Below are 72,089 nucleotides of genomic sequence, written 5' to 3'. Positions count from 1 at the left end.
GCACTTTTACTGGAAAGCAATACAAAAGTACTTGCAATCTATATAAAACAAGGTTGCTTTTGTTTAGAAGGCAAATTGTAAGCAGCCTCCGTCTCTCTCTCTTTATCTGTATTAAAGTGACAGAGCATGACTTCAGATGATCATTAGAGAGAGAAATGACATCTTCATTCCTCCAGCGTGTCTTTTGAGAACATTAATTATTTTCATTACATAACGACAGCACAATCCTCCCCTCCTTTAAACTCCTTCTCATCATTAATAAGGAGAAAAAGTCCGGTAAGACGCTCCTCAAAAGGCAGACCATCGCTCGGAAGTAAAACGTGAAGCATTTTTGAGGCTTATTTTAATTTTGTTGTCATGCATGAACTGGTCTCTTCTCATTAGCAAACAGGCCTGATTGAAATATTAAAGGTTACCACGGCAACAAAACAGGAAAAGGAGGCATCCGAGAGACAAAAGATCGAGGCACGGAATGACCTCGAAACGATTTTACAAAGTGTTTCTGTGCTTTTGTTTGTGCGCACGAAAGACCTACAATGTCAGAATCAATGTTTGCTTTGCTCCTGTGAGGTCAAAGGTTAATTGTATGCAAGTCTCTAAGCACGCTCCTGCTGTCAATCAAGCTCTAGGCTGACGCTGACCTGCTGACAGCATCTAATTTATGTTTAAATTAGCTTTAACTTAAACAAGCTCATGTACGGTGAGGAAATTACTGTCTGGATACCGTGTACAGACCTGTTAAACCATCATTTACACACACACACACACACACTTCGGCAAGACAACTGTCAATATTATAGCGTGTTTCAGGTCACATGGCACAGATTTGATCTTGTGATTATTTGAGTGATTGTCTGCAGTGGTTTCTGTACATGTTTTTTGACCAGGACTAAGGTCAGGTCATTCAATCTCAGCTAGACTCTAAAGCCTGTTGAACTTAGCAACGGTCAGGTCAGAGGTGTCAAAACAGAAAGAAATACCAAAAGCTTTAAGACGTCACAGTCTGGAGGCTGAAGACGGAGAGGAACATTTTACAAATCTCTCATGCTATTTCCAAGCATCAGTTATTCAGTCAAAGCAATAAATTTGAGCTCTTTCGTGTAAATAACAATAACATGTAAATATGTAATAATTTCTGTCCTAACCAGTTGCTACCAAAAGAAAGAAATTAAAGACGTTTTGTCAGTCTTCATTTATAAAACACACAGATATGATCAGATTTCATCCTGTGTCAAAAGGGAGGAACAAGTCAAGATTTCTAAAAGCAGAAACTGATGTGTCATGTGCAAATGTGTTAAATTGTTCTGATGTGATTTTTTTTTTTTTTTTTTTTTTTTTTTGTAGCTCATATACCAGTAATTAAAAAATAATCCAACATCAATTATGAAAATGTACAGATAAACAATTAAAATTTGTTTGATGATCGGAATCTTTTAAGTGTGACAAATATGCAGAAAAATCAATAAAAAAACAGGAAAACCTTTACACAGCAATATATATATTATTCATTTTAATTTTAGTTTTAGTTATTTCAGTACATCAAGTAAATGGCAGGTTTTTAAAAATATATATATTTAATTTCAGTTCACATTTATTTAATTTAATTTAATTTATTTTAATTTATTTTTTATTTTATTTAGTAATAATCAAATAATAATAATTTCATGTTTTCATTTTTAATTGTAGCTATAGTTAACTATAATAACCCTGATTATATAAAAATGTTATAAAATAATGAGTATGAGAATTTTTTATGAGTATAAGAACATAGGAATATGATTGACTAGCTCCACCCACAGTGAAATGTCATTTGTCCAAAGTAGTCTTCCACAATAATTGCATATTAAATCATTAAATATATATCTGTCTGCTTCATTTAAAGGAACAGTTCACTTCATAAAATATAAATTTTGTCATCATTTACTCATTCTCATATTGTTCCAAACCTGTATAATTTTCTTTATATTAAACATAAAAGAAGATATTTTGAAGAATGATGGTAATCATACAGTTGATGGTCCCGTTAGTATTTCTTCCCCTACTATGGAAGTCAGTGGGAACCAGCACCTATTTGTTTCTTTGGTTCAACATATCTTCGTAAGAAAGAAACTCATACAGGTTTGTAACGACATGAGGATGAGTAAATGATGACAAAATTTAAATTTTTGAGGTGAACTATATTTAATTTAACAGCAGTTCCAGATGCAAAATTCAGATCACGTCCCTTCTGCGCCATTGAAATGAATGTGAATGCTAAAAGCTTGTTTCTCCAGGTATTATACACTCACAGGATAAATCTAATAGACTGCACGCTCTCAGCGCTCTTCTGATATTACAGCTGATTATGAGCAATATCTCAAGCAGATGTCGCTCTGGATGTAAATAGAGAACATTTACCTTCTGAGAATTCCTGCTGCTGTAAAACATCTGAAGGTGCTGCGGGGTTCAGCTCAAATCAATCTTCAGCAGCACAAAATGAAAACGCTCTCCGTCTACAATTCTTTCTGCCTGGAATACTTCAAATGAACCCAGGTCAAATACATATTCATAACTGTATTGTTTTAGGCCAGAGAGCAAAGCGAGATCAATTAATCAATGTGTGTCTAATGTGTATATTTATCGTCAACATGCTTCTGTGAATCAAGATTCTGTACACACTTCTGTGAAACTAGCAGCTGTCTCTTCAGTTCATTGAAAATCCAACAGACACGGAAGGAGGAACCCAAACCAGAAGATAACAGAGACTCTTTTGACTTGGACCAGTGTAAGATCAAGATTCTGAACACTTAGCAATGCATAACACCACCTGGTATTTAAATCACATGCAATTTTAATGCTAACTTAAATATATAATAAACACAATAAAGAAATATAAATGACATTTAACATTTTGCTTTAATGTTGTATGTTACTGGTTTACTTCTTCTTAATATTCTAGTCTTTCCTGGTGTGCATTTCCCATACAGCTGAACTATGGCCTACCATAAAATCAGTTCAGATATGACAGATTGCTCTCATATGGATTTGGAAGACTGGGAATGTAGTGCAGAAGTTTGTGACTATATTTATGGTGCCTTTCTAATGGTTATAATATCTATCCATCATTTCTATAATACCAAAAAGGTAAACACTGCAAAAAAAAAAGTGAAGCCAGAATAAAATCTGAAAAATGATCGCAAACCTATAAGCAGTGATGGAAACTTTTCCAGAATGGTTACATTATCAAGAAGTTATTTAATGAGAGCTCTCTGACCCTCCCATAGACAGCAATGTAATTACCACGATCAAGGTCCAGAAAAGTAGCAAGGAGATCGTTAAAATAATCCATGTGACATCAGTGGTTCAACCGTAATTTTACGAAGCTACGGGAATACTTTTGTGTGCAAAGACAACAAAAATTACGACTTTATTCAACAATCCGTCTCCTCCGCGTCACCCTATAGCACCATTTTGGAGAATATCCACTGAACATAAACAGTGTATGCTGTTCTGTGTCAGCTAAGCCACGCAGATAGCTCTCGGAATTCATCAAAAATATCTTCATTTGTGTTCTGAAGAAGAACGGAGGTCTTACAGGTTTAGAACGATGTGAGGGTGAGTAATTAATGACACAATCTTTATATTTTGGGTGAACTTACCTTTTAATGAAACAAATGAACGTGCACAGGCAGACAAGAGGCTAACCAGCGACACAACGAGAGACGGCGTTGGTGAAGGACTGAATGCAACGCTGTCAGATTACCTCAGATTTCATTCACCGGTGAGAAAACCTTACAGTTCAAAGCGCATAATATTACAATAATAATGCCTTCAGTCCTCGGTCAGTAAGCAATAGCATAATAGAACGTAGTGATGATGTGTCATGTCTGCGCAAATAGGTATTCAAATACATATGTTGACAGGCAGGAAGGACAGCCTATCATAGCCGTCGGACCGAAGGATATGATTGGATGAACATTTTATGGTCCTATGCCTTCCACAGCCAACATAAATACATTTAGACCACTTAGTAATTGCTATCGGAATGTGAAAAGACTTTTAACCAGCATAACAAAAAATGTTTTTGAACCAAATCACCTACCCTGCCTTTAATTCAACCAATTCAACCAGTACTGATGCAAAACTGCATTGAGCACAATAAATATTTTTGCCTGGGCATTTGCCTGGGCTGATGGAATTATATATAAATGTACTATTATCCCTGCTTTAACTTGTACGTATATTTACATAGCAACGGGCTGGACCACATCAAGCGGCCACATGGCAACCCCACAACACTCTAACCTCCACATTTTGAACACCTTAACAACCACATAGAAACACCCTGGCAACCACCACAACAATCCACTTAACGTATATATATATGTAAATGTTATATATCTAATTTACAGCAGAAAGTTTTCCTGAATGTTTCAGAGCTCTCTATCACTAACCGTGTGTAATTAGTTATTATCTGTTCTTTAGTGTGTGTGTGTGTGTGTGTGTGTGTGTGTGTGTGTGTGTGTGTGTGTTTTCTGCAGTGTGACAATACTTTCCTATCAGGCTCTAGAGCAGAAGAACATTAATTAGCTCAGTTCTGACACTCTCCTTAAGACACAAACGTGCTTTGTGTGTATGATGAACAGCTGTTTGATTGTCCATTTGGGAGGATGAGGTGAGCTGAAAGCTCTTTCATTAGCAAAAGTTTAAAAGACTAATTAATTGAAGAAAGATTAAATTATAACCACCATATAGTAAATGTATTTGTCCTGCATAAGGAAACACAGAATTGTGTGCTGTATTAAATGCCATATTTTATTGTCTTGCACTCGAACACATTAGAGCACTTTATTGCATTTGTATTTTGTAAAAATTACAGATTATTTCTGGACTGTTTTTTTTTTTTTTTTTTTTTTTTTGTATGTAAATAAAATAGAAATAGAAATATAGTTTCATTTATTTCAGTTTCATTGAGTCTGTTCATTTTGTAATATCCATGTCCCAGTTCTCTAGCGTAATGAATTTCTTAGTTTATTTATTTTTGAAGATAACAGATGCATTGAAGTCATGTGTAAGTAATTCATAATTAAAGTGGTTCAACAAAATTAGCCGTTCATTATTTACACATCCATAGCTGCTAATTGTGTAGACCTGGACAAAAACACAAGAGCACACACAACACACAATGCAAGAATAAAATGAAAATAAAATAATTAGCAATTCATTATTTTAGTGAACTGCCAAAAACATACATTATTAAATGGAATCAATAATTTTGAATTTATTTTTAAAAAAGTGGTAAGAGGATGCATTTGCTGAATTATGCATATGCAGTCATTGCAGAATGCATATTGATTCACATACAAAAAAATAGCATGCAGTATTCATTATGCTGGTATGTAATTTGAAATCCAGTTCATTAGCCTGTGTGTGTGTTTAATCTGAAAAAAAAAAAGAAAAAAAAATTAAATGTTCTTTGTGTAGTTCACACACACATTCATCATTTGTAATTACCCGTCTAATTCCTGGTGGGAGCACAGCAAGAATCTATTACTGCATTAAGAGCTGAAGACATTTACAACAGAGCAGAGAAGACGCTTTCAAGAGCCACTTCATCCTCAGATCAAACATCAGTTAATATAATGATGAACTAACTACTCAAAGCTATCATGACCCCAATCAGCAGAGACACATGTGTGAAACCATAAACTGAACAGCCTCTGACTCAACACACAACAGCAAGATGTTAAGTATGTGTTATATATTTCATATATATTTAAATATTTTCATTATATTTATTTTAATGACAGCATAAGTTCTGCATAAGTTTGGCTATTTTGTAATTGGCTACCTGAGTTCCATGCAGTCACTGTGATTGGCTGTGATGTCATCATCGATTTACAGGGAGGTCACAGTTTTGAGGAATCTCCAGAGATTAGGATGTGCACTCAATCAATGAGATGAGTAAATATACAGTCTGAAACAAAAAACAGATATGATTGACAGTGCAACTGAATAATTCAGTATTGTAATTAGTGACCGGTTCCGGTTGTGGTGATTGTTTACCTGTTTAAGGTCACTGACTCCTCTCATTACAGTCATCAGAAATGTGTGAAACTGTCTAGACATTTTAAGAACTGAAATTTAAAAATGAAGAAGTCAGAGAGTTTGTGTATCTTTGATAATCTGTTATGGATGCTAGCAAAGATATCTACTCCATGTACTGCCACAAAGGGTTTTTAGATATTGCAGAACAACTTTTGCAAGGTTGATTTACATATTTTTGCATGTGATTTGCATATAATTACAAATGTGTTCCAGGTATTTGCTGACACAGAAAATCACATTTTCTCCTCTGTGACTGTAAAACTTTGGCTGCATCCCAATGCACACTCTCTGTCCTGAGTAGTACACGAGATTAGGATTAAATCAACTCAACTCACAAAACATGCATTGAAAATAATACACTACAATCAGATGGTGCTCTAAATCAATACCTTTATACAGCAAGGACACATTAATTTGATCAGAGTGACAGTAAAGACACATCTACATTGTTACAAAATACTGTTCTATTCATCATTAAATTCTGGGGAAAAATTCCACAAAAATATGATGTACTGTAGTACAATTGTTTTGTTTAGGACGATTCCAAGGGAAGTGGGGGAGGAATAAGAGGGGCCCTTGTGTTTACCGAGGAGGACTTCCCAGAGTCAATATGATGTTCAGGGACCCGAAAACCATCAGAAATGTTTCTTAAGCAGCAAATCAGCATTAGAATGATTTCTGAAGGATCATGTGACACTGAAGATTGGAGTAATGATGCTGAAAATTGGAACAGCTTTGATCACAGGAATTAATTGCATTTTAAAATGCATTACAATAGAAAACAGTCACTTTGAATTGTAATAATATTTCACAAGTTTACTGTTATGTAATTTTTAATCAAGTCAAATAAACAAAATAAAGTATATTTTATTGCGTAACTGAACTGCAAATTGGGATCCAGCCTCATGCACATTTTTTAATGGCAGTATGTCCACACAGTTTCAAAGGTTGTGACATTTTAGTATTATTATTATTATTATTACTCAATCTGCACCCAAACTGGCAGTGAACCCCACCCTGAGCTTCACTTTGAAATCAAGAAAGAGCGAAGTGTTGTTCCTTCTCATATGCTTCATTTCAGGCGTATTTTGAGCATGTCAGAAAGTGGTATTGATGGATGAGAGCTGTCCCACAGAACAATTACTTTCTTGAACACCTTTTCACACTTTGACACTCGTCTTCTATTCTCTTTGCTTTCTATTACCCTACAGCCCTTCACACACACTCACTGCTGTCATTCTGCTCCCATCATCTCTGTCCCCTGTGACTGTGTTAAATTGGTCTTGTGTTATTCATATGTTCACTGTAATAGTCCCTGTCTCATTTTCCCTTTGTTTCTTCATCATTCTCTTCTCTCTCCCCTCTCTTTGGTTATTGCTAAGGATTTAATTCTTGGTACAAGATGGCTATTAAAAAAAAGATTCATTGAGAAGCGATGATCTCTAATTAGACAAAACATTCTCACTTTCTCTCTTGCCAAATCAATGGCAACTAAGTTTGTTTCCACTACTGAATACATTTTTCTCACAATTCTGGGTTTATATCACAATTTGGAGTTTTTTCTTAGATTTGCAGGATATAAAGTCAGTATTGTAAGATCTAAACTCAGAATTGTGAGAATAAAAGTCAGAATTGTGAGACGAAAAGGCAGAACTGCAAAATGTAATGTCAGGATGCTCTCAAAATTGCAATATATAGATTCAAAATTGGAAGACATAAATCCAGAATTGCATGATATAAAACTCAAGATTGCAAGAAAAAAGCCAGGATTTCTTAATTTACATATTTTTACTTGCAATTCTAAACTAAGCAACAGACAATATGTCTTTATTCTCAATTCTAGAATGTTTTCGGGTTGCCAGGGAGTTGCTATACAGTTCTAAGTGGTTGCTAGGGGGTTTCTAGTTGTAGTCCGTGAGGGTGTTGTGAGTGTTTCTATCTTGTTGCTATGCGGTTGCTAGGAAATAGATTGTGTTTCTGGAAAGAATCAGATTTTATTAAGTTTGTATAACGTTTTAATTAAAAACAGGAGAAGAATGAGTCAGTGCCAGTGTGAAACATAGTGAGTGTGAGTTTTATTATTATCTCAGCTACTTGGGGTCGTCCAGAGGGACTGAGTGTAATTCTTGAGTTTCATATCACAGCAGAAGAAGCACAGGAGTGTGGAAAGAATCTTCACCTGTATGAATATTACTGCACTTCACCGTCTTTACTAATTGCCATACCACAAAACGTTCGTTTCATTACGCAAGCTGCGGTGTGTGACAGCAGGCTAACTTCAATTTCAGCCCACAATGTCAATTCCGTTTATAAAACGAAGAAGGATAAGACAAACAATCATTATCTCAAAACTTTTGTGCAGACAGCAGTCTGGATTCATTTACTAGCGATCGATCATGTTCACATCGCTGTTCTGTGTTTCTACTAAACCTAAAGTCACACCAAGACCTTTATTCATCTTCGGAAAACACAAAAGACCTTTATTCATCTTCGGAAAACACAAATATGGTACACAAATTAAGATATTTTGATGAAATCCAAGAGCTTTCTGGCCCTCCATAGACAACAATGCAACTGAAATGCTCCAAGACCCAGAAATGTAGTAAGGACATTGGTAAATAGGTAATTAATGAGTAATTAATGACAGAATTTTCATGTTGGGGTGAACTGGCCCTTTAATTGTGCAGGAGTGAGTGTTTGGAAGAGGATGGTCTAGAATAGTCTGACAGACAGTTGCCAAGGAAACAAATTAAACAGTTTACCTCTTCTAATGAGACATAGCAGAGTGAATTCCTGTGAAGGAGAGAGATAGATCCACATGTAAGCTTGCTTTGGGTCATACACAACGTGTGCGTTTTTTCTTTACCCATAGAATATGACTGGTAGGCTAAATATGCATTTTGGAAAGTACTGTATCCCACAATGTAATGCACTTGACTTTGGATTTCAAGTGCACTGAGTGTAATGGGGAGAATGTAGAATTTTTGCCATACGTTTTGACATACTTTTTATGACAAAAAAAAAAAAAAAAAATATATATATATAATATATATATCTATATATATATCTATATATATATATATATATATATATATACAAAAACATATAACACATGCAACTAAGTCGCTTTGAATAAAATCACCAGATGCATCCGTGATAATTTTTTTTAATGGTTTTAGTTGATTATGATCATCTTCAATGAGATGTACTGTGATAGTGATACTATGTACTATGACAGTATGCTAGTGTGAGTATAACCACATAAACACCCAGAATGAACTCATGTAACCATAGTTTATCCCACATTTGAAGCTCTTCTGCCCCAGTGTGTCAGCATTAGGACACTAAATGATTCACCTGGTCATTATGACATCACTGATCTCTGACCCTGCCCACAGAGACTTCATCCGGCAGTGTTGCCCATGGGAGACAGAGCCGGCAATGGGTCGTCCAATCAGAAGGCTGCAGCAGGATTAGAGGGAGAACACAGATATTTCCTGTTCAACTCAACTTTAAAGAGTTTCATCAAGCAGAAAATGAATCTGAACATGTTAGTAAACATTCTGACTAAAAGAAATAGAGTTAAAGTGTAGGACAAACACAGAGCTGGCTGAGATTAGTGTCAGGCTACAGTGAGTGTGTGTTTTTGTGGCTGACAGAATCTAACTGCAGAGAAACACCAGACTGTCTAGCATTAGCAAACAATAATCAGACAAACAGGGATTTGACAAACAACAGGCCTGTGAGGGTGATTCAGAATTGTGAGGATTAGATGTCCACACAATGATAGTAAAACCTAAAATTAAATGTTGACAAAAAAAAAGAAAAGAAAAGAAAGAAAAGAAAGAAAGAAAGAAAGGAAAAACATTGTTGAGAGGGTTTGTTGTGAAATAGGTTATAGAAATTATCTATATATATTATATTATATATAGTATATATAGAATATATATATATATATATCTATATATATATATATATATATATTATATACATTGGTGACTCAGTGTCTCCATAATAATGGTACAACCTCAAATAAAATAAAATAAATAAAAAAAAAAAAAAGTTTAATTTAAAGGGTTATAAAAAATATTATCTCAATATAAAACAAAAGCAGTGTCACCATTATGTTCAGTTTAGCTTTAGTTTTGTTTTCATGGACACTTATGTTTCTCTTGGTTTCTGTCTGCTTATGTTCCTATTTGTCCATCGCTCATTAGTTGTCATGGTTCTTCATTATGTTTCTAATTAGGGCACACCTGTTTGCATTGTGAGTTCATAACCTGTAACAGGACACACACACTCATACACTTCAAATGCAGTATTATTACAGGATACTAAATAAATCTAATTATAATTATTTTCCATAAAAATCATCAAAAAATCAGGAAACAAAAATGAATAAAATTACCAGTGTGTGTGATGTGGTGTGTATGTGATGCTGACAGGATATCAGAGCCTCACATCATTACTCCCTCTCATACACACACAGTTTTATGTATCTTATGTAATAAGGTAATACTGAAGATTAATCAACAGACCATATTATGCTATCAAGATTTTTTATTTTTATTTTTTGGATGTGTAGTGTTTTCAGTCACTTCTTTAAATTTGTTATTGCGTCAACAGATTTATCTTGCATAATATAATCTAATGTACACAGTTTTAACTGTGAGGATTATAAGAGTTTTGTAAATCTGTTTTTGTTCTTTAATGATCAACACTGCCCTCTGTTGGACATTGGTGTTATGTTACTAAATGACAACATATCAAACACACTAGGGTTTATTCATAATCCTCTATTTTACTGAGATACCAGACATAAAAGCAGACATGCAGATCTTTGAGAACTCACATCAAGTCGGATCACCTGGCTGATAAAGACAAACTATATAAGACTATATAAGTTTCTGTATGATACTTTGGTGTTAGATCCTGCTCACAACATTGCGCTCACAAACATTGCTTGGTTCGTCAGTAAAATGTGATCTATTTTTTACAAGTCAGTGTGACAGATGCTAAGGTGCTTCATTCAACAATGAATACATCATACACCAGTGGCTCAACCATATTCCTGATCCACAATCTCTCATCCCAAAATAAAATATTCCATTACAGGGCGCAGAAAAAATAAACAGGCCTTAGGTCTTTTTTTATCCATAGTGGTTAAACTGCATTTTGTGATGCAAAGGTCACTTAACCACAAACACAAGCCCAGAAGTATCTCTCTCTGCTCACTTTGACTAAACAGAAATGCAATAGAAACTTGCAAAATCGCACACTGACAATAAGAAGAGACAATGAACATAGTTATGACGTCTAGAGCTGATATAGGACAATTCCACCAGAATAATCAAAGCAACATACAAAACAAATCAATACAAAACCACATACAGAATCAATCATTCATAGTTTTGCCTAAAAAGTAAGGATTTTCCAAACCCAGTCATTGAGGTATTTTAGTCATTTCTGATTTAAATGACAATCTCTACAGTATAAATTCTGGGTATTTCGTTCTTTGAAACCACAATTATGAGGAAGACTGCTGACTTGGTAATGGTCCAGAAGACAATCACTGACACCCTCCACAAAGAGGGTAAGTCACAGAAGGTCATTACTGAAAGGGCTTGCTGTTCACAGAGTGCTGTATCAAAGCATATTAAATGCAAAGTTGACTGAAAGGAAGAAAATGGGTAGGAAAAGTTACACAAGCAACAGGGAGGACCTAAAGCTTGAGAATACTGTCAAGCAAAGCCGATTCAAAGGCTTGGGAGAGCTTCAGAAGGAGTGGACTGAAACTGGAGTCAGTGCATCAAGAGTCACCACACTCAGACGTCTTCAGGAAAAGGGCTATATATGAAATATACCAGGGATCCTCAAATCTGGACCTCGAGATCCACTTTCCTGCAGAGTTTAGCTCTAACCCTAATCAAACACACCTGAGCATGCAATCAATACCAATCAATGTCCTTGGGGATCATTAGAAAATCACAGGCAGGTGACTTTGATCAGGGTTGGAGCTAAACTCTGCAGCGCATTGGACCTCCTGGGCAAGATTTGAGGAAGGGGGAAATATACGAAAATATATATGAAAGTTTCACTTTTTAAAATGTAAATGAATTTAACATGAAATTGAAAAAAAATTGAATTATATAACATTGAAAAAAAAAATCTATAGTCTATGTGTATATATTTATAATAAAGATAAAATATCATAATTTTAAAAGAGTTTATTGCTGGTACAGACGATACAATGTTTAAAACACTGACTTCATATCATCAGAGTTTGTTTTCAAACATGTTCAATGAAATCAAGGCTCTTTTTGCTTCTGCAGCTCTGTTACTATCAGGCTTTAAGAGCTTTATCACTTACGTTTGCAACAGATTCAAGTTAAGAGTGCTAGAAAAATGAACAGCCAAAATGCTATTTAAAAAAAACTAAAGAGACAGAATTAAAAACGAGTGGATGGTTCAGACGGTTCAGAAGAGGTTTTTGCTTCATCAGGTTTGGAGACCTTGGTTTTAAAGAGCAGGTTTATGACTCCTTTGGAGCGACGGTCTCCGGTGCGGTCCGATGGCAGACACACAGAAACGCTTTTACTGTCACGCTTGGACCGTGCTGACTCCACCTCCTCACTCCCATTGGCTACTGACAGAGCCAGACCTGAGGACAGCATGTAAATGTCTGTTAATAGGACTTCTTCCTGTATTGTTGTTGATTATTTTGGTATCTACACAACAGGAAGTAGACAGCTTCATAAAGATGCAACACATTTATTTCCCACAAAAGTTTAGGGTTGCTAAACATTTACATGAATTTCATTAGCTAAAATGAAGAACAACAAAAGCGAATGAGAGGAATCACTGTGATATGAATGTTGTACCTGTAATAGTGGGCAGAGATCTGGAGTTGACGAGGCCGCTGCTCTCACTCGGCTCTGACAGATTCGTGTCACTGCGAAACTCCTGCTTCTTGGAAAGCTAGAGAGCGACAGATAGTTAAACTTACAGTAACCATAACAATATCATCACAATCACTATGAAATAAAAACAAAAACAGGTTAATGAAGGTCAAAACTTGCAAAAATACTCAATAAATGAATTAACTTATTGGGTAAAGGTGTTTCAGTGTGTCTTAATAATTTTTATTAAATACAATAAAAGAAATAAATAAATTAAATATTACAACATTAAGATATTTGGTTAAAATTGATATGAATCTGTATATTTTATGCATGTAAAAAAATATTTTTAACTTTTAAAGTACAAATATTCCATGAAACATCAAAATTAAAAGTACAAATATTCCAATAAATGTAACAATTAAAATAAAAACATAAAATCTAAATTAACAATAAATAATAAACTCTTATGCTATTTAAAAAACCATTTTAAATTCTGTATTTTATCACACCACAGCCAGGGCATGTCAAGTATTTTGTCTCAACTGTTCACTTTCACAATACTTTATTATTTATTCTTATATTTACTTCTCAATTTATTCTTAGATGTATTTACTTCTGAACATACTGAACTTATACTGATTTATTTGTAAATGTATATCCTGCATCTCCTCTGTCTCACCCGTTTGTCGAGGGTGTTGCACCGCTCTTTCTCCTCGCTGATGAAGATCATGCTGCCACGACCGGATTTCTTCTTCTTCTTGGATCTCCTCAGTTTCAACCTGGAAGAACAGAAAGAGTCACCTGAGCGTGATGATGTCATCACGGAGAGCTGCAATCACTGGTCTGTTTTTGAAACGTCACATCAATGTCTTCATCATCCTCACCTCCACTTCAACACCACTCTCATCCATCACACTGACGCTTCCACTGGAACGAGGCATGACGGACGGAGAGGGAGGAATGCCACTGTCCAGAGATGAGCTACAGGCAGAGAGAGAGAGAGAGAGAGAGAGACAGAGAGAGAGAGAGAGGAATTGAATAAACACTTTATACTGCCTACTATATATATAAAAAAAAAATATATATATTATATATATCTTATCTATATCTATCTATCTATCTATCTATCTATATTATATATATTATATATATATAATATATATATATATATATATATATATATATATATTATGTGAAACAGAAACACATTATGTAGTGATAAAGCAACAGTATCATGCTACATTTGACCTCACAGACACCTTGCCACATTGAATATTTAATTTCATCATCATCTCAGAAATAAAACAAATATGAATAAAATGATTGAAATATAAATATCATAACAAATATGAATAAAAACAACTAAAACAATGTACTACTAATAATAAAAAACTAACCAATATACTAATAACAAATAATAAAATTAAAATTCTGATATAAAAATATTAACAAAGCAATATTAATAAACAAATAACAAATCAAACTGTATATTATTACATTATATATCTATTCTATATAGATATATCTATATATATATAATATAATATAATTATAGTATAATATATATATATATATTTGGTACATTAATACAAAGAAATAAAATTATTTAAAACATGTATTAAAATAAATAAATAAAACAAATATAAAACATTTCTATAAAATATTAAATAATATAACAATATATTAATTACTAAGAAATAAAATTATTTAAATAGGAAATACAAAACCAAAATGTCTTAAAACAAACGGTGTATTTATAAATATTAATAAATTATAAAATATAAACATTAAAGCAAATATTAATAAAAAAATCAAACATTATTAACAAATAACAAAATTACTAAATATAAATATTAAAACAAGTATTAAAAACAAATCAATATAGTACTAAATATTAATTAAACTATTAAAATATAAGTATTAAAACTATATATTAATAACAAATATTGTGACATGATTGAATAATCACAGCATGCTATATTATGCATCATCTTATAAACTGCAGGAATAATCACAGCATGCTATTTTGAACAGAGGCACATGTGTGTGGGCGTGGTCACCTCTCTGGGTGTGTCTTAGTGGGCGTTCCACATTCAGATCCAGCCAATGAGCAGATGGACTGTCGGACCGAGCGCAGCATAGAGCGCGGCCGGGTGGATCGTTCTCTTCATCAGTATCAGGCTACACAAGAGGAAGAAATCAGGACACACTTCGCTGCTGATTCCCTTTCCCTCTATTCTGCTGTCCTGCTTTTCATGCTTACCAGCTCTCTCACTCCGTACTCCCCGTTTCTCACACCTTCTTCTTCAGTTGTTTGAAGCACTCCTCCATGCGCTCGTGGAAAGGTCGAAGGTCATCCGTCACTCTTTTTCCATGCAGACTGATTCCTCTGCCCAACAACGGGATCTAAACGAGTCCAGCGGTTGGTTTAACACAAGGTTAATCATCTGTCCTTACCACTCGAGGGTTTTCTAGTATCAAAGCCACAAAACTAATGCTGTGATGTTTCGGACCTGCCATGCGATGAGGTCTTTGAGTCCTCATGAGTTTGTCTCTGTCCTCATGATGTTCGTGCATGTATTCTTCCCGTGAAGAACGCCTGGAGAAGACACACACACACACACACACATCAGCCTCCATTCTCAGCGTTTTCTCTCCGTTTTCTCACTGTGTCTCTCTTGACCTTCTCGTATTGGCGAAGCCGCCCATGACGGCTGGGTCCACGATGCCCATTGAGCAGCATGGAGAGAGGGTTTATGGGTAAAGCGTCGTCACACTGGTACTGGTTGATCATGGTGAGGATTTTCTCATTGGTTTGTCCCATCGTCTCGATGGCGTTCTCCAGCGGACCTCACCGTCGTCGTTCGGTCTGACAGAGAAAATCTTCACAGATAATCACATCATAAACACGTCTGATCAGTCATCAAACAATATTAATATACATGTCCACAGAATAACAGTGCATCTCCACTTTTTTGATATTATAAGTAGAGGTAATCTTTAGGCATGTTTGAACTGGCTTACGGCACATTTTTAAATTGTCCTGAAAAAAAGTAACTATATTATATTAAAACGAATATTCTTTATAATATCTTATATATCATATATATATACCTATATATATATAATATATATATTATATAGTATATATAAAGAATATCGTTAAATATAATATAGTTACTTTTTCCAGCAAATTTAAAAATGTGCCATTTTATATATATATATATATAAAGTGCTCAGACTGCACAGTACCCATATTAACACATAAACTGAAATTACAGAATTACAGAAATAATCATCACTGTCACATGACCTGCTCACACTGAAAGGAAATAAACCACTTATTAATAACAATAAGACGAATAAAACCATTAAAATATAATTATGAAAATACATATACCAAAAATAAAACTATACAATATATATATTATATTTCTATAAAAATTGTATAAAATGCAGGTATGATCACTGTATGTTTTTCTGAATTTGGCCACAGAGAAAGGTTAATACATCTCAAAATACATTAAAAATGCAAAATATTAATTTATTTCTGACATAAAACTGAATACCGATGCATTACCATAATTGTATACAACATACATGAGGTCATGTGACAATGAACACATCCTACTGTTTTATGTTTTACTGTTTGTGTGTATACTACATACTGATAAAAAAGGCCCTATGCCAGTATCCACTGCACAGACGCGCAGTACACTAGTGTTCTGAAGATTTCAGTGTTGATTGACAGGCAACAGAGACCCACAACGTGGGTCATGCTTGTGGCCTCAAACCAGCGCAGGATTCCTGGTATTTTTTAAAGCAGTTATGAAATGTGGGTCGCCCTATCGATCCCACATGGACTGAAGACAGAGAAAAGAGTGAGAAGACAGTCCCAACTCCTGACAGTAACCGAGTCCCTCTGTGTGTGTGTGTGTGGTGTGTGGTGTGTGTGTGTGTGGTGTGTGTGTGTGTGTGTGTGTGTGGGTGTGTGCTGTGTGTCGTGTGTGTGTGGTGTATTTTGTAATGGCACAAAAACTCTTGCACCCCGACCACCAGACAAATTCATTTCTAGTTAGAGATTTGAGCTCAGTGTTTTTTGTAGTGACTTTGGGTAGGTGTTAGTTGTTTTTGGGGTTTATTTTTTTAGAGTACAGTACAACACATACAGTATTTTGTGCACTTTCTGGTGGCTTGCCCCTACCATGTAAAGTGTGACTGATCACTACAGAAATGGCTGAAATATCTCCACCTGCTGTTCACACGCCACACTACATAATGTCTTATTATTTCTTCATCCTAGTCGCCTTTTTGGTGCTTTTACTGCGCTCCTTCAACAACCACAATGATGCAGAAATGATGATCAACTGTTTTTCTTCCACCCAGATGTGGGTGTTCCCATGTAGATTCAGAGCTTGTTTATACCTTCAACAATTTAACAAATACATTTCGTTCATTAAATAAAGCAGAAATAAAATATACATTTTAGATGGAAAATTATTTGTGGAATAATTCAGAAAATAATGGAAATCAGAATATGCACAGAAACCTTAAAACTAAAAAATGATAATCTAAATACTATTAAAGCTGAAACTTAAAAAAGCAATAACAATACAACCTTAACACTGTTTTATGTTTATTGTTTTTTATAAAACACTATTGAAATAAAGTTGAAGCTGAATAGTACTATAATCAAATAAAATTTAAAACTAAAATAATAAATGATAAGCTAATAAATAGAAAAAGACAAGCCCATGTAAAATACTAAAAACTACAAATCAACCAGAAAAATCGGAAATATAAAAAACAAAAGATAAATGAAAATATGAATATTATATCTACATATAATACTAAAAATAACACCAGACAGATTTATTCATAACTTTTTAGCCACTTGTTTATGTGGAATACTGTAAATAGCTTGTAAAGGATATATAGTCAGTTTTTCCCATTTTCACCCACCACAAACCCATAACCACAACAACTGGGGTCAGTTTTTTTTTTTTTAGGTTTTGAATGTATTAAAGTTTTCAGACTTGTGCCACTGTTCAATTGTCAGAGTAAATGTGATGTATTCCAATAGCATAACTTTGTGCATGAAGTGAGAATTATTCCAAGTTAAATTTTTTTTTCGAAATGCCTGCCTGTAGTAGTGACATTAAAGAAGAGTCAGAATGATTATATTAGGGGTGGCAAAAATACATTTATAATCCCAAATGGCTTTTCCATTAAAATGTGTAGATGTGGTTTCTGTTACTTCTGGAGGTCACAGGACAGTTCAAAAGGCATTCTTTAAGATGTTAACTAAGTATTCATTAGCTTTATGAGATCGATGAGAGATGAAATGTTTGTGTTTTGACTCACAGCAAACTCATTATCAGGATTCCACTTTCCCCCTCTCCTACAGGGTCTGGCAGTACTGGAACCCGCCTGGACATAGTTTTTGACTTGTAGAAAGTACAGAATCACCAGAAAGAGGCCACAAATAGAGAAGAGAAGAGAGTGGGCTCACAGCCATCAGTACATGACAACAGCTTACACGATTCACACGTACTAAAGGTGAACAGGATGAGCATGTTTTGTGTTTTTCTGCAGACTGGAGCCTTGATGAATCTGATCAGGGCACTGGTTTTTGTTCGCTCAGACTCGGCGGGGAATCTCCAGAACCGGCCTGCACTGTGTAAACACTGGATTATCTGATCCCGATCCGCCTTCAGGAGCAATATAAAACATGTTATATGTATACAAGTACATTATGAAAGTGTGTTTAAATATAAAAGTGAAATATAAGGGTTACCATGAATATAAACTAAAAATAAAAGGATAAGTAAAATGTAAAGTCAATTAACAATTAATATGTTCGATAAAAAAAAAAAAGAAAAAGCCATTTTCCTATATATACGTTACCACTTGGTAAATGGACCCACAGTCCAAAAGTTGAAGGATGTGACACTGCATGTTTGAGGTTTTTAATTGTCCGTCTCCAGGCATTTGTGGGTGATGTTTGTGAGTCCTCACAGCGCTGGGAAACTGACTCATCAGCTGAACTCTTGGAAAATATCAGTTCCCTGCGCTCGTACTCCTTCCCACGGTGAATGAACAACCTTATTCCTGTTGATATTAAATATATCAATCACATCATAATACTTAGATTAACACAACCACAGTCTGGTCAGCACAGCTTTTCAGACTTATCTGAAAATACTGAACACACACTGAACCCCTGAGGACTCGAAAGGGAAGGCCTGCAGCCATCAATATTCCCCACAGCAAAAAGTAGTCTGGCTTGGCCGCCCAGGATCTTCATGAAATGCTCTCATAAAAACTTGGCCTGCTGGGATCCTGCAAAAGGAATTTTATAGATGTAAAAAACACAAGGGACAGAATGCTAAAAAGCTAAAAGAACAAATAAGTAAGAAAGACTTTTAAAATATGGAGAGTGTGTAAGCCAAAATATCAGTGATAGAATATAATATCTAATATAATATAATATAATAATAATATAATAAGTAATATAATATAAATTAATATAAGATACCTATAATTTATATAATATAATATAAAAAAAACTAATAAAAAAAAACAACATTCATTTAATAATTATAATTCAATATAATAATAAATAGATATAATATAATATATTATAATATAAGGAAAACATTATCATACTAAAAAAGCAAAAATAATAATACAACAACAATCAAGAAATAATTCTAAACTACAACAAATATCAATATACTGGCAAAAACTGGGCCACAATAAAAAAAACTACCATTAATAAAAAATACACAATTAAAACAATGAATACCAAGTAAAAAAAAAAATATTATTTAGTAATATAAACACTTATAATTATATAATCCTATATTTTAAATGAGGAAAGTTTGTTATTGTGGTGTTACCATGGTGTTCTGTCCCGAGCAGCTCGTAATCGAGAGACCTCCATCTCGAACTGGAATCTGCTAACCTCCGTTACACAGCGTGATGGACTCCTCCCCCACATCCTGACCAACACGTAGTCACACACATATACACACCACACAACGGTTGAACATGCCATGAGGGTCAGTCCCCTTCCGCATCCAGTCCACCCCGCCAGTTCCTGTCTACTGACTATTTAAACAGCAAGTCCATCTGAAAGCTGAGCTGACCTGTGCCCCTTAAGCAAAATAGCTGATGAGTGGTTGTCCTAGAGCGATTCTTTTGAGGCTGCCGCTGGGGACTGAGGGTTGGTCCCCCCCTGAACGTCGCAAGCTTTGAAGGGTGCCACTGTCTCCTCTGACCACTGCGAACACATCACAAACATTATATGATATTCATAGAACAGTCCCCCCTAAAACGAGATTATTTACATTCCATTAAGACAAATATAGCTGGTTTCTTGGCCAATGAAAAACTTGCGCCAGTAACGTAGGGTGGCTGGCCGTCGTGTTTTAGAGGCTGTTGATTGACTGCCAGGTGATGCTCAATGAAAATGATTATTTTAGATATTAATAATTCAAGACCATGTGTTTATTGGCAATACACATCTCATATTAGATAAAAAGGGTTAACAATGAATTGCCAAATCATTGAAATTGTAAACAGGAAGTGATGTCCAAAGCAGCATTATTTAGTGTTGCGTGCTATAAAACAAACTATAGCCCACAAAAAAGCCTATTTTTCATAATTGATATAATATAATAAAAAGTTTTTTTTTAAGCAGCCTCTCCGTAGCCATGCCCACATTGTCTCAGTTTTTTGTTAAGTTTTGTAAGTACTAAAATTAATAAAACTAAACCATAATAATTACAATTTAAAAAAAAAGCTGTATAACAGACAATAAATAAAACAAGAAAAAACAAAAAACTAACAAAAATCACACAACTTTAAACACAAAATAATATATTTCCAAGAAGTTTTAAGAAAAACTCTATAATATATACCAGTATATAAAAAATTCTATAGATTAAGTCAAAACATATGTATATATTAGAATATTATAGTCAAATATATATTGTGTGTTTTTGAGTGCATGGTAAAAGAGAATAGAGCTAGTGACATAATATAATATAATATTATTGATATAAGAATATATTCAATTGTAAATACATGTTATACACCTTACAAAAACACACAAACCAATTAGACCCGAAACCTTTTAACAAACATTAAAATTAAAACAAAAACATGAAATATAAAAAAAAATCTAATTCCATAATATCACAAAAACTGTAATTTCCTACATGTAGAGATACTAAATTATCACGTCCAGGTCATCAATGGGACTGAATGAAAGCATGACAAACTTTGTTTGAACCAGGAAAAGAAAGCGAGAGGTTCTCTTTTCGAAGGGCTGTGAATCACAGGTGGTTTGTAATGAGAGAGGAGGCCTGTCGTGACAAAGCAACAAACTTATCGTACTATCATAGAAATGTAATTGACCTGTGCCGTGTGTTCAATCCGTGAGAGGGAGAGACCAGAAACACACAGCAGGGTAAAATGCTCTATTAAATTCTACCGGCACGCCCGCAGGAACTGCATGATGGTCCATAAATCTGACCCTGGAGGCTTTATCTGCTCGATGGGCCACAGGACCAGCAGTAAATCACACAGAGAAGAAGTGTGGCCGGCCAGTGAAACCAATCAGACAATCTCTATGTTATTAGTGACCTTCAGTGGTCCAGAGGTGTGTGTGTAAGCGTTTAACCTACAATGTGGAGGGTTCAAAATGTCCCTCAGATCAAAAATAGTATACTGAAATGAACTACAACTTTGAGACTGTCATCCCCTTTTCCTGTTTTATAAACGTTTCATTGATTTTTCCAACGATAATAATCACCCGTGTAAGATTAAATGAGATGCCTTATTGTACTAAAATTCCTAGAAAATGAATTTACCATGAGGACAAAGATACTAAACACACCCAAAATTATATTTTACTAATATGTAAAATGCAAAAATGTTTCTTTTGTAGGATTAAGTTTAGTGGATGAAAGGTATAATAGCTCAATAGGTGTTAACCTTAAGCAGTTTGGAGTGCAGCAGAAGGTGTGTACCAGTCCTCTTGTTAGTTTTCTCCATCCAATGAAGATCCCGCAATTATAGAGGTACTTAGAACAAACACAACATTACAATTACATTCCCATTAATAATAATATTAATTAATTAATTATATATATATAATATATTATATAATATATATATATATATTATATATATATTATATATATAATAATATATAATACATACATACAGGTGCTGGTCATATAATTCAATATCAAAAGTTGATTTATTACAGACACTATGGCAGAAAACAATATTCGTATTATTAAAATAGTATAAATAATAATGTCATTATATTATCCATCATCAAGAATCTGCTAAAAACACCTCTTCTGCCATCTTTATTTGACCCTCGAATTGTACTTTTATCTAATCTATTCCTTAAAACAATTTGCCCTTTAGACTTGACTCTATTCTTTAATGCTGCTTTCCTTAAAAAAAACAAACACCAACCCAACAGCAAAAAGCCCTTAACACTAGTGCTCTATTCTTTTTTCTATATCTGTGTTTTATGTATTATAGTATGCTTATAATTGCTCTTTTGTGATTTGACAGCTTCCGTGTCATCATTTGCCAGTCATTTTGGATAAAAAAGGTATCTGCTAACATGACTAATGTAATGTAAATCTATCTCTATATCTATGTTCATCCCAAGAGATTACATTTTTTTTATGTATATAAGTCTTTGACTCATATTCACTTCTCGTAGATTATAACAAATGGTTATCTATATTTACACAAGGAAGGCAGTATATACATAAGCCAGTATGCCGTTGTTATAACGATCTGACCAGAGCTGAGGATTGAAGGCAGTACTAACAAGCATGAGAGCTTCAACCTGAAGGGTGGTAAAATCACATAAAGTATGGTTCCCCTCTTAGAAATTTATTTAAAACCAATAGTCACTACTTGCTTTTTCTATTTTCAAACAGTAATAAATGCAATAATTTACACACTGATTCGTATTGATTTGTACTGTTACTGGAAATCATGGTTGTATTGTACCGGGCGCATTATAAAATCCTACATATTATATCTACTCTATTCTTCCACCAAGCCAGCATAGAATCAATGTTGATTATTCTTCTGTTGGTGAAAGCTAGATCAAACTGGTTGCAGAACCGATATGCATCATGATTCACATTATTGTGCTAATAATTATTGTTATTTTCATAGTTTTCACTCTTTCTCTCTTATTTCACAGTTCAAATTGTCACGACGCAAATTAAAATGAGAGTTATAAATAAACTAGACAATCTCCGTGTGTCTTTCGTTAACGCTGAATTAATCAGGGTATTCTCCAGGACGTGACACGGTAACTTGTTCACATTTACTGTCCATAACATAACATCTGAATCAATCATCGTTCTTCATCTCACACTGACACTCAGAGACCTGGGTCACGTTTGGCCTGGCGGAACACCTCTCGGCAGACACGCGCTCGTTTTATGTCTAATGTGACTGTAAGGTTAGCAGTATGTCTTCTGGCCCTCGTTCTGCATCGTTCTCCTCTCTGTTGGGGGCCCTTTGGACCTGGCTTAGACCTTTGATTGTGAACCTTAATTCAAGTCAAGACCAAGATCAATCGCCTGTCAGATTACACAACCAACACCACACACACTAAGCACGTTACAATCACAGTCCCACACACACACAGCTTAATATGGAGACATTGACCTGATGTACATCCCCTCACATGTTGATGTCCTTGTAAGAAAGTCTGCAAAGAAATGAAACACAAACGTTAACCTTGGCGTTTCTCTGAAGATGAGATTGTTGTGTTTTTTTTGTTTTTTTTTTGGATGCTTCTGATATGTAATGCTAAATTATGATGATGGATTTCTTAAGATTTTAAAAGTGACGCACACACCGAGATATTAATATCACATGTATTATATACGTCAGAACACAGTCAGAAGTAACTGCCACAAATTCAGTCTGACAGACTGAAGTTGTGGGCCAGTGACGTTCTGACTGTTCTGACGTTTCGCTATCCCATATTTTGTGCTGGCGATATTAATCTGCATGTTTGTTAATAAAATAACCAGTCATTACATTAGTCAAGATAAACACGTCGTCATTGGGGCCCTTTAGGAGACCGACAGCTCAAAGGATCAGACCAGATCAATTCAGAAAACCATTTTATGTCTGTTTAACCCATGAAGTTGGGCGGGGAACCTTACCAGAAGATTGACAGTTGCAGCAGCTCATGCGGTTGTTTTCGACTGTCAGTCGCTCATCACTGTGCGGGTAGTCAGAAGTCGACTCGAGGAGGCCGGTCACAAGGGTTACGAAGTGCTGTACGGCCTCGGTCATGCAGCGGGGGGCCGTCCCTGAGCGCACTCTAAAAGTACTGAAGCGGAACACCGGTCAGAGCGGCTCTCACTGCTTTCAGGGATTTCAGGAGGATTTTGGAGCTTGCTTATGGAGTCAAGCCCAGCATTTATACAAGACAACCAGGTGTGTAGTGTGTGTGTTGTGGTCGTGTGTGTGTGTGTGTGGTGTGTGTGTGGTGTGGCTGTGTGTGGGTGTGTTGTGTGTGTGTTGTGTGGGGTTCGTACAATGCGTCTGTAACAGCTCCAGTATTCTCTTGTCTCCGTCCACCCCCTTCCACTTCATGATCCCACTTCCGGATGATCGTTCGCAAACTGAGAGGCAGAGAGAGACTTCATTATTCCACAAGTTCAACATCATCAATGTGCATTTGCTAATCTGTGTGTGTTGGCCTGTCTTTCTCCCAAAATAGCAAGTTTGTTGTGACGGTCCTAACATATAAACTATTCATCTCACCTGAAAAAAAGCATCTTATTTCCAAACCTAACACACGCTAAAAGTCTTGCTGGAGTTAAATCCACAGCAGGCCTAGCACTGAATCTGTTGAGGCAGATTTTTTAACCATTTCATAAAACCATTTTTTTTTTTTTCAATCCTTTCCTCGGAATTATGGAAATATTCAATAAGAATATATATTCTGAAATATTCTTAAATATAATTTTAAACCATCTTTTAAACCTATTTTCACAGAATTACAAGAAATGTTATATACTAATAGATAAATAAATTTTTGAACCACTATTTATTCAATGTTAAACTCCATTTCCGAATTATAGGAAATACTCCAGAAAAGATTAAATATTAATATAAAATCTAATATATTACAATAGTCCTCATATTTTGAATGCATTTACCATCTAACTCAGAAAATCCATAAGAATTACAGAAATATCGTGAAAAACTGTTTTTACATGGCCTTTTAGCATCTTTTAATGCAATAAGTCGAATACCCGCAATATTCTATTCTCAATGATCAACGCACATCAATACTCCTGACTTACAGAAATCTAACATAGAATGCTTTTAAATATATTTAACACATTTTTACCATGGTTTAAATGTCATTAGCACTATAAATATTTCGGATACATAAATAATATTTTAGGCACAGTCCATGTTTAAAACAGTTCTCTCAGAAATCATAATGTTTTCATCAACTTTGGTTTCTATTTAACCACATTTACCCATGTAGCCAATATTCCACATGTATATGTACAAAAACAAAAAAACAAAAAAAACATTTTTAAACACATTTACAATAGATAACCACTGTTAAATCCATTAGATGGATTTATCTAACTATTCGCATCTAAATATTTTAAAAAAAGATGTTTTAAAAACACATTTACGATCTTCGTTGAATAACAATAAAAATTGCAAGTACAGTATCCACAACGTACACAGTACTTTGGTAGTCAGGTTTTTGCGTAGACCAAAACAAAAAAAAAAAAAACAAGGATTACAGGGTTCGTTTTCACCACCCAAAATGAAAATTAGCCAGTGTTTTACCTCACCCTCGAGCCATCCACGGTGTATAAAACACAGACTAATTTAATTTGGGGTGAACTTAACCATCACCCTTAAATTATGTGTTATCTGCATGTACAATTGATGAGTTTAGCTTGTATAACGACACCAGAGAAGTCAAAGTGGTGGCAAAGTGTGGTGTTTGAACCTTTCCTGAGGTTTTGTCCCGGAGTGGCTGTGTCCACACTGCATCATGTCACAGAATATGGGGATGGTTGCTCTCCGGCAGCTCTTCCTCAGGGATGAGCGTCATCTCCATGGTATGGGAACCCACCATCCCGGGAATGAAACAGATCTTATTTTTTACCACAGCTTGTACCACATGTTCTCTGATAGCAACACCAACATCAGCCGTCTTATGTCCTCCCTATCTGATACGGAAAGCAAGCAAGCATATTTAGGCAATTTATTTTCTTTGACTATAGTTGTGGAAAGCCAGATTTCTGTATAAATAGAGTTCACACTGTGAGCAGTTTGCTGCTGGTTTAAGTGGGGATTTTCTGGTTTAAGACTCACTTGGCCAGAATCCTTGCTCCTTTTGGGGGTAGCGAAATGCTGCAACTGCAAGGCTCCCTGGGTAATAAATGCCACAGGCCCAAATGGAAAGTAATTATTTCCATAACTACAGGAGAGAGAGAGAAATCGTGAATAAGGATGACATTGGGTGAGATATGTGGAGCATTAAATTGAGGGCTATTGCCACTAATTTGATCTGAAACGTGATCGAGCTCATTTAGGACACACACACACACCTACCCTGCCTTCCAACAGCTGTTGTTTGTCGATGAACTTGTGGTTCATGGTTGTCGGCGTAACGTGGTTGATTGCTTGCGAGAAAACACCTGATTGGATGAACATACCAGGAGGTTATTATAGTTAAACCCAAAACTAAAGGACTTAGTTCATCCCAAAAAAAATCATAATTTCCCATGTTTTACTCGCCCTCAAGGGCATCCTAGGTGTATATGACTTTCTCATTTGCATCAAGTGTTTGTATCACAATCTTTTCATTAACCTCATTTTTCTTATTTGAGTTATTGCAGTCTCCTTGAATCATCTGCAGTTTTAATGGATGTTCTGTCATTTTCAACACCAGATCTACTGTTTTATATCATTTCAGCATCATATAACCCTCATATGTTTTGCTTGTAGTAGATCCAGTAAGTGCGCATGCCACTGTACATTCAAGTGTCAAGTCCTGTGCAAACTTTATTACCAATAAATTAATGACTGATGTAGACTATCCGATTTAACAACATTTTTAAGGATGTTTACTGTGCTCCAATTGCTGTTTTTGTACGATGGATATCTGAATGACAGCAGGGTCCACGATCAACTTTAACTGCATGATATCGAATACAGGCAATATACTGAGGGTCAATAACCACACCAATCATGCTGCCACTTGTCTGCTGCTATTACAGTAACACACACACACAAAACACACAACACACATACCCACTAAAACACCATCGATCATATCTTCCTCAATATGAGGAGTTTCTCTCTTGCTCCCTGCTCCTCTGGCTCGTTTGCCCCCCCTCCCCCCAGGTTTTATTATTCTGGTAAATCTCTCCTTTCTCTCCTCCATTTGCCTCTTGTTGGAAATGTAATCAATGTTAACATAGGGTTTGCGTGTTGCTAAAGACTCTCGAGACTGCAGTGGATGTTACTGTGAAGATCATCTCGAGGAGCACTAGATGTGGTTGTGTGTGTGGTGTGTTTGTGTGGTGTGTGTGTGTGATGTGTGGTGTGTGTGTGTGTGTGTGCGTGCGTGCTTGCGGTGCCGTGCGTGCTGCGTGCGTGCGTGTGTGGTGTGTTTCTTTCTTTGCTCTTAACCGGTTTTGCCACCATGATCATGGTGACCCATATCAGACGGTGTAACAATGTTTACCAATCAGATCCTTAAACAACAGAAACGTCTCCATCAGGAAGTCCTACAAGAACACAAACACAAGATGATTAACTGCTGAATCAAATAGGCAGACAGACAGACAGACAGACAGACAGAAGGACAGACAGACAGACAGACAGAAGGACAGACAGACAGAAGGACGGACAGACAGACCGAAGACAGACAGGACAGCCAGACAGACAGACAGACAGACAGACAGACAGACAGACAGACAGACAGACATACAGACAGATAGATAGATAGATAGATAGATAGATAGATACGATAGATAGATAGATAGATAGAAGATAGATAGATGATATAGATAGACAAACAAACATTACATAATAGTAGAAAGATGATAGATAATTCTAGATAGACAGATAGACAGACAGACGACAGACCGACAGACACACGACGATAGATAGATAGATGATACTAGATAGATAGATAGATAGATCAGATCGATAGATAGATAGATCGATAGATAGATAGTAGATGATAGCTACGAGATAGATAGATAGATAGATAGATCGGGATGATATGATAGATAGATATAACATAGATAGACATTGTTAGATACAGAACAAAAGAAACCACAGAAACAATGGAATGATAGAATGACCAGATGGAACGCCAGATTAAAAACACTTATTGTCTCACCACTAGGTCTGTGTCCCGCTGAAGGTCTCTATGTAGGGTGAATATTGTCTGTCATCCATGCCTGACTGAGAATAGCCGTCATACAGGCCACCACGGACTTCGAGACTAGAGTGACACAGGAGGACAACAGACAGAGCCCAGGATCAAATCTCTACTCCAACAACAACAAACGCAAAAGTCCTGAAAGTCCTGACGCTCACGGCATTCAGCTGACGGGACACAAGCTTATGATTGTGAACACATTTCAGATAGTCTGGAGGAATCTTCTCATCACTTCACATCGAGTGCCCAATTTCCCCTCCACTCTGCATGTGCCTTTCCTTTCCTCGCTCTTCTCTCTCTATCAATGATACAGGCAGAGAGCAGAAGCAAGTTGATGGATGACGGATAGATGTATGCAGACAGAGAGGTGAGACCCATCACTCACACAGTCCTCACAATCCTGACTGTACGCCGCTGATAAAATGTGTGTGTGATATATGCAACTGAAATGAAGTGGTGTGCAGTTCCTATTCTCTCCACCACAGACCTTAAAGTAAACAGTATAAATATTGGAAGAAAAATGAACTTTGCATCCCATGAAGAGACTGTTGAATGATGTAACAATGGGTACAATATTAAAATATGTGCATATTGTGCTGTTATACTTAAAAAACAGTTCAAAAGTTTAGGGTTCAGTAACGATTTTGTAAAAGCATTTTGAAAAGTCTCTTCTGCCACCACAGGCTGCTTACTTAATTTGAAAAATACCAGTAAAAATTGTGAAATAATTATCATCATTTTAAAACATACTGTGTTCCTGTTGTAGATATATTTTCACAAATAGATTTATTCCATTCATTAGAAAATATACTCTACAGAAAGTCAAACAACCTACAGTAAATCCAGAAAGCAACCTGGAATACAACCATAAAAGACATTACACTGAACAAATGACACGTTTCTCCCTTAAAGACAGACCAAACTGTGTGAAAACTCGGTGTGATTAAAGCCAGCAGGGACAGACACAAGGACTCATCTAAAGGGAAGCATTTCAAGAAGATTGTGCTGATCAGACGCAAGTAATGTTCCATCAGCTGTTAAAGAGCTCTGAGATTAACGTCCTACTGCTGAAATATGCTGATCACACACATCCTCTATTGCTTTAAACCGTCTGTGTGTGTGTGGTGTTAGGTGAGCGACTTTTCTCTAGTGAGTGTTATATGTCTCACTGCTTGGTCTGTCTGCAAGACTGACCCCGAACCAAAGACAGACATGACGTAAAGCAGACACACATCACTCACCTCTGCGTCACCAATACCACCAAAATGGCACATTACACTGAAACCCAGCGGAGCTTCTTTAACTAGACCTTGACCCGTTCCAAATCAGGCATCAATCTTACAAAGGACTTTTCGACTTTCAGCATAAAAGTCTGGTCCCTTTAGCAGCGCATGCTCTCGGTGGTTTGCATGAGCGCTGACTAGCCCCAGAGCTGCCAATCACCTTTTCAAAAAAACAGTCAAGCAAATTTTCAAAGCCACATATTTGGAGTCTAAACACCAACCCATTCTCACCGTTCAGACTGTTTAAGACTATAGTCCGTGACACAAAAACACTAGTATTTGGTAAAATTATAGTGGATTGGGCCATCAACAATAACACGTCGCTCTTTGAGAAATAATGTCAAGTGGAGTGATACAAAACCGGGAAAACAGCTGGAGTTCTCTGTTTATTACTAGAATATCCACTCTCCTTCTCATGCCAATCAGATTCACAGTTGACCTGAAAGCACTGCTGTATATAAAATCACTATAATAATACACATACAATCTTTAATCTAATTACCAGTCAATATTATTTTTATAGATTATCAACAACAGAAAACAGTCCCTTTTGTCAGATTTATCTGTCTTCTCCGAGGAATAAATCTTCCCTGAAGTACAGCTAAGTTACACGATCACCCAAAGGCAGAGAAAAGGACACAATGTTGTGATGAAAATCTAACAGCCACCAAAGGAGTTTTCCCCTCTCGCTCACACAACACACACACACACCACGACACACACACCTCACCACACACACACACCACACACCACACACACACAGGACGGCCAGAGCAGTGGTAGAGGGTGTACTCTGTGTTATGTAATAAATCTATTAAATAGAGCGGTGTCATCTATAAGGACAGATGGCTCACTCTGCCGAATGAAAATAAAACCACGCGCACATGGATCATGAATATCCCTTTATCCTGATTCCAGCGTTGCACCTGTTCAAACATCTCTCTCATCTCTTCTGATCGGTTTCCTGTTTCCTTCGTTATTCATTGAGAACATAATTCATACCGACTCGCATCATTTAATTTTCTCTGTTAAAACTATTTCATTTTGATTTTCAGTGGCTTTAGGCAGAAGCGGGTCAAAGTTTGAGAAATCAAAACCAGAAGCAATATGTACAGTATGTAAAGAAAATTATGAAATTTACATATACATTTATGAAATAACATGAATACTCCAGTACAAGTGACTTTTCTCATTTATAATAAAGATTTTTAATTTATATATATATTAGGGCTGCCCTTGACTAAGGATTTTCTGGTCGACTAGTAGTTGTTCATTTTAAGTATTTGTCGATTAAACGCACGTTTATTAATAAACCATTTAAATCACTATAATGAGCCTTTAATTGCCTGCATAGCCTAAATAAGCACTCAAGCAGAATCTGATAAACTACTGCTTTCTTTGTTTTTGGTTTAAGAGATGAAGTCGGTGACACTGACTCATCATCTCCGCAGTAGTGGATGCGCCTGTATGCATGTTTTATATACAGATTAATCTGAGAATAGCAATTTGTTTTCCAGTTGAATTGGTTCATTTGAAAGTAGACATTTCTCACTCTCATATAGATATATTTTTAATGTCTGTGAGGCAAAAGATATAACACCAGAGTTTTCACATGCTCAGTTCACAGAGACCAAAGACGCAGAAAGTGCCATGTTTTGCTTTCATTATTTTTACAAAAGTGTGATTTGTTTGTTGTTGTCAGAGTATCACAAATAAATATAAAGTCATTAAAAAAATGAAATACTCATAACTCTAAGACCAAAAAACAAAAAATAACATATAATAATATCAAAAGATCAAAACCATACCTCCAGCTGTCCTGCAGTGAGCTACTGTTCAGCTTCCACACTCCACCACAGACACTTGAACAGCCGCACATGTTTCTAGGTTAACATTAGATTGAGCGGCCATGTGAAGTCTTGCTAATATTAAAGTATTCAGATACTAAGCCTCTATTTGAGGTCGATGAAAACATAGGCAAAGTTTGGGCTGTTCTGTCTGATGTACTGTATTACCATAGACCCATCCATTAAGGATCATGTCCGTCCATGGACTGCGTGACTTCACCATGTAGATTTTATTATTTTTTCTGTGACTAATAAAATTTTGGTCGACCAAGCCTCTTTCGTGCATATTTATGCAGATTAGTATTTATATGAATACCACATATAAAGTATTACCAAACATACAAAACAATGATTTTTCATGTCTAATTTACTTTATGATTAATATTTACCTATACTTGTTACTCTTGAAACTGATTTGCTTTGGGATACCTGTAACACAAATAAATATGGTTTCTTAGTCATGTCAAAAAAATAAAAAATAACACTACCAAAAGTAAGAAATAAAGATTTGAGAGAGACAGACAGCGAGACAGAGAGAAAGACAGAGGTTTGACATTCTGCTCAGATCTGGGACAGACATATCTGAGATGCCTAATAAAAAAGTATAGAAACATCGACTAGAACCCAAGAAAATACATAGGTCTTCAGTTTCAAGGTTTTCAAGCCCAACGAACGGTGAAACTTTTAAATGCGTTTTGTTTTACTACAACAACACTCATTTTGTGGGGACTGAAAAAGCATATTTTTGAACACAGGTTTTTCAGAGTGCAAGTTTGTTGAAAATCACTCCGCCACAGTTATCGTTTCCATGTAAACACCCAATACAGGAATCTTTGAAAAACGGTGACATCATGCGCATGCGTAGTACGTGTGTAGGTTATGTAGAGATGCGCGCGCAAGTACGTGTTGATTTTTAAAGGCAAGTGCAACAACCAACCCCCTATACACAACACATGGCGGAGATATATGGTGCTGTTGTTTGCTGAGCTCAAAAGTTTGCTAACGCTCGTTCTTCACAAAGTGTGAATTTACTTCACCAATATTACAACCACCATGGAGACACATCATATACAACATATAATCGTCACTTCCCTACTGATACGTTTTACTAACAAGGTGACAGCGACACCGCTGGGCCTGGCATATTATGTAATACAGCATTTTTGTCCATTATCACGTATATGTGTAAACATGAATCATTTCGAAAACGCTGTCGTGTATACGTGAAACTTTTAAAAAGCGCAAGGGGAAAAACTTTTCCGTTTTTGACTACACTCCTTGTTGTGTAAACATAGCCATAGACTAGAGAAAAAAGTACATAAACACACACCTGAACACACACATGACGTCCGCGAGCATTTGGGAGCATGTTGAAAAATGTGTGGGTGTGTGTGTGCGTTTGTGTGTGTGTGGGTGTGTGTGTGTGTGTGTTGTGTGTGTGTGTGTGTGTGTGTGTGTGTGTGTGTGTGTGTAGATGATCCGGTCACTTTCTTTGTCCTGGTTTTCAGTTCTTCTTCCCCTGCGGCTGTAACCTCATCTACATCTTTCTCATTCTTTCATTTTTTCCTCCTGTTATCCTGTCTTTTCACAGCTGCCCCCTTCTAGTCCTCTGTCTCATTTTCACCCCTCCTCCCCTCTCTCTGTAAAACTGATGTTATGAGATTCCAGCTCCACTTCAGATCAAATTAAAATGAGCTTTAGTAAGAGCAAACCGCACAACCTGCCTTCATCCTGTGTTTTAAATATCATACACACAATAAATGAGGACATGTCGTGCACCTCTATTGTTTTTATGTAAGGCTAATAACAATGACTGCAGACTAACAATCTGTTTTGTATTTCATAGATGTTTCAAACAAAAGAACGGGTAAAAACTTTAAAAATTCACAATTCCTATCGAGGACACCCACAGATTTTGTCGGATTTAGATAATATTATTATTTATATTTTTATTAGTTTTTTCTCTTATTTTTTTCATTTTCATTTGAAAGTATTATTAATGGTAAGCTTTTTCAAATATCTGTTTTTCAGTTTTAGGTTTAATTATTTTAGAACAAGTTAAACCTAGTTAAACCAAACAAAAATGAGAAAATAAAATTTAAAAAAAAAATCTGAATTTATTTTATTATTTTATTTCATTTCAGTTAACATTATTTTATTACAAGGAGTGAAATATATATTTTTTAAGATTTTACTTTTAGTTTTAGTTAACTGTAATAACCCTGCATCACACAGACCTTAGATGCTATATTAGAGATGGCATGTTTTTCTATCAGGGTAATGTTATTTTCTATGTCCTAACCTGACCCCTAAACCAGCCCACACAGAACCTGTGCACGTCATTACATTTAAACACAAATATCACCTGGATCAGCCTTTTCAACCTGTGACGACACATGAAAATGTACTTATGACAACACACCTTACAAACATTTGACGAAAAGAAGTTTTGAAATGATATAAAGCAGTAGATATCAATCACTGCTTTCTTAACCAACAGGGAACATTCTCAGAACGTTCTGACAAAGTTCTTTCAAATTTATAAACCAAATGTCAGCCAGTCACATTAATAGAACATTAATAGAATGTTGTTTTATCTGGTCTTTTATAATGTTCTCAAAATGTTAATTATACATCATTCATGGAATGTTTTTTTTTTTTTTTTTTTTTTTTTTTTTTGGGATATTCTTCAAAGATATTTTTATACGTTACTACTACTTGTTTCAGAGAACATTTAAAAGTATAATTTCCATAATTGAAAAAAAAAGAACAAATGGAATGTTCCCTTCACGTTTTCTCTGACATTTTCACAATAATCAAGAAAAAAAATAACATTTTTAAAAACTGGACGTTTTGAACATTTAGAGAACATAAGAAAAACATTATTTCTTAGAAAACGTTCTTTTCTTTTGTTCATTTCAACAATTATTTATTTATTTATTTATTATGTTTGTTTGAGCCTAACACAGAGACTCAACCAATGGTGTGAATTTGGGGGTGGGACTATCTGTTTATCCGACCAATGACAGACAAGATGAGTGTCTCATAAAGATGTTTGAAAAAAGTGTTTTGGTACACCAGTGCCACAGATAAGATGCACAATACTTGTATTCTTCATTTCAACACTAGGCCTTTTTTAAACTGAACCTAAACTAAAACCTTCTTTTGGTCAAATGATGTGGGGGTTGTAAAGTGTGTGTGTGCATCTTTCTTTACAGTAAATAACACTGGCTGTCTATTGTACTGACATTCAGACATACTAGTAATAATAATATCTCCTTTTTTGGGGTGGGGGGGGCACTATTTTTAAAACCACCCAATGATGTTTTTCTAACAAAACACAAATTTGCAAACTGCAAACACTTCTTTGACCCTAAACCTTGAACACGTTTTTTGTACTGTTTGTGTGTGTGTGTGTGTGTGTGTGTGTGGTGTGTGTGTGTGTGTGTGGTGTGTGTGTGGTGTGTGTGTGTGTGTGTGTGTGTGTGTGTGAAAAAAAAAAAGTCCAGACCTCCTATCAGCAACTATGTGATGACCGAACAGGAGGAAAATTGGGGGGAAAAACCAGGACACACAGCGGGATTAAAACACACACACATACACACACACACATAGAGAGAAAGAGAGAGAGAGAGAGAGGGAGGAGATACAAGACGCTCAGTTCACCAGTAGATGGAAGGAGAGACAGATGTGCTCATGAGAGAGAAAGATCATAAACACAGACAAGAGAAAATCACACAGACGGATGTAAGAAAGAAGAACAGAAACACACGGAGGAGTCTGATCTCACAGGAATATAGGAGAAACAGAACGAGTGAACAAGAGAGAGATGAAGAGATGCAGAGACGAAGAACAGTCCGTTCACCTACACAACACTCTGTAATGAAGGTCAGTAACGGAGTTAATCATCTAATGAAATATTACAACAATGCTCAAGTCATTAGCGTACATCTAAAACATTCATTCAATTTCATTTAAATATTTTCAATTTATTGTTACATTTTTTTTATTTTATTTGTAACATTAAATTTAATTTTTATTATTTTATTTATTTTTTTTGTTATTTTTAATTTACGTGTGTGGAGTGCTTTTGAGTTCAAACAAAAAATATACTAAAAGCACCTTGGTACTAACATGGTGTTTTCGACCTGCCACCATGGTCATACCATAAAAGTATCAAAGTATCATAACGATACCATGTTTTTTGGACTTGTATCATGGTAATGTTTGTGATGTTCTCTGTAGTACTTTGCAGCAGAAACACATATACACCATAGTGAATGAATATAGTAATCATTCAGTATCACGGTTACATACATCAAAACACCAGAGTTGCCATCTGACACCATCATTTTACCACGGGGGGACTGCTGCAGTACTTCTGTAAGGGTCTCCATGGTTGCTAAAATCGCTCATATGTCTGCGTCTAATTAATCATCATTAACAACACAGAGCAAGTTTACTGAATGTAATGTAAACACAACACCTGGGATCTGTGTGTGTGGTGTGATGTAACAACAGGGTATCTAATACCCATCGGTTTTATTGAGACCTCTGATTAAATAATAGAGGTGCATCTAAATAAATTAGAATGTCGTGGAAAAGTTCTTTATTTCAGTAATTCAACTCAAATTGTGAAACTCATGTATTAAATAAATTGGCAGTGCACACCGACCTGAAGTAGTTTAAGTCTTTGGTTCTTTTAATTGTGATGATTTTGGCTCACATTAAAAAAAAAAAAAAAAAACATCTCAACAAATTAGAATACTTCATAAGACCAATACAAAAAAAAAAAAAAAACAGTGAATTGTTGGCCTTCTGGAAAGTATGTTAATTTACTGTACATGCAGTCAATACTTGGTAGGGGCTCCTTTTGCTTTAATTACAGCCTCAATTTGGCGTGGCATGGAGGTGATCAGTTTGTTGCACTGTTGAGGTGCTATGGAAGCCCAGGTTTCTTTGACAGTGGCCTTCAGCTCATCTGCATTTTTTTGGTCTCTTTGTTTCTCATTTTCCTCTTGGACAAGATGCTTGAGCACTATATGAGGTTCAGGTCTGGTGAGTTTGCTGGCAGTCAAGCACACCAACACCATGGTCATTTAAACAACTTTTGGTGCTTTTGGCAGTTTGGGCAGGTGCCAAATTCTGCTGTGAAAATGAAATCAGCATCTTCCAAAAAGCTGGTCAGCAGAAAGGAAGCATGAAGTGCTCCAAAATTTCTTGGTAAACGGGTTGCAGTGACTTTGGTTTTCAAAAAAACACAATGGACCAACACCAGCAGATGACATTGCACCCCCAAATCATCACAGACTGTGGAAACTTAACACTGGACTTCAAGCACCTTGGGCTATGAGCTTCTCCACCCTTCCTCCAGACTCTAGGACCTTGGTTTCCAAATGAAATACAAAACTTGCACTCATCTGAACAAGAGGACTTGGAACCACTGGGCAAAAGTCCAGTTCTTCTTCTCCTTAGCCCAGGTAAGATGCCTCTGACGCTGTCTGCGGTTCAGGAGTGGCTTAACAAGAGGAATTCGACAACTGTAGCCAAATTCCTTGACACGTCTGTGTGTGGTGGCTCTTGAGTGCCGTTCCTTGTGAAGTTTACTCTCAAATTCTTGAATCGATTTTGCTTGACAATCCTCATAAGGCTGCGGTTCTCTCGGTTGGTTGTGCATCTTTTTTCTTCCACACTTTTTCTTTCCACTTAACTTTTCTGTTAACATGCTTGGATACAGCACTCTGTGAACAACCAGCTTCTTTGGCAATGAATGTTTGTGGTTTACCCTCCTTGTGAAGGGTGTCAATGATTGTCTTCTAGACAACTGTCAGATCAGCCAGTCTCCGCTCAGGAAACCTTTGCAGGTGTTTTGACTCTGAGAGACCATTTTGAAGGCTCAGGAAACCTTTGCAGGTGTTTTGAGTTGATTAGCTGATTGTCATGTCTTCTTATTTGTTGAGATAGTGAATTGGTGGGTTTTTGTTAAATGTGAGCCCAAATCATCACAATTAAAAGAACCAAAGACAAACTACTTCAGTCTGTGTGCATTGAATTTATATATTATTTATACACGAGTTTCACACATTTGAGTTGAATTACTGAAAAAAAATGAACTTGTCCACGACATTCTAATTTATTGACATGCACCTGTATGTGTATGTCTATTTAAATGTGTGTGGTGCATAAGTGTGTTGTGTTTTAGCAAGTGTGTAGGTCAGGGATCTCCAACCCTGCTCCTGGAGAGCTACCATCCAGCAGCCATCAATTCCAACCCTGCTCCAACACACCTGTTTGTAATTATCAAGTAGCCCTGAAACACCTTGATTAGCTGCTTCAGGTGTGTTTGTTGATTGGGGTTGGAGCTGAAATCTGCAGGAACAGTAGCTCTCCAGGAGGAGGGTGGAGATCCCTGGTGTAGTTAGTGCTTTTAAATGTGTGCATGTGCCTGTATGTATTTGAGTGTGTGTTTTGTGTACATGTAAAAAAAAAAAAAAAAAAAAAAAACTAAAGACCTAAATAATATTTTCTTGGAAAACATGCTCCAAAATATGTACAAAAGGTGTACATGTGTATATTCTTTCTAAAAGTAAATGTATGACTCGCACATGTTGTTCCAAACCCTGTGTGACATTCTTTCTTCTGTGGAACACAAAAGAAGATATTTTGAAAAATGTCAGGAGACAAACAAGATTGGATCCCAGTGACTTTCACTGCATTGTAAAAAGTTATAATCTAAATTATATATATTATTTACCAACAAAACTCTTTTACCAATTTATACCAATAAAGCTATTTTTATATGTTGAATCTTTTTGTAAAAGGTTATTACCTTTTTGTTTCAGAACATTCATAAGTAACATCCCCATGTTCCAATATGATAAAAATGGATCGTTTCCATGCCATTTCTTCTCTAACGTTTGAAATAACCAAGAAAAGTTTTTTTTTTAAATTTGAAAAATAGTCATTTTTAAAAATACATCTGAAACCTTTGAAAAATGTAATTTAAATTTTAATTTAATTTACCTTTGCCAAAGTTAAAGCAGGTTGTGAAGCAATTGCAGGTTACTACTTTCTGAGCACTGCTGAGATGTGTGGTTTTTTTTTTTTTTATATCCTCTTTTATGTGTCAGAGGAAAAAAAGTCAGTCATACTGGTTTAGGAATGACACGAGGTGAATAAAACAACAAAATTGTTGGGAAAAAGGGTGAACTACATATGTATTCAACTCTTTTCATTACGTTAAATGTACAATAAAATTTACTTAATTTATAGATTATTTTGAGACATCCCTGAATGCCCCCAAAGAGAAGTTTTGACATATTTATATCACTTCTGGCGACAAATTAGTTTCCTAAACTAGCATGTGTGTGTGTGGTGAGAGACTCAGAACAAGAGTGTGTCAAAATTGATTTCACGCTAAAGGAATCTAAACACAGATAAAAACACTGAGAAACAGTGAGACACAAAACACTTGAATGCAAGTAAGAACATGATAAGAGAGGAAAGTACAGAAAAAAAGGACAAGACAGACAGACAGACAGACAGACAGTCAGCGAGAGATAAACACCAGAGAGAGGGATGGACAAAAGTACAAAAAAACAAAAAGGACAGTGACAGCAAAAGAAAGAGGAGAGAGAGACAAATGAACAGAAAGACAGGAGACAGAAGAGTATTTAGAGAGAGACAGGCCTGAACCTCTGAATGAGGTGAATCTCCAGAACGCCTGTCAAGATGATGTGTTCCAGCTCATATTTCACCTCAGAATTGAAAAGGAAGGACTAAGAAATGTCTGACACTGATGAAATTAAGGCTAGTTTTAAAGCTTTTTTTTTTTTTTGTTGCATTGTGCATTACTTTTTATTACTTTTGCATTACTTTTTAATAATTAAATAACTAGTTACTAACATTTTACACCAAATTCTCATTACAGTAGTGCACAGCAATTCTCATTACAGTAGTGCACAGCAACTCCCATTCTTAATGTAAACATTGATTTATTATTATTATTATTTTTACATGATGTTAAAATATTTTGTATTGATAGAATTTTTTGTATTGAAATGAATGAATGAACAAATGAATGAACGAATGAGTGAATGAATGAATGAACGAATGAGTGAGTGAGTGAATGAATGAATGAGTGAGTGAATGAATGAATGAACAAATGAATGAACGAATGAGTGAGTGAATGAATGAATGAATGAACGAACGAGTGAGTGAGTGAGTGAGTGAGTGAGTGAGTGAGTGAGTGAATGAATGAGTGAATGAATGAACGAACCGAATGACAGAATTTAATACTTTGGATTAAATTGATCAGAAGTGATGTGATTCAATTTATAGTGTTAAAAAGATTAAATTGATCAGAAGTGATGTGATTCAATTTATAGTGTTAAAAATTATTCGACAAAAGATGCATTAAATTTATCAAAAGTGACAGTAAAGACATTTATAATGTTCTGAAAGATTTATATTTTAAATAAATGCTGTTCTTATGAACTTTCAAAGAATCTTTGAAAATATAAAAAAGGAAAATGCGTCACTAAAGACTGGAGTAATGATGCTGAAAATTCAGCTTTGCATCACAGAAAAAAATACATTTTAAAATATTTTCACATAAAAAAAAAACAGTTCTTTTGAATTGTAATTAATATTTCATATAATTTTACTGTATTTTGGATCCAAAAAATAAATAAATAAAATACAGCCTTAGCAGGATATAGAGACTTCCTTTAAAACATTCAAAAATCTTACAGAGCCAAAACATTTGTGCAGTAATGTATATACATAATTTTATATTTTATAATGGCAATAAAATCTAATGAGAATCATCATTGACAATAATGAGAATCACAAAAACCCACAAGTGAAATGTCTGAATACATTACAGTAATAAGAATTTGGCTGATTAATGGTCCCCTAAAACAACGACTTATTTAATTTTCCTTCGACTTTGGGATGAAATGTGACCTGGACATGACTGTGTGATTTACTCAGAGAAGAGTGCATAAAATGAAAGAAGTTTGAGAAAAAATGTGTCATCCTCCAAAAGAGTGTGAATGACACAAACATCAGCGTGTCTCTTGGGACAGTTTGTGTCCTTCTGAAGATACTCTCTCTCACACACTGTTTTTTTTTTTTTTTTTTTTTTTTTTTATCAAGCTGTTTTCTTTTAAGCTGATAAATCTTTTAAGCTACCCTGATATACCCTCACAGGCGCAAACCACACACACGTCTGATTGCTAAACACACATGTCACATGTCCAGTTCTAAAAACCACACAAGTTCAGCAGAGTGCTTTGAGACTCAATGAAATCATCTTTACATGTGTTTTTTTTCTTTCTTTCTTGGTTTAGTAGTGTTGTTTAATAAGTCAGTTATCACTATGAGGACTACTATGTCAACAAACCTCAAGAACTCAGTGTTAAAGTCGTGGGGGAAGTCGTGGCCTAATGGTTAGAGAGTTCAACTCCTAACCCTAAGGTTGTGAGTTTGAGTCTCGGGCCGGCAATACCACGACTGAGAGGTGTGTGTTGACAGTATGTGTGTGTGTGTGTTCACTGCTCACTGATGTGTGTGTGCACTTGAGTGGCACTTCAATGCATATTCCAAGTATGGGTTACCATTATTGTCCGCACATTGCATCACTTTCACTCACAATGGATGGGTTAAATGCAGAGCATGAATTCTGAGCATACTTGGCTGAATGTCACGTCACTTTTCACTTTTCTTAAAGTTGAGTGTCTGTGTTGTCCTGCAGAGTTTGTGCTCCAACCTCCCTGAACATTGTAACAACCACCCAAAACAACCTAGCAATCTTCTAATAACGCCATAACAACAACCTGGAAACCAAGCAAAACACCACAGAAGTGACCCAGAACACTCCACAACACTCAAAACAACCAAGCAACCCTCGAATGGCCAAGTAATTAGTGTTAATTTTGTCAGACATTTGTAATTTAGGCTTAGTCTTAGTCCTGTGTCCAAGTACATTTTAGTTATTATCATATTTAGTCAACCTTGTGCTGCTTTTGTTTAGTTGTGTTTTAGCCGACTAAATGTCTGAGCATTTTAGTCGATAAAAACTTAGCAACTCCCTGGCAACCAACAAGAACAACCTAGCAACCCTTCTAGCAATTCCCTAGTAACTCCCTGGCAACCACCCAGAACACACTAGCAATCAGCCCCAAACAACCTAGAAACCACTTAACAAATGCCCTAGCATGTCCCTGGCAACCAAAAAAACAACCTAGCAACTCTTCTAACAGTGCACTAGCAACTCCCTGACACCACTCAGAATGCCATAGAAACCTCCTACTAATGACAAAGCAACTTCCTGGCAACTACCCAAAACAAATGAACAACATTCTAACAATGCACCTGCAACTCCCTGGCAACCGCAAAGAACAACCTAGCAACTCTCTAATAGTGTCTCAGCAACCATCCAAAGCAATCTAGCAACCCCTCCTAACAGTGTCCTAGCAACTCCCTGGCAACCACCCAGAAAACACTAGCAATCAGTCCCAAACAAACCTAGAAAAAACCCCCAAACAAATGCCCCAAACGTAGAAACTCCCTGGCAACCACAAATAACAACCTAACAACCCTTCTAAAAGTGCCCTAGCAACTTCCTGGCAACCACAAAGAACAACCTAGCAACCCTTCTAACAGTTTCCTAGCTACTCCCCCAGTAACCACCAGAACACACTAGCAATCAGCCTAACAAATACCATAGCAACACCCTGGGAACCACCCAGACACCACAGAAACCACATTACAATGTGCTAAAAACCCTAAGAACATCTTGGCAACCACACAGAAATGTCCTGGCAACTGATAAACAATTGAATACTGTGGTATTACCATCATATCATGTTTAAAACAAAAAAAAAAAAACTGTTATTCTGTGGTACTTTGAGGTATTTTTAGTTAGTAAGTGCTGAGTAGAGTATATGTCAGTGTGCACTGAAAAACCCCACAGTCAAAGCCATTACACACACACACACCTGAGTGTGTTTGTATGTGTGTGTGAGTGAGTGAAATGGTTCTTTCATTAGGTTTCCCTGTGTGTGTGTGTGTGTGTGTGTGTGTGTGTGTGTGTGTGTGTGTGTGTGTGTGTGTGTGTGTGTGTGTGTGTGTGTGTGAGTGTGTGTGTGTGTGTGTGTGTGTGTGTGTGTGTGTGTGTGTGTGTGTGTGTGTGTGTGTGAGTTATGTGTGTAATATCACTGGCAGCGTTTTCCTCTTTCTGTGTGTCTCAGAGGTGCTGTACGCTCTGACTGGTTAATATTGTATGTCAGAGGCTTAAACACACTCGTGTGTATCTCACTTTGTAACATCTCCCAAAGCTGTGTTAGGTTGATGCTCTGAATGACCTCATACTACTGCAAAGCATGAACTGCCAGCCAAACCAATCAAATCATCACAAAAAGAAGTTAAAAAGACTACATTTGATGTAATAGTTGTTATTGGAATATTGGAAAAAAGAGTCTGATTTCTTCAAATCTCATTAGATCCCCCGAAGGCAGTTAAAGGCTCCGGATAATGAACAGACGACTGTCTCCTGGGAGAGTCACTGCACAAGAATGAAGACAGACTTTACAGACTACATCTTTCATTCAAACGGACACACCAGATGCTCCATCTCCCCCCACTCACTCTATATGCTCATCCTGCCTGCTGTTGGTTTGTTTTGATTCATTTCTGTGCACACAGGTTTAAAATAAACACCAGTGAATGGCATTTTGCTTATAAAAATTCAGCTCTGTTGAGTAAATAAAATGGAATTACCAACTAGCTGACCATTCAGTGAAGCAATGAGCATCATGAATACAGTCAAAGCGCAATACCTTCAGGACCACATTCATAATATACAACACAGACTTCAGCTCCTTACTGCTTTAATGAAACAGTTAACTCATAATAAAAAAAATATTAAATGCATATATTTTCATGAAAACCTTATTTTATTAATCAAATTGACTGGTGTCATTCCTCCACTATATGGTCTAGTGGTAAGGTAAGCTAAGAATTAAAATGTGAGAAACAAAATTAAAAATGAAATGAAATTCAGAATTGTTTTAATGCAATTTAGCTATAAAAGCAAAGATTGTCAAGAAAACCATTTTGAAAAAAAGTTCAAGTTCTATTCTTAAAGAATGATAGATGAACAATACAACAAAAAAAATTTAAACAAAAATGACAGACAGACAGACAGACAGACAGACAGAGATAGATAGATAGATAGATAGATAGATAGATAGATAGATAGATAGATAGATAGATAGATAGATAGATAGATAGATAGATAGATAGATAGATAGATAGATAGATTTCATTTCCCAGAACGCATCACCTGTGTTGAATTCCTCTGAATTACTATTCAGTAAATTTACTCTTCCTGTCATTCCAGTTCAGCTTTCCTAATGCAAATATATCAGGCAAAATATGGATTTATGTCTGAGAGTAAATATTTATGGCCAGTAAACTTACTTTCTTTTGCTCCAGTGGCAGGTTTGACAAAAGTGTGTGTGTGTGTAGTGGGGGGTGTGTGTGTGTGTGTGTGTGTGTGTGTGTGCGCGCGTGCGTGTGTGGTGTGGGTGTTTTTTCAGGACAGTGTGTGGTGACGGGACGCTGCATCTGCAGCTCCTGAATATCGATCGCCGCACACAGAGATGCCAGAGAGTATTTGATAAAGTGTGTGTGCATGTGTGTGTGAATGATGACATTAGAGAGGCTCAGAAAGACAAAATCAAAGTCAGGAGTAACGGAGTGCGAAAGAGAAGAGAGAAGGAGTGCAGGGCTCGACCGGAGCTGATGAAGAGGATCAACAGAGACTCTCAGTGTGTGTGTGTGTGTGTGTGTGTTCTGGAGAATGGAGGGATGAAAGTGGAACATCTAACTGTGTGCTGATGAACCGTAGCGAAGATCAACAAGAGATCTCAAGAACACAATACTCAAGGAGTGCACATGCGTGTGTGTGTGTGTGTGTGTGTGTGTGTGTGTGTGTGTGTAGAGAGACAAGGTGCCCTTACAGAAAAGCTCTGTGGCTGTACCATAATGTACACACTATAATATCTTAAACTACACTGCAAAAAAATGATTTTTCAAAGTTGTAAATAAAGATTACTGGCATATGTTTTACAAGAAAGTACTATTTCAGTCTTTCTGCTTCAAAATTACTTTTTAATTCAAAGTCTTACTTGCCGTTTATTTGTAATCAATTTTAAAATTTACTAGCAATTTCTAGGTTAAAATTGTTTTTATAGCAAGTAAATTTAAATAAATGTAAAGTAAAAAGAATATATATAAATCTATATATATGTACTGTATATATACACATTGAATGTAGTTACATTTTGGTATACAGAACTCTTTGTTAATGACTGCTAATGAATGCAAAAACACATCATAGTATTACCACAGTACTTTAATCTGATCCAATCCAAGGTCAAAAAGTGTCAAATCCAGCAGGTCAATGAATCTAAATTCTTCTAAACACATCACAGAGCAAACAGCCCACACTCGCTCTCCAGAGGATTCAGAGACGCAGACATGAAAGACGAGAGGAGGAGATTTGGCTACAGATGTCTCTAATAGTTTGTTAAAATGAAAATATTCCTAATGAACGTAATCTCTGGGATGCTCTAAGAAATGCAAATATTCAGTCAAATATTCCAAACTAGCTTCAATTACTCTCATAATTAAACACACCGACGCTTTGTTCCTCATTAGGCCTGTTGTGTGTGTGTGTGTGTGTGTGTGTGTGTGTGTGTGTGTGTGTGTGTGTGTGTGTGTGTGTGTGTGTGTGTGTGTGTGTGTGTGTGTGTGTACGCATGAAATAAATGAGTAGTGTTGTATTATAATGTTCATCTGTTAGAGGGTAATGGGGGTCATTAGCATTTTTGACCAACAATACTCTCTCTCTCTCTCTCTCTCTCTCTCTCTCTCTCTCTCGCTCACACACACACACACACACACACACACAAAGCACTTTGCACAATGATAAAGAATCAAATACACTATTATTTACAGTGTAAAAACAAAAAAAACAAAAATAATAAATTCAAAAGATGATCAGAATGCATTTTACAAGAAAATTCAGCATTTTTACTTTAAAATTTAACATTTAACTTAATTCAAATTTTAATGTGTTACTTGCTTCGTTTAAATTTGTGAAATTTACTAGCTATTTCTCAATTGAAATTATTTCTACAGATTCTACACCTTTTTTTCAGTGTAACTAATTTCTACTTTTCATGAAAAGTAGGTCACTTTAAAAGGATCTAATGTCTGTCTAATAAGGGTTATTCTGGACTGTCCCTCTTCTAACTAATCTATAATGGCTTTTCATAAGCAGTTTTGGATTTAAGAGTAACTTTTAAATAAGTCATATAAGGTCTGTGGTTAATGTTATTTCAAGAGACTTTCAAATTACACCTCATTTCAAAAGTGATTTATCATGCATATAAAATTTACATTATTATGGCATATTAGTTACAATCTATCAAACTTTTTTTTTTTGAAAGCACAACATTTAATATTAATTAACACGATAACAAATTTAATAAAAAAAATTTTTTTCCATTTGGTTTTCATTTTAGTTAAAGGTTCAGGAATTTTGTGGCGTGATTTTCTAATTTTTAGTAGTTCTGGGTTTTATCTGTCAGTCTGTCTATACATATATTTTTATAAAATATTTTGTTCAATTTTAGTTATTCAAGTTAAACTCTATTAAAATAAGAAATGTTGCCTTGACAGCTACAGTATTATTTTAATTAATTTACTTAAATTTTAATTTATATATTATTTCAGTTAACGTTTATTTTATTTCAAGTAACTAAACTGTTTTTTTTTTATGTACTATAATAACCCTGAGGCTAAAAACCTCCTTTTGCTGACCATTTGCTGATAATTAATTAATGAATTATTTCATTCATACATAGTGTTTAAACTCTGGCCTGTTTTGTTCCCCATTCGTAGAAAGTGCAAGTAACACACACACACCACGCAGTGTTTTGGGTCAGAGGAGACGTGCAGCTTTGAGACTGTCTCATAAAAGAAAAGAAGCTTAACAGAGAACAAGATATGAACTACAAGACACACAGAGAGCTTATCAAAGAGCAAAAGAAAGGAGGGAGAACACTTAAGATGAGGAGGAGATTACAGAGGAATAAAGTGATAATAATAGGCCCTTCCGGAAGAGAACCAGCGAGAGAGAGAGCGAAACTTTAATCAGCTGCATGTGACATATGGGGGATTTTGTTAACCCTCATTAATATTTGTAATAGTCGTGTTGGGTTATTGGAGTCTCTGAGCATAAAATGAACGTGAACTTTAAAAATGTCTCTCTGGTTTCTCCTGTTGACTAGCATTCTTGATTAGAGACACACACATGTGAGAAAGTAACCCGGGTGCTACTAACTATCCAAAAGTTTAGCTGTTTTCAGAAAAACAAGTATCAAGTTGTTCCTTCCAACCAGTATCATTACAAAACATGTTTTTGTCGCATATTGCACACACAGCTTTACAATCATATGAAGTCAGTCAATATATAAATAAAAACATATTTTCATAAATATTTATAAATAATTATATAAATAAATGCATGCAATAGATCACTAATTTAATGAGTACATTAGCAAATAAAATAAATATACTACTTTAAAAAAATCAATTAAATGCATACATTTAATGAATTGTTTGAAAATTAAAATACAGTTTCCTAACTGGATCATTTATTTATTATGTGCATTTCTTTCTTTTCCCTCTTCTTTTTTTCTTCCATTCTTTTAATAAATAAATAAATATAATGTGCACTCAGTAATTTTTTGCTTGACTTGCACTAGATCAAATGACCTCGACATAGAAGACTGCATGGACGCATGTCTACTCAAAAACTATATTTACATTTTCCAAATGTAAAAATAAATTATTCACAGTTGGCCATGATTTATTTATTTTGCGTAGAAAAAAATCCAATAACAGAAAAAGATCAATTGAATAGTGCTATACAGTCTACATGATTTAAATCTTTTTTTAAATTACTTTTCACTTCTTTGTGTAAAAAACTTTTATAATGAGAGTAAAAATACTGAGTGCACCTTGATCCTCTTGCTTTTTCACAAGATAAATACTACTCTGAATGAAATCATCAGATAACAGCCTCTTAAATGGCTTTAATCCAATTAGCTACTTTTTTGTTAGTGCAGATCAAGAGTGCAGCTTTAAAGGGACATTTAAAGGGACAGTTCATGAAAAATGAAAATTCTCTCATCATTTACTCACCCTTAAGTTATTACAAACCTGAGTTTCTTTCTTCTGTTGAGCACAAAAAAGACACTTTGAAGAGTGTTGGTAACTAAACAGTTGACTGTAGCCAATGACTTCATTAGTACTTTTTTCTATACTGTGTACTGTAAGTCAATGGCTACCGTCAACTGTTTGGATACCAGCATCCTTTAAAATATAATACATTCCTTTTTAACTAAACAATCAATTAAATTAAATTAAAATTATCACAAACAAATACAAATACCAATATATACAACACACATATTTCTTCTTTCTCAGACAGGCAAACAATGAATTTGAAGACTCTGACACTGGATTGATGGCAAGACGAATGTGAAAATGGATTACTGACCAATGCGATCACTTCTAATGCTGTGGAATTCAACCAAGGAATAGTCATCTTTGTTTTAGATAGTATGCTTATAAACGAAGGCCACATCCCCTCCAGCTCCTCCTCAGGGGGCTGAGCCAATCAGCAGAGGTCATGGGCCGACGGGCAGCAGACACGTCCAATGCAGTGCCGGCACTGGAGGTGCCTCTAGCTGGTGGTCGGGCTGTCCTGTCTCAGAAATGGGGCCCTTTGTGCAGCGTTGGTGTCCAAACGTCGCCGGGTCTCCGGCTCACTTCCGTCATTGAAGAAGAGGACTCAAACAGTCAGTACGGCCAACGGACCGACTGGCCGAAACCATGTCGCTAGACCGGATGAGGCGTTGTGAAGTCAACGGAAGGGCATGTCGTCAAGGCAGCATCCAGGAACCATGTGGCACAGGACAAAAACGTCCCAGGAGAGCGAGGTGTGTACTGTCAAATCAAAGCCAATCCAAACCAATCTGGGCAAAGAGGGAGTTTAAAAAAAACCCTCGGTACGTTAATGGAAGTATTGTTGCGCCTGAGGTGGTGGGAGGAGTTTGTAGCGAAGGGGCGGAGTCTGAGGAAGCAAGGCGGGCAGAGTCAAACAATGACACGTGAATGTAGGCGAGGTCAGTCACTGAAAGGGGAGGCAGTCAGGCCAGCCACTGGCTTGTACAACACAACCCCTCGCCCATGTCGCATGATGACATCATCTCCCAGACTTTGCGGCAGTTGTGGGCGAAGACAGTCTCAAGCCCCGCCCTGCATGGCGCCTGCTTGTCGCAAACGAGCCGCCAGTCAGGTTCAAGCAAGCATGACGCTTCCGACGCCGCCAAGGAAAAGCTGTTCGCCTCGCTTGCAGAAAAGAAAACTCAAACAGTTGGACAGCCAACGTATGTGCAAATTCCCAATCACACTACGCAAAACGCATGCTCCACCCCTTCACAATCCAACAAAAAAGATGCGAAAACAGAGTCATCGACGCAGTTTGAAAAACCCAATAATGGCTCGACGACGCACAAAAACGCAACACACGCAAACACGTGTCAAAACAGAATCAACCGCACAACATGCATCACAAGATGCAAAGGACAAGTGTGCAACTACGCAAACGCACAAATCTGCCACGTCTAAACCGATTGGCTGTGAGTCCCAAGCCACGCCCACTCCTCCACCCAAGAAAGACTTGAAACCAATACAGGTCAAATGTAAGCCAGCACCTCCAGAGCTTCTGATTGGCTCAGGGGTGGAGCCTAAACCTCAAACCCTGCCCCCTCCTCCATCAGAACCTAAAACTGAGACTGAAACGGACTCTAAAGACATCCACCCTCCTCCAACAGACGATATCCCACAATGCAACGGTGCACCTGGTGTTCTACATGGACTGCTGCAGAATGTAGAAGAAAACCTGCTGTATAATCAGGAAAAGATCAAAGTTCTTCTCAATGTCATTCAGGATCTGGAGAGGAACAAAGCAATGAGTGAAGGGTGAGTGAGAGTGAGAGATTAAGGCTCCGGAGTTCATGAAAGCGTGTTTGATTTGTGATTCCACACTTCCATCATCCCATAATTCCCCTGGTAACTGATGCATCCTGCGGCAACACCTCGGGAATCTCGATCATCAATGGGACATCGACCCCCTACCGCTCCCAAACTCTCTCTCTCTCCTTCTCATTTGATGTCTTACTTTCTGTCTCATCTTCACTCTACACCTCCTAACACATTTACACCCTTTCTCTTAAAGGGGTCATCGGATGCTGCATGCACTTTTTGTTGTTTGAACTGAAATGTGTGTTGGCAGTGTGTGTACACAACCACCCTCGTATAATGGTAAAAAATCCACCCAGTGTTGTTGTTTTTTTTTTTTTACATTTATGCAATTAGCAGACGCTTTTATCCAAAGCGACTTACAAACAATTTATGCTATACATTTATAATTTTTTTTTTTTCAGTTTGTGTTCCCTGGGAATTGAACCCACAAACCACTGAGCCACAGAAACACAGTGCATTTTGATTTATAAACAAATGATTCTTTGGAGTCAATATCTACTAAAATCTTTACCCCTTTCTCAAATTGAGCTGATCTCAGATGCCTGTCTTTGTGACATCACACAGACAGGCCCCTCCCATGATTGTTTGATTGACAGTAGCGTTTCAGCACAGACTGGACTGGTCTCTTACCTTAGACCCACTCTGGGGTTGCACAGACTAATCGACTAGTCGACTTCACTGCTCTGAAATGACGCTTTAAGCTTGATGTCGACTAGTCGCTGGTCCTATAGAGGGTGCAACAGGATAATAAATCTTTGAAGGACTTCCACATTAACACTCCGTTTCCAAACAGTTAAAATGACAAATAAATGTATACTCCCAAAGCTCCACAAGACGTGCGATTATATTACTGGATGCTCGAAATTGAATGGGAGAATGCACATTCTAAAAAGCTTATTGTAAAGGTAAAGTTTATCGCTGTTCTAATCTAATGCGCTACTGCACTGTAACACACACACACATAAGCTACAGACGGTAGCTCGTACGTCACACGCAGATCGCGCGATCCACGTGCACAGAATCATTCAGCATGGAAATGTACTGTCGCTGCTCTTCTGTGATTTCCCAATAAAAATAGCTTAGAAATTGAAAAGTTCAAGCATTTATTTCTTATTAACAAAATCTCACAGCGTCACTACTACTAGAGAGACGCTAGGCCATGTAGATTTAATTCACACACGCAATCGCTTCTCACTAATGCATTCATATAAATGTAATTTTTACGCTGTACGCTACTTTATCAATAATCTGATTTAGAACGAGCAGAAATCTGTGAGAAATAAAATGACCCCATGGCAAAAGAACTGATAAAAATGAGCTGTTATAGGAGCAATAGCCATGTGGGCAGCACTGTGTCATATGCCATTGCTGTGCACAAGGGGTTTGTCACAGCTCCAGACTTATTTGTTCATTAATGATGTCATCAGCGACTAGTCGACTTCGACTCGACTTTCATCATATAAAAGTCAACTTTAAAAAATCAGAAGTCGTTCAACCCCTAATATAGACAAAAATAACTCATAAGCAATTGAGGTGTTTTGTTGTTGGATGTAATAATGAACATAGCAGTCGTTATTTACTCCCAACATCTGAGCTGCTGAAGACGCAGAAGATGACATTTGTTTCTGAAGGGAATGCACCGATCCCCGAGCTACCTAAATGCGTTTATGTTCGCGCGAATTATTCATGATCCAGTCTCACCTACAGAAGAAGTGACGGAAAAGTTATTTTAGTGATTCTTTGCAAATCGATTTTCCTAATAATGTGCTAATTAGCAAGTGTCCCGATAAATACGGCTAAAGTAAACAGTCTCTCTGAGAGCAGCTCGGAAGAGAGGGGCGGAGTCAGCAGAGCTCATTAACATTTAAAGGACCATACTACAAAATGGCTTGCTCTGAAAAAGAGCTGTTTTTGACAGTAAAAAAATTGTTTACACTAACATTGAGAAATTTTAACCAAACTATGTTACAGACTTTTCATTAAGACCCTAAAGAATCATATCAACTTGTGGAAAATGGGCATCTGATGACCCATTTAATCTCTTAAGAGTTTCCCTCTCTTTTTTCTCCCTTCATCCACACACACACGGTTTCATCAGAACTCTGCTTTGACTCAAACCTCTGGATCTGTCAAGATCGATCAGGTAAGTGACTGTGTTGTATGTGCTCATTTTCATTACATATTCAAAGACATTCAATAGAGGTCTGTATGCCTGTGGGATTCCCGCTGGCCTTGATTTTATTTGTTGCGACACAGGACTAAATTTCTGAGTTGTAGAAAAACAAAGTTTCTATATGCAGATTAAGTTTCAAGAGTTTTTTGCATTACAAAATAGGACTGGAACAACATTCCAGCACTTTCAATTCATTGAAAAAAAAAAAAAAAAAAAAAAAAAAAAAAAAAAAACATTCAATGGGAAAAACTGTTATGTATTCAAATAGTTAGACATGCTAAAACACAGAATTTGGTAACAATAAAATATATAAATAATATGGTGAGAAAAAATAAAACATTTCATAGGGCCCTAAACATGATCTTTTTGTTAAACTTTTGATACATTAATGTGAATTGTATATACTATTAAAAAAAGAGTTGAGAAAAATAAAATGGAAAAAAAAAACTTATTTTTTTATTAAAGTGGAAATCAGTTTAGTAAATGATAAACTTGACTGTTTGCTACTTTAAAGGGATATTATTTGTGTGTTTATTATTTATTTTTATGTATACTATTTAATTTTGTGAAATTACTTGCCTGTCAGTTGAGTTTGTGGCAAAAACCTTTTGCAGTGTTTACATGTTTTTTTATACCTGCATAAAAAATCTATTAAAATAGATGTTTTAATTTCATAAAGTAGATTTTGATTTCATCTCGTGGGATAAGTGTCTCGCTCACACCCCTAATATATGTGCTGTCAAACGATTAATCGCGATTAATCGCATCCAAGATATAATTTTTTGTTTACACAGTATATTTGTGTGTACTGTGTATATTTATTATGGTATATATAAATACACACCAGGCATGTATACATTAAGAAAAAATACATAATGTTTATATATTAAATCGCGCTATTTATATATAATATGAATTATATTAATATAAATATAATATTTTCTAAATATATACTGTATGTGTGTGTATTTATATATAATAAAGATATACATTACAAACAGATTATATATTTGTATTATGTAAATAATGTTTTCTTATCTGTATCCTTATATTATATTATAAACTATATATTATATATATATTATATATAAAATGTACATGAACTGGACTGAAGCTTAATATTAAAATCTTTAACAACTAAAACACAGGCTACAATAAGAGCATCTCTTGTGTCATTATTGAAAAGAAGAAAACTCATTGTGGACATTTTACCCTTTTTAACTTAATAAACTCCTTGTATTTTAAAGTGGGTGGAAATGGGATGGAAAAGCACAGACCTCTAATTCAATGTTCTGTGTGTGAAAGAAATCACATGCTTAAAGTGTGTGTGTGTGGTGTGTGTGTGTGTGTGTGTGTGTGTGTGAGTGTGATACTGTGTGTGTGTGTGTCGTGTGTCTTCATGTTCGGTTTTTACTTTCTTGTTTTTCAACCAGGCGTTTGTTCTTACAGAACAGGTCAGGACATCAACAACTGCTCAACCTGCCCGAGAAAACAGCCTGCATTATATACAGGTGAACATCACCCCAGCAGTCCACTTAATGTCTATCATGTCACCTTTTAGCCTTTTATGACCATTTCCTCCCTGTTCCAAGCCTTACAACAAGCTGAGTTGGCTGCTACTGTACTATATGCAAATGACCCTGCTGTAAATGGCTAACCTTCACATTAACAACATATATGGTTACGAGTACTCAGAACTGACACAAACATGCAAAACATACATTAATCACATGAACTTAACCAATTATCAACATCAAGCATTTCACACCGTTATCAAAATACCCAGCAGCAACCACATGCAAAAATACCAAATGCACAAACCAGAGCCTTTTTCTTTTTTTCTTTTTGGAGTGGCGTTTTGGCTATTATGTCGGGTCGTTATAGGCTGGACAAATTTACCTCACTTTACACTGTGGACTCTTCAGACTTTAGGCAACAGTGCTCAATGCTGCACTGTCAGAGCATTAGCGGGTGTCACACAGGGACCATGCTGTGCTAAAAAAACAGGTCGACGGTGACTGAATAGAGCAAGAACAACAGGAGTCGAAAAGCCATGTTAAAAATGCAACACTCGTGCAGAGAGATGCAAATTGCAATTTTATTTTTTTTCAACATCTGAGACATTCGTCTGATGCATGTACTGTACATAGTATAGATCAACTATAGTATGTTGAAGGCATGTAGTAGATTGTCTGTGACAGGGTTTATCAGCAACATTTTGATCATGTTGATCATTTAGAGGCCTATTTGTGTATCTGATACAGTAGGCTTCATAGGGTTAAAAACTCTACTCAAAAGAGCAAGAAAATCCATTTTCCCTGTGACCCATTTAAAATTCATTGTGATACTTAATCGTGGCGCCAGAGCCACATCTGAGTTATTTGTGTCTTCTGGGGGCGCAGAAACAGAAATAACTTCACCAGGAGACCATGAAGAATGATTTAATAGATAATTGAAATGCAATCAATATCCTACAGCAGATCATAAACATCCAAAGGCCAGCAAGAGACATATGAGAAGCATCTTACTCTTTACAACAGAACAGGGGAAACAGATTTGTTTCAGTTCTTAATTGGGTGTCTCTTTGTACTAAGAAAACTGAGAAAATAGGATGGAAAAGCGACATTTTAAGTTCTTTGGCAGTTAAATAGTTGAGTGTGTGCTTTTGAAGGTGTGGTGAATGTATTGTGTTAGAGTCAGCTGTTTGTATGTTTTGTTTTTTCAGGCGTAATCAAGGGACAGTGAGCTCAGGACATCACCACAGCTCCCATTCAACTTTTTAATGAAGCCTCCCCTGAGGGACACACACACACATAAACACACAGAACTGACACGTATCATAAATCAGCACACAGAAGGCCAGCAAGAAAACTGTGCACCTGTGGAGTGGCGATATCAATCACTGTCACACAAAAAACACACACACAGAGCATTATTCAGTCAGTGCTGTATGAAGTTCCACCGGAGTCGACTCTGTTATCTCTCTTCTGAGCTTCGTCTTGCATGTACTTTCCTGTTGGGTAAAAAGGAAAAATTATTCACCATAGAGGTCTATGAAGAGCTAATCGCACACTAATACATGTTTCCAGCACTCAACCACACTGAGGTAAAGCCCTCGGGAATCAATTACTCAAAGAGGAGATGGATTTCCTATTGAGGCAGTTAAATATTGAATCTCATGACAATACGCTGTTTTGTATTCGAGAAAAAGCCAGGAACACACCCACACATATCCATACAGAGGTGCCCCTTTGGCTGTTCCAAAATTCTTTCAAGCTGCAAACGCCTGTTATTGCTGTCTCATAGGCAACTTTTCCTTCTAAGGCAGCATCCTAACTGAGGTTGAAGTGAGATGATTCAGAGCACACTAAATAGGCCAGAAACTCTGTGTCATACAAATAGTGCTCCTGTCACATATCAACTTCCTTCTAAGAAATCACAGTAGGCTTGACAATAGTTCTTAAATCTGCTTTAATCTGCTTATCATACATGCATGCATTTACATTTGTGCTACATTTGTGCATTTGCTCATGCATACATATTTTGTATAAGCATCCATTCAGTTATATTCATTCATTTGCTTATGAGTTCATGCATTCATTCATTCATGCATTTCATTCATGCGTTTATGCTTTCATTCATTCGTTTTATGCGCTTATACATTCATTCAGGCATGGATAACATTTGTTCATGCATGCTATTCATTTTGTATTCTTATTTTTTGCTTATGCATTCATTTCATGTGTTCGGTCCATGCTTTGATGTGTTTGTTCATGCATTCAAGCATTCATTTATTATTTACGCATTCAATGCATTCATGCATCCAGTCCTTTTGTTGCATTTTTGCAATTATGCATTCATTCATGCATTTGTTTATGCGTTCATTCATTAGTTTGTGTTCACACATTCATTCATGCCTTCATTAATTTGATCGTCCATGCATATATTTGTTCATGCATGAATAAATTTGCTCATGCATGCATTCCTGTGTGGATGCATTTGTTAATGCGTTCATTCATTTGCTTGTGCATTCATGCATTCATTCATTAGGTTATGTGTTTATGCATTCATTCATTAATAGAGGGTGCATTAAAGCTAACATTTTAACCTTTATACTAGAGATAATGTTCCAAATTCAGAACAGTTTTTACTGTACCAATATTTTTTATGGATACTTGAACTTTGCATTTATAGCCTAAATAACTTGGCTCATTTCAAATGCAATAAGCAACATCTGCTAACACCCTGCTCAAGGGTTCATAAAAATAAGATTGGTACCATAAAAAAAAAAAGTTGAAAACTTAGATTTTTGTAAAACCCATTACATCCAGAATGAAGTCCTGAAATGTTAGCTTTAATGCACCCTCTATAGTGGTCGAGAAAGAAGCATTTCTGCTTGGTCCGCTGTTGTTAAATTAGATTTGCGATTTAAATTTTATTGTATTGTGCACTACAGGGCCACCACCTCAAACACAAAACTTTATAATAAAATCACACTAGTAACTTTAAACAATGCATTTAAGACAAAGTAAAAAAGTAGATCTCCTGACTCTTTCAGTGAAGACAGGTCAATATCCAAAACTGTTAGTCAAGATTATGCTTTAACATTCAAATTAGCACTAAAGTCAGGCAATTAAAGTTTTTTTAACTTATATACCACACTAAACAAATGTACTTTTTTAGGTCTTCTTTCATGAGTCATCAATATTTCTGTCTCATTTCTCCAAGAAGAAAAAAAAAAAAAAACTCATTTAAAATTGTTGCAATTATGTATCTTTTAAAAATACCTTACCTTTTACAAAACTCTGGATTTCAAAGCCTACTTTAAGACTCCATAAGCAAAAAAGCTAAATCTGTTGCCAAAAAAAAACTACTTTTCAGTGTTTTTGGCGTTCCACAGACGCAGTGTGTTTAATAAGCACTAGATTTTCCTTTGACTCCTGTATTTCCGGAAGATAATAGTGATGATTAAAGATTATTGCTCTGAAAGTGCACAACTCCAGCTTTGAGCTTTCTGACTGAGTGAACCCCTCCTTCCTCAAAATCATTTATGTCTTCAGCACAAATCTTATGTGACAAGTTTAATACTTAAGAGTTAAAGGTCTCACTAACACAGAGTTTGACCGATAATAATAGCAATGCAAGCACTAAAACAGATGACAAAAACAGCATAATCAATTGCACTGCTAAAAAAAAAAAAAAAAAAAAAAAACACCTCAATGAAGATGAATTTGCATGGTGTACTGATCATATACATGTGTATAGATGTGTCATCTGGATATGCAAATCAGAGACATCACCTAGCAATTTCTAGTGACAAATGATGCCCTCTGAAATGAAATGACAGCAACACTGAAAAACAGATTTACAGCCGGCCAAAAGCTGTCGAAAGTATCAAATGGCAATACAGAAATAACTAGATTTGCATTTCCTGGAGAAAACAGCAGTGCCTGCACAGCAACAAAAGGAGAGTTTGAGATTAAAAGGCTTTAGTTCTGCCTGTGAAATGCTGCATCACAGGCGCTTTGCTGCTATTGTGACACTAAGCATCATGTTTAATGTCAACTGAGCAACAAATCTATAAATGCAACTAAAGATGGTTGAACTACAGAAGCTTGTTTTCACCATGCTGATTTTTTTATCTCACAGTTTGGACTATTTTTACAATTCAAAAAAAAAAAAACGTCAGAATCGCAAGATATAAAGCCAAAAGGACTGAAAGATGGCCAATAGTAATAATATACTCCTGATTTAGAAAAAGAACGCAGTAGCACAATCCCTGTGGGGCGGGTGTATTTTCCATACAGAAATCCTATAACAAGCTGTGGTTGAACTTACACTTTGTTTATCTCCGTCCGTCATTATGGGGTTTGTTAACCTTCAGTATTTCTCTGTCAGTCTGTATTAGTCTCTCATCCTTTTACCTCCATCTTTTGCTCATCACACACCCCTCTTTTTTCTCTTTTTCTCTCAAACTCACTTAGTTGCTGGGAAATTGCAGGCAGGACTGTGGCTACACAGTAAATAGAGGGCATAACCCTCACACACACATTCTCATGCTGTTAGATTGCAGACTAGGTCAGAATTGGTCAGAATCTCTGTATGCTTCACCCTAGCTGTGATAATAGTTCATAATCAGTGGCCTTGACTCCAGAAGTATTTGTCTCATTCATTTATGCACTTGGATTTTAAAAGTCATTGTAAAAAGAGTTTTAATCCTTGACCCAAACAATCCAGCTCTGAGATAAAGCAAAAATATTACAAACTATCATTAAAAAAAAAAAAAAAAAAAAAAAGCGATATTTGAAAAGCATTCATGCCAAAAGTGCAAGACAAAGACTGTGTATTGAAACTCAAAATAACTACATGAATGATGATTTTAAAGGTTTGTGTCAGCAAGAAATAAATATTTTTAGTCGGCAGAATGCATCATCAAAAAGTGAAAAGAACATTATATTTAAGCCATATAATTTTCTAGAACATTATATGGTGGATCTCTCTTAGGAATTGTGGGATTTTTTTTTTTTTTTTTAAAGTCCCAGAAACAGAAGCAGCTGAAATGATTTAACTCCAGAGCTCACAGTCGGTGTCTCTTGAAAGGTTTATGTATTATCATTAAAGAAATCAATCTTTCAATGGAATAAAATGAATGAGACTTTACTTCCAGAACCAGATCTGCTGTGCTGTGAAACTCACTTAGAAAGTGAGATGAATGACAAATTTATCAGAAGGAAATAGACAGCGAGAAACAGAAAGACAGAGTGAGAGTTTGAAGAATGTTTCTCTGTTTATGTATCAGAATTTATCTTTAGTTTTGTTTGTTATTTTGACCGTCATATTGTCTCCAGATGTTCATTTCTATGTCTAATGTATGATGCATTACTTAGAACAGATGATGAAAAAGGGTGTTTTTGATTTTTTCTTTCTTTCTTTCATTAGAAGGCACCTACTTTATTCACAAAAACAAGATATATATAAAAAACAGTTGTAATTACTGCAAATTATACATTAATAATACAACACCAATATTATCAAAATTCCTATCTTGTTTCCCTATGTTTTAAAAGTATCACTCTTTGCAAAGAAATATACTATATTTTGCTACATTTATATTAATATTTTTACATTATGACCTTAAAAAACAAAGAAATTACATTCACAATGCATTTAACTTTTTAGAATTTTTTTTTTTTTTTACATTTTTCTCATAAAAAAAAATATTATATATATATATATATATATATATATACACGATGTATATATAAATTACTCATCCTCTGGCCATTCTCAAGATAAAGTTTAGTTTGTTTCTTCATTACTGGAACAGATTTGGAGAATTTGTGAGGACTTTCCTCAGAATCCGCTGCTGTGCTGTGAACCTTGTACGGAAAGTGAGATAAATGGGACAAAGTATCAGGAAGGAATTAGGACAGCTGAGAAACAGATAGCCAGAATGCACAGTTTGTGAGAATGGTTCTCTGTTTATGTGCGGTTTTGTGACTTAGTTTGTTTGTTATTTTGACAAAGGGCATATTGTCTTAATGTCATTTCTATGATCCTTTATGTATAATCTGCCAGACGATATGATTGAAAAGGGTTGTTTTTTTGTTTTCTTTCTTTCTTTCCTGCACATACTTTATTCACAAAAGAAACAGTCTAAGATACTATAAAAACAGTTTTAATTACTGCAAATTATACCTTAATAATAGCAACACCACTATTAGCAAAAAATTCCTATCTTGTTCCCTCTGTTTTAAAAGTATCTCTTTCTGCAAGTATACGATCTTTGGCTACATTTATATTAATATTTTTACTATTATGACCTTAAAACAAGAAATTACATTCACAATTGCATTTAACTTTTACTTTTTTTTGTACATTTTTCATAAAAAAAAAAAAATATATATCTATATATATATATATATATCCACAGGTATATATAAAATTACTCATCCCTGGCCATTCAAGTAAGTTAGTTTGTTTCTTCATTGGAACAGAATTTGGAATTTGTAGCATTCCACATTGTCACCAAGGATACTTTGCAGTGAATGGGTTTGCCGTCAGAGATGAGAGTACAAACCGATGGATAAAAACATAACAATAATCCACAGTAAGTGACACCATTCCAGCCCAGTATGTATGGACTAAAAAGTTGTGTTTGTAAGAAACAAATACCACGTTACAATGTTTTATAAGCCTTTATTCTAATATGCTTCTTACAGTGAAAAAGTATGCTGGCCAGACTCATGAGGGAAACTCTGCACAGAGAAGCACAAAAACATTCTCTAACACAGTTCAAACAAAACCCTTTTGGTGGATTGTGTGATGTGGAGACAAACAGGTGATTAACTTTTCACGAAGGAAGCGATACCATGGATTAGGGACTCAGCTGTTTGGACTCTCATTCTGATGGCCATCACTGCAGAGGGATCCATTGTTTTTTTTACTAGCAGTTGATACAATGTACATTTCTCTAAATTCGTTCCGCTGAAGCAAGCAACTCATCTACATCTTGGATGGTCTGAAGGTGGTTTACATTTTCAGCACTTTCAATAATATGTGAATCTCTCAATGCATAACTGCTTTTTTAATTTTACAATAAATTTTTTCCTAATATCTATTTCTGTATTTCTAGTGTGGAGCACGACTTCCGTGTGCAGGAGGGACGATTTCAAAACATTCTGGAAGCCTTGGATGAAGCAGAGTACGATGTTCCCGCCCCTTGCCCAAAGCCCGCCCACATACGTCCTCGAACCAAAAGCCGCGTCAAGAAACTGCGAGAGAAGTGTTTCTGGTGGTTGTAGTGAACCACCGCCAGCTTAGATTGCCACAGAAATTCATAATTAAGTTTATTTGCATTAATGGAAAATGCCACCAGCATCACCGTTGTGGGTTATGAGTCGAAAAAAAAAACAAACTATTATGGACGTATGCTTTATAAAACTAGCAGGATAAAGGATTGGTTAAAAACATTACTACTACTGACCGGAGTATGCTTTGAAAATAAACCATGATCATTGTGACACAAACTTCTCAAAGCACGGGGACCAAAACTAATCTGACACTGAAAACTTGGGACCATTAAATACCCAAGGAGACCACAGACTGGCTCTAACCAGTCACTAAATCCCTTCATAGTGTCTGACAGAGGCCAAGAACGAGTCGATATCTCTCTTTACGCTGATGGGACGGAGTGCTTATCTGATGGAAGATTCTCTGTCTCATCCTCCTGTCAACGTTCTCTGACCTTTGTGTGTGGATGGCTTTAGGTCCCCGACTAATGATTGTCTAGCGCGCTGTTCCCAAACCTAATGATCGCCCTACCTTACACAGCATTTTTAAGTAACGCGGTGGTTGAGCTCCCCCATGCGGAGGCAGCTTTCCAAATGGAGCCATCTTATAAGATGCAATCACTCTACACATTGTCCTTATGGGAAAAATACAAGTTCTACACCTTCTGCTTAAACAAATAGTTCACCCAAAAATGGGGAAATTGCTTAAAATGAACTCATCATCAGGCCGTCCAAGATGTATGTGAGTTTGTTTCTTCAGTGGAACAGATTTGGGAGTTATGTAGCATTGCATCACGTGCTCACTAATGGATCCTCTGCAGTGAATGGGTGCCGTCAGAATGAGAGAGTCCAAACTCTTAGCTGATAAATAATCCTGAAGTAATTCACACCACTGCAGGTCCGTCAATTAATGGTCTTGTGAAGTGATTAAGATGCTTTTTAACTTCAAACTGGTGCTTCGACAAAATTACGAGTCCAGATCCATAATAAAGCTTCCTCCAGTGAAATATGTCTGTTCCAATGTCATCTCACATATAAATCTAAGCATACACATATATTTGTAAACTGTTTGGGATAATTTCACTTGAAAACTGTGCTTTCTCTGACAAGCAGTTAATTGGTGGATTGGAGCGGTGTGGATTTCTTTTGTATTATTGTGATGTTTTTTATCAGCTGTTTGGACTTCGCATTCTGACGGCACCCATTCACTGCAGAGTATCCATTGGTGAGCAAGTGATATAAGGCTACATTTCTCCAAATCTGTTCTGATGAAGAAACAAACTCATCTACATCTTGGACAGCCTGAGGGTTCAGGTACATTTTCTGCAAATTTTAATTTTTAGTGTGAACTATTCCTTTAATAGAAATCAATCAGTTGGAAGCAATCCCACTCATCTCTATTTCAATAAGGATGCTGCCTATTTAGACAGTAGGCAGCTCACTAAGTGTTGAAACTGAGTTTAAATGTATTAAAGATTGAAGTACAGAATTCTAAGTTTTAAAGTTCTAAAATTCTCAAGTTTCAACGTAATTCTAGAAGCAAAAACAAGAGAGAAAGTGTGTACTAAAAGTGGCTGTTGTTCATACCAAACATTCCCTGTATTGCATTTGCGCCATATTTAGTTGTACATATGTACATGTACATAAACATGTATTTTTAAGATGCTGTGTCAAATTAAAAGAAGTTACATTCTTCAAAAACCATATCACATTTGGTTCCCTTGGGCCATTTTCACATGTACTGTATGTAAGATGGCCCCTATTGCTATCCATGTCTCATCAAAATGACCATAATTACTAAATGAGACTCTACTCAGAATTATTCAGTTTATCAGAATCAGAAATTATTCGCTATCTATGGCAACACTCAATGCTAAAATTACTGCAAATTGCTGCATAACACAAAAATGGCAGCATGTCCAGCTTTACTCACAATGAAAGAAAAAAAATAATGAATCAAATGATATTCCATTTTACCTCCATACATCCCTCAGTGAATGTGCATCGGGAAACTTAACAAAACAATAGTAAAGATAATATATGTCTAGAGAGAGGTTACAGCAGCTGTTGTTTGCCTGTAATTAAAGCTGCTGCCAGTTTTAGCACAAGTTTTCATTCAATTGTGAGTTTCTGTCATGGGCAAGTTTTACTACTTGGAAACTGGTAGTTATGGAAATTTCTCACCATGCCATGAAAGTCCGTATTAATGCAACATGGATAAATCGCACTTCCCAAACAAACACACAAGACTGAATTTAAAGTGTAAATGTTTGATGTGCCCTACAGACATTGTAGCTTTAATGTTTAGCTCATTATGATCAATGAATTCACTTTAACACTGAAAACATTTTTCTCTTATCATTCACACCTTCTCACATACAGCTCAACACTTTTTGCTTCCCTAGAGTACGAACACACACGCTGGTTCAAATGCACGTCTTCCACTCAGTATCTGTCCTGTATTCATTGTCCAGACTTAAAAATATACAGTATATACATATAAATATATAAAATATAACAAATATCACAACTCAATGTATTTTTATCATGAGATATTCTGATTAGTCTAAGACTACATTTCCCACAGTGCACTTCTTCTTCTTTCTCCCTCCACTTGTTTGTAATTGAGATATTTAAGATGACATCAATAAAAGTGTGTATTTTTTAATGCAGTAAATGTTTCTTGGTCTGGCCTTTGTTTGACATTATTAACCAAGTATGAGCAATAATAATAGCGATGTTTGACTTTAAAAAAAGAGAAAAGGACAATGGAAAAGAGATGATCTAGTGGTTTTAAACTCACAATTGAGCTGTGTTTCTCAACCCATCGTGATGACTGTGCGGTTTATTGTCCTCAGCAGAGACGACACAATGTCCTGAATGTGCTGAAATGTGTCTCCTGGAAGAGTAAAGAGAAAAGGACAAAACGCTTGTTATTTGTGGTTCTAGCGTCTGAACCTGCTGCATCCAAACGGTCAAAGATTTTTCTCATTAAGTCAGCCCCCAATTAAAACACTAAAAGCACACAATGACTCTCTGGTTTGTCACCTCAGCCATTCCCTGTTTATAAGCTACAAATATTAGATGAATAGCAGACACAATTTCTATTATCATAACCAGATATTTTTCATACAAATGAAAGTGAACCATGGCTGTTAGGTTACTGATTTTAAGGTTTTCAGTAGAAATGGCTATTTAAATTTGAGTGATTTCTTAAATAAACATAAAAGAAGATTTTTGATCAAGTCATTTACAGCTCTTGGTCACTATTCTCTTTAATTTGCATAGAAAGAGGCAGTACATATGATGAGTTAATGCTTATAAATTTCAGTTTTTAGTTAACTATTCCTTAAATGCATGCAAAGTGAAGAGTAAATGTGTGATTTTGTTTTTTAGTTGCAGGTCTAGTCTCTCTAAATCATGCAAATCATTAATTTATTGTTTAAATGTATTGAAGTTAGACTAAAGAGATCTGGAATCACAGTGTGTGTGTGTGTGTGTGTGTGTGTGTGTGTGTGTGTGTGTGTGTGTGTGTGTGTGTGTGTGTGTGTGTGTGTGTGTGTGTGTGTGTGTGTGTGTGTGTCAACCTAAAGGCCTTTAAATTTATTTTTATTTTTTAAATCAATTCAGATTTAGAGAAAAGAAAACCAATCTGGACCAGAAAAAAGGGTCCTTTAAAGTCAATTTAAACCTTAATACATGTTCCTGGCCTTATCCCATACAATTCAGGATTTTACTCCAAAGACAGAATTTTTTTTATCTATTAATAACCTTGAATTCAATTTTAATAATTTGCTAAATGCATACCTAATGACATCACATCAAGTAAATAAATAAATAATCCAAATAGTTTTTTTTTTAGTAAAATTGATATTAAGATGAAATAAAATATATACATCAGATGAAAAACACTTTTAAAATTACTAAACTTAAATCTGAAAATAAATTATTTACAAACTAATTAAAAAAATATCACATAAACACATAACAAAATAACTAACGAAAACATTTACTTAAAAAATAGTTTAGAATAACAAAATACTGCACTGGCAACTAAAACTAAAAGTGAAATAAAAATAAAGAAAATATATAACTAAAAATAATTTATAAAAAATATGTAAAAATTTAATATATATATATTATATAAATATATATATATATATATATATATTATATATATATATATATATAGCATATAAACAAAATATAAAAAATATATATATATAAAACTAAAAAGAAAGCTATTCAAATATTAATATAATAATAATAGTATATAAATAATACTAAAAGTGCACTGGATGACTGGTGGTACAGTATTAGTCTCTCTTCTACTACCTCCTCATGAGCGAGCAGGTTAGGTTTCTGAACAACCGACATCATTGATGTGCAAAGCGTGGATGATGAAAACCCTTCATCACAACATCTTCTGTCTATAGTGTGTAGTGAATCAGCCTACAGAAAAAATGGACCTGTGTGTGTGTGTGTGTGTGTGTTTACCCACCCCCCTCACCTAATTTCATGACGCCAGAGGTGGATAAAGTGGGGATTGAGTGAGAGAAGCAAACATCCTGTATATCTCTACACGGGAGTATTTTATTTCATATTGTGTTTCTCAGCGTCAAACACGCTCTTCAGCCAGGCTGCTGCCACAGGCACTCTCTCTCTCTCTCACTCTCTCTTCTCTCTCTCTCCTATGGGTTTCTGTCTCTTCTTCTCTATACGTCATCTGTCTCATTCTTTCTCAGTGGTCAGTGGATGGCGGAAGCTAATCAGAGTACACCTATAATCCCTGTGAAGCCTGTGTGTGTGTGTGTTTGTTTGTGTAGTAGTGTGTGTGTGTGTGTTCACACTATTGTGTGTGTCTGTGTGTGGTGTGTGTGTGTGTGTGTGTGTGTTTGTGTGTGGGCCTTGGCATAGTTGTAGTGCCTGTGGCCTGTCATAGAGTACAGTTTCAAATTACTCTTTCTCTGTCCACAAAAAGCTGCTCCATCATTGGTCTCACATCACACTCGAGAACCTTACGAGAAAGCCTGTAGAGAAGCATGTCCAACTCATACTTCATTTTACCCCCAGTATTTTGGGAGCAAAATGTTTGCCATCATTTAATGCAAAAAGTCAGCAATAATTAAAAAATAAAAAAAGAAATAAATACTATTTACAAAGTTTATGCATTAAATAATTATTTTTCATGACAATGTTTGCCTCCAAAATTAATAGTAATGTGTAAAAAGCATTTAAATTCTGAAGATTATTCAACATGGTAGTATTTGATGTATTTGCCTAAGTTATACTGATTTAAATAAACAGTCATTACAGTACTGAGAATCTAATGAAAATCAACAAAGGAATTATTTAAAATAGCAAACATAACTCAAAAGTAAAATGGTTACTTTAAAGTAATAGAAAGTTACAAGCTGCTTGAAAGTTTGTGAACCCTTTAGAATTGTATCTATATTTCTGCATAAATACTTACCCAAGAAACATCATCAGATTTTCACACAAGTCCCTGAAAGTAGGCAAAGAGAACACAATCAAACAAATAGAGAAAAATATTTTCTATTTGCTGATCAGTCCTGCACAACATCTTGTAGGAGTTTAGCCCCTCAGTACAGAACCACTCCACTCTATGATGTTGGTGGGTTTCCTCACATATGAACTGCTTGCGATTCAGGTCCTTCCACAACATTTTCAGTTGGATTGAGGTCTTGAGGAGGTCTGGACTTTGACTTGGCCATTCCAAAACATTAACTTTATTCTTCTTATTAAACCAATCTTTGGTAAAAAAAAAAAAAAAAACAAAAAAAAAAAAAAATACTTATTGTTATTTTATAATGTCTTGTTTTCTTTTAGAATTTGCTGATATTATTCAGAGTTGCAAGTCGTCCTGGCCCAGATCCAGCAAAACCAGGCCAAACCATAAATGTTTCACAAATGGGATGGTTCTAACATGCTGGAATGAGGTGTGTTCTTTTCTCCAAACATAACACCTTCTCATTATAAAAAAAGAAGTTTTATTTTTGATCTCATCTATTTACAGAACATTTCTCCAATAGCCCTCTGGCTTGTCCACATAATCTTTAGCAAGCTGCAGGCAGACAACGATTTTCTTTTTTTTTTTGTTTGGAGAGCAGTGGCTTTCTCCTTGATTCTTTCTCAGTGTTCTCCTGATGGTGGACTCGTTGAACATTAACATCAGCCAATGTGAGAAAGGCCTTTATTTGCTAGAGGTTACCCTGAGGTCATTTGCGACCTGCTTGAACAGGAGAAATCTACGGCTTGCTTTTAGAGTGATTTTTGTTGGTGGAGCACTCCTGGGGAGAGTAACAGTGGTCTTGAATTTACTCCATTTTGTACACAATCTGATGGTTTTTGTAAGCTTTTTCCAGCCTGATCAGCAGCTCTTTTTCTGAGGTCCTCAGAGATCTCCTTTGTTGCGTGCCATGATTCAGTTCCACAGACATGAACAGACTTTGATAGATCCCCGTTCTTTAAATAAAAACAGTCATTCATCACTGAATGTGAGAAAACACCTCCTGAAACAGATGGACTCTAATTTCACCTTCAAATTAACAGCTAATCCTAGAGATTCACATACTTTTTACCCACTCCACAGATATGTAATATTCAATAATTTACCTGAATAAATAAATGAAAACGTATGTATTATCATCTCATTTGTTTTAATTGGGTTTTGTTTGTCAACTTTCAGGACTTAGCGAGAATCTGATGATCTTTTGGGTCATATTTTTGCAGAATTACAAAAAATTCTAAGCAGCATTGTTTATATATATTTAATTATTGTTGGGATTGTTTACATTTCATATATTCTAGGGCTGTCAGTTGATTAAATTTTTTAATATAATTAATTACATGATGTTTCCTTTAATTAATGCGCAAAATAAATTTGACTGTGAAAATACCCACAAAAGATTATTTAAATCTATTTTTGTGTTAAATGAGAAAAGTATTAAGCAGACATTACAAATTGTAACTTTGAAAAGAAATATCTTAGTTGATTCAAACATAAAATGTATTACACATAAACATTTAGGCTGGCACGGACTAAACATAAACTATGCGGACATAGAAGATAATTTGAGAAACATCCTCAGTATTTTTTTTTGTTCATACAATGAAAGTCATTGTGTAAACCAAAAACAGTTTTGTACCAACAGTCTTTAGAATACCTTTTTTATGTAGGTTTGAAATGACATGAGGATGCTTGTTTTAATGTGTTTAGATTCATTCAGAAACTAAACATCAGCTGTGTTTGCTTCAGGAGATGCAAATGGGTCTTGAATACATTGAATTCTGCTTGTGGCTTCTAAAGATAATATGTTCTTTGCTAAATTGGGCAAAAAACACATAATATTGTGTTTAAAATATAACACAATATTAACTTCTTATTTACTGAACTTGTATAAAATCATATTTAAGCTAGTGATAGATCAGGACAATATCAGCACTCCTGTGATTGATATATTTCATTATATATATATATAGACAAAACTCAAAACTGCATTTTTTGCACCAATATATTGAATTTTATGGCATAACTGCATTCATGAAGAAGATGTTGCCCTACATCATATTTGTCAAACAGTCAAATATATATGAGGAAATGTAAGAAACTTGACGTTACAGGTCTGGGAGTGCGGGGCCAGTGCATTGAAATATTTTAATGTTGTTATTTTTTTCATACATTTATTCATTAAGTTAAAGCGTTAAACTGACAGCCCTAATATATTCATATATACTACCATTAAAGTGTGTCGTTTAAAGAAAATAATAATTTTATTCAGCAAGGATACAACTAAATTGATCATCAAAAGTGACAAAGACTATTTGTTCTTCTAATGGCCATTATTTTAAATGTTAAGCTAGACATTTCAAAATATTACTGATGTACAATGTTTTTTAATCAAATTAATGTAGCCTTGGTGAGGCAGAAGATATTGCTTTCAAAGATCTTACTGACCCCAAACTTCCAATGTCTTGTGTTTTTGAGTTTAAAATTTAATGTATATTCCAGCATGTATATTAATAGTTCGATTAGATTTAGTTCATTATATATTAGCAGGATTTTTATGTTTGCTCTTATCTTCAAACAGGTGTGTTTATCTCGCATTTTAGAATGGCTCTAAACGCGGCTCAGGAAGTCAAAATGGCACACTCAGGAATACCTAGACAGCTTATTTCCCATCCCATAATGTCTGTATGCAGCTCTACAAATACTGCTCTCAGAGATGTTCTCTCATCTATATTTTTAGAAGAATCGTTTGAGGGAGTGAATAATGTTTTTGAAGGCTCTCCGAGAGTTTAATTCAAACCGCAGCATGAAACATGCCCTGAGAGAGAGAGACGCGAGTCAGGCGTCTTCCTCACCACTTCTCTCTCCATCACTGTTTGTTTGAACTGTGAAACGCTCTCTGAATCCTGTTAAAGGAGCAGACGGGAGTCCACGACCCCGTCACATCTTCATTCTGCTCTCTCTTCTGCACTCTATCATTCTCATCAGTCGCTCATCATCATATAATCAGACGGGTCTGACCTCTCACCTCTCCACTAAAAAACACAAACAGCTCTTGAAGGACATGTACTACGGCTTCTATTCAAGTTAAAGATGAAATGTGATGTTAAAACTCCACGCTTATAATATTCAGAGTCAACTATATTTACAACATTCATGGGTAGACTTCCTGAAAAGTGACAACACTAAACATCGCTGACATTTCATTAGCATTTGTTGCATGGACGGATTGATTGCCCCCCGAAAATAAAGGACGACATACACAGAGGACAAATCAAACTGATGAATAACTTAAAAAGCCCATCTATAGCAGACACCATAGTAGTTTTTTACATTTTCTAAGACAAAAAAATATAACACTATGTGTATACTATATAATCTAACCATATAATGTAGTTCTTCTCTCTCTATGTATGTATATATAATATATATATTATATATATAATAGAGATATATATATATAGTAATATATTATTGTATAGTAATATGATTAGTATTACTCTATATATCATATAATATATATATATATATATATATATATATATTCTATATTATATATATATATATAAGTTTCCTTATAAAGTTGTCAATGGTCAACCTTTTACTGTCACTTTAATTGCATCCACATAATATATCTGTGTGTACTGTGTATATTTTTTTTTTAGTACATATACAGTATATATATTGAAAATAATTTGCATTTATTTACACGCATATATTTATATTCATATAATTTATATTACATATTAATATATTTAATATATAAACGAAACATTTTCTTAAATATATACATGCATGGGTGTGTATTTATACATACATACATAATAAATACACAGTACACACACATATATTATGGAAACAAAAACTAATTAAAATATTAAAAATAGTAAGAATAATTCTTAATTTAAAATTCTAAACATTTATTTATATACATTTAATTATATTTAATTATATAAAAAATTTATATATTAATACATTTAAATTATATAAAAAAATTTATATATTTATATAACAATTTATAAAATAAATTAAAACACACACACACACACACATTTTAAATTATTTAGCATTTTAAATGGATATAAAAATGTATATATCAAAACATATTACTAACGTTCTTAAAAATACAATTTAAACTATGTAAATTAAATTAAATTAAATATTTATAACCCCACAGGTTTCTACTGGAAGCGTATTAGTATACATATTTTTTTTCTGTAATAAACTTACTATTTTCTGTAATAAAGAACATTATGCCACAGATGCTATGAATAGATCTACACTTGTTTTAACCCAGAAGTTTTTCTTCAAGAGGAAGCAGCACTTGTGCTGATTTAAACACACACAAATACCAAAGACTGTTTTTGTGTGAGAGCAACAATTTAGGTTAAACAGGCAGTGCTGATAAAACACCACGGCAGTGTCCTGACCTCCTTCATTATCTCCCTCTGTCTCACGTTTTACCACTTTCTTTGGAAGTGGAAAGTTCAGGAAAGTTCAGTGTCTAAGCGCCATCAGCGTTTGGGAAAGTGAGATTAGAGCATCAGACTTCAAAGAACCGAGTGTAATCCTCCGCCATTTTAATAATTAAAAAACCTGCTCAGATTTTACATCTAGGTGAGTGTGTGTGTGAGTGTGTTTGATTGTGATGCATTTTCAAATCCCATAATCATAATCCTCAAAAAAGTGGAAGAGATCTAAATCCTTAAAATCTCAAGAACTTCTAAATTCCCTATTAAAAAGTAAAAAATAATATTTGATGTCAAACTATTAAACTCATGACGCGCTGATAACACAATACTCTAATCAGTATTTTATATCAATTTAAGTGTATCCATTTTAAATATGACTGAACTATTTTTAATCAATGGTTTTCACTATTGAAGAAACAAAATACAATTTCTCCAGAAATCCACTGATTGTGCAGTGATTGGCTGGTGTATTAGTGTGCTTTTTCTCTCCTGATTGGCTCTTACCACGTCGTTTATGGCTCAGCACCTCCAGGATGTTGTTTACAGAAGTTCGACGCTGTTGCGGCTTCTCATCTGAAGCCCACATCCCCCACCACGGCCACCGCCACCCGCCTCAGCTCCCGGAAGCATCATGGGGTACCAGGCTGTACGGCAGTCTGGAGATGAAAACATTACATCAAGTAAATAATATCAAAATAAATAAGTAAATAAATTTAGGTGGCTGTCAAACGAGTAATCACGCTATAAAATCCAAAATAAAAAGTTTTGTTTACAAAATATCTGTGTGTTATACTGTGTATATTTATTATGATTATCTTAATACACACACATGCATGTAATCTATTTAAGAAGGAATATGTTTATGTTTATATATTAAATATATTTATTAGAATATAATATAAAAATATAAGCATATAACATTCAATGTATCTACATGTCAATATTTTCTAAATAATATAATTATGTGTGTGTATTTATCTCTACATAATAAATATACCCTGTACACATACATGTGTAAACAAAAACTTTTATTTTGGATGTGGATTAATCGTGATTAATCATTGACAAGCCCTAACAAATAAATTAAACTCATAAAGTGTACACAAAAATTTGAATACAAAGCAGGATGGACATCGGGACTTGGGAGAGAAACAAATGTGTAAATAAACATCCAAACAAAAAACCAAAAAAAAAAACTAAAAAAACAAATTGTGTAAATGTAACGTTGTACATGATAAATGATTCAAAATTGAGTGTCATGAGGTCTGTTTGACGGTGAGTGTCTTGAGTGTCATGAGGTCTGTTTGAC

General features: G+C 35.4%; 1 protein-coding gene and 1 pseudogene across 1 annotated transcript; one reads left to right on the top strand and one right to left on the bottom strand.

The window, feature by feature from the left end:
- Positions 1-12,299: 12,299 nt before the first annotated feature.
- Positions 12,300-15,270, bottom strand: LOC122139584 (dedicator of cytokinesis protein 2-like). The gene is made up of 6 exons (XM_042737869.1): positions 15,253-15,270; positions 15,050-15,170; positions 13,873-13,970; positions 13,669-13,766; positions 12,969-13,065; positions 12,300-12,748 (listed from the first exon to the last, which is right to left on the bottom strand). Exons 2-6 carry the CDS (start codon positions 15,127-15,129, stop codon positions 12,537-12,539), a joined length of 585 nt encoding a protein of 194 aa, XP_042593803.1. The 5' UTR covers positions 15,130-15,170; positions 15,253-15,270; the 3' UTR covers positions 12,300-12,536.
- Positions 15,271-35,223: 19,953 nt separating this feature from the next.
- Positions 35,224-60,872, top strand: LOC109069607 (annotated as a pseudogene).
- The last annotated feature ends 11,217 nt before the right edge of the window (positions 60,873-72,089 follow it).

The sequence above is a fragment of the Cyprinus carpio genome, chromosome B14 (genome assembly GCF_018340385.1).
Source record: "Cyprinus carpio isolate SPL01 chromosome B14, ASM1834038v1, whole genome shotgun sequence".
NCBI lineage: Eukaryota > Metazoa > Chordata > Actinopteri > Cypriniformes > Cyprinidae > Cyprinus > Cyprinus carpio.
This window is presented reverse-complemented; position numbering and strand designations above follow the sequence as displayed.

What these genes read in the sequence shown, in the direction of transcription:
- LOC122139584 (XM_042737869.1), bottom strand. Translation starts at nt 15,129, where the DNA reads ATGCTGCGCTCGGTCCGACAGTCCATCTGCTCATTGGCTGGATCTGAA. An exon ending in ACTAAGACACACCCAGAGAG is followed by an intron (nt 13,971 to 15,049) that starts GTGACCACGCCC and finishes CTCTGCCTGTAG; the next exon opens with CTCATCTCTGGACAGTGGCA. An exon ending in ATCTCTGCCCACTATTACAG is followed by an intron (nt 12,749 to 12,968) that starts GTACAACATTCA and finishes TGCTGTCCTCAG; the next exon opens with GTCTGGCTCTGTCAGTAGCC.